This window comes from Glycine max, chromosome 5 (genome assembly GCF_000004515.6).
Source record: "Glycine max cultivar Williams 82 chromosome 5, Glycine_max_v4.0, whole genome shotgun sequence".
NCBI classification, from domain to species: domain Eukaryota; kingdom Viridiplantae; phylum Streptophyta; class Magnoliopsida; order Fabales; family Fabaceae; genus Glycine; species Glycine max.
The window spans coordinates 7,081,492-7,153,580 of NC_038241.2; the positions used below are offsets into that span (position 1 = coordinate 7,081,492).

General features: G+C 30.9%; 2 protein-coding genes and 2 long non-coding RNA genes across 6 annotated transcripts; all 4 read left to right on the forward strand.

The window, feature by feature from the left end:
- Nucleotides 1–18,296: 18,296 nt before the first annotated feature.
- On the forward strand, nt 18,297–20,616 carry LOC100788122 (BOI-related E3 ubiquitin-protein ligase 1). 2 transcript variants are annotated; one of them, XM_003524275.5, is made up of 4 exons: nt 18,297–18,916; nt 19,013–19,119; nt 19,220–19,587; nt 19,789–20,616. In XM_003524275.5, exons 1-4 carry the CDS (start codon nt 18,870–18,872, stop codon nt 20,317–20,319), a joined length of 1,053 nt encoding a protein of 350 aa, XP_003524323.1. In that variant the 5' UTR covers nt 18,297–18,869; the 3' UTR covers nt 20,320–20,616. The 2 variants fall into 2 exon arrangements, with proteins under 2 accessions (XP_003524323.1, XP_006579664.1); XM_006579601.4 differs by having other exon boundaries at nt 18,310–18,916; nt 19,010–19,119.
- A 24,828-nt stretch (nt 20,617–45,444) lies between these two features.
- On the forward strand, nt 45,445–48,524 carry LOC102666405 (uncharacterized). The gene is made up of 4 exons (XR_414236.4): nt 45,445–46,202; nt 46,293–46,394; nt 47,676–47,753; nt 48,308–48,524. It is a non-coding gene; the product is annotated as an uncharacterized lncRNA (long non-coding RNA).
- A 500-nt stretch (nt 48,525–49,024) lies between these two features.
- On the forward strand, nt 49,025–50,387 carry LOC113001680 (uncharacterized). 2 transcript variants are annotated; one of them, XR_005891429.1, is made up of 4 exons: nt 49,025–49,218; nt 49,298–50,006; nt 50,088–50,255; nt 50,328–50,387. XR_005891429.1 is itself a non-coding variant. In XM_026128587.2 (3 exons), the coding sequence occupies exon 1, from the start codon at nt 49,283–49,285 to the stop codon at nt 49,931–49,933; it is 651 nt and encodes a 216-aa protein (XP_025984372.1). In that variant the 5' UTR covers nt 49,025–49,282; the 3' UTR covers nt 49,934–50,006; nt 50,088–50,255; nt 50,328–50,387. The 2 variants fall into 2 exon arrangements, 1 of the variants encoding a protein (XP_025984372.1); XM_026128587.2 differs by having other exon boundaries at nt 49,025–50,006.
- A 332-nt stretch (nt 50,388–50,719) lies between these two features.
- LOC106798881 (uncharacterized) lies at nt 50,720–51,111 on the forward strand. The gene is made up of 2 exons (XR_001388551.3): nt 50,720–50,780; nt 50,862–51,111. It is a non-coding gene; the product is annotated as an uncharacterized lncRNA (long non-coding RNA).
- The last annotated feature ends 20,978 nt before the right edge of the window (nt 51,112–72,089 follow it).

Below are 72,089 nucleotides of genomic sequence, written 5' to 3' on the forward strand. Positions count from 1 at the left end.
AAATAAAATTACATTTAGAAGTTGAAATAAATGGAGTGGATCAATCGAGGTTGAGTGACATTGGTGTTGATCGTTAGTTAGAAACGTTAGTGTCTAAGTATTTTGTCTACCTTAGTTTTTTTTAACTATCTACAATGACAAACTATGGACTTAGTCATTATGGTTTAGTGTCTAAGTATTTTGGTTTAGTGTTTAGGGTCTAAGCCTTAGGTTTTAGTGTTTAGAACTATGGGAGTAGGGTTTACGCTTTATGTTTTAAGTGTTAGGGTTTAGTTTTTTTATCAAAAGGGTCAGGCAAAACATTCTGTTATTTTAGGGGTAGGGGTAGGGCTTAGTTTTTTATTTGAAGGGTTAGGCTTAGTTCTTATTTTTTTAGGGGTTAGGGATTAGTTCTTATTTGTTAGGGGTCAGGGCTAAGTTTTTTTTTATTTTAGGGTTGGGGTTAATTTTTTTATTTGAATGGTTAGGGTTACTTCTTATTTTTTTAGGGGTTAGGGGTTAGTTCTTATTTGTTAGGGGTCAGGGCTAAGTTTTTTTAGGGGTTAGGGTTTAGTTCTTATTTTTTATTTTAGGGTTTAGTGCTTATTTTTTAGGGGTTAGTGTTAAGTTCTTTTTATTTTAGGGTTTAGGGTTACTTTTTTTATTTTAGTGGTTAGGGCTAACTTTTTTATAAGTGTTAGGGTTTAGTTCTTAATTTTGAGGGGTTAGGGTTGTGTGCTTATTTTGTAGGGGTTAGGGTTAGGTTTTTTAGTTGAAGTGTTAGGGTTTAGTTCTTAATTTTGAGGGGTTAGGGTTGTGTGCTTATTTTGTAGGGGTTAGGGTTGAGTGCTTATTTTGTAGGGGTTAGGGCTAAGTTTTTTTATTTTAGGGTTTAGGGGTAATTTTTTTATTTTAGGGGTTAGGGTTAAGTTTTTTATTTGAAGGGTTAGGGTTAGTTCTTATTTTTTTAGGGGTTAGGGATTAGTTCTTATTTGTTAGGGGTTAGGGCTAAGTTTTTTTTTATTTTAGGGTTGGGGTTAATTTTTTTATTTGAATTGTTAGGGTTACTTCTTATTTTTTTAGGGGTTAGGGGTTAGTTCTTATTTGTTAGGGAAATAAAATTACATTTAGAAGTTGAAATAAAATTACTTTTTTTTGAATGTGTACTTCTAATGAAATAAAATTACATTTAGAAGTTGAAATAAAATTACTTTTTTTAAGGGTAAGGGTTTAGTTCCTATTTTTTAGGGTTAGGCTTAGTTTTTTTATTTTATGGTTAGGGTTTAGTTATGAAAATTTTAGGGTTAGGGCTAATTTTGAGGGGTTAGGGTTAGGTTTTTTTATTTTAGGGTTTAGGATTTAGTTCTTAACATTTTTGGCTTAGGTCTAATGTTTAGGGGTTAGGGTTAGGTTTTTCTATCTTAGGGGTAGGGTTTAGTTCTGAACATTTTGGTGCTAGGGCTAATTTTTAAGGGTTAGGGTTAGGGTTTTCTATTTTAGGGTTAGGTTTTTCTATTTTAGGGTTAGGGTTTAGGGCTGAACATTTTAGGGTCAGGGCTAATTGTTAGGGGTTAGGGTGAGGTTTTTTATTTTAGGATTAGGGTTTAGTTCGGAACAGTTTAGGGCTAAGTGCTTATATTTTATAGGTTAGGGTTAGTGTTTCATATTTAAGGGTTATGGGTTACTTTTTATGTTTTATGGGTTAGGGTTTAGTTCACATTGAAGTTCATCGTTACTTAAAAACATTAGTTTTTTCCTTTTGGCTACCTTTGTTATTTGGTTTAGGGTTCATTGATATTAAAGTTTGATACACGACATAAATTCTATCCATAAGTAAGCCTTAATAAACTGATTATCATACATTACGCCATGAATGTCAAATTACAAATATACAATAGGAGCCCAGAGTGACGGAGACATGCAAATCATTCATTTTGGTGTCTGTGATGCCGTGAGGATGTGCCACATGGTCGATCCCATCTTCGTGCTTGGCGATCAGGATTTCTTCTGCCCCGATGCCTCCCCGCTTCTTCTTCGTCAGCCTCCGCAGAAAATGCGTGACACAAATCAACACCGAATAAGTCACCCGTATTAGGTATTTGTCCCGGTACATTCCATTGTGTTCCTAACGGGGCATTAGGTGTTGGAATTGGCCCATGATATTGTTGTGAAGGGGTCATTGTGGGCCATGAAAAATGAGCTTGTGTTTCCGCAAAACCACCGAACGATTGCTGGGTTGTAGAAGTATCAGTGTGATGACCCTGAAAAGGATACTGATACATCTGTGTCGGATACTCAGCAAATGTTTGTGGCGTGTAATACATTCCATGGCCACGCTTCGCCATTTGTTGGGAATATTCTTCCGCTTCAACAGTGTCCCTTCTTCTGTCTATCCCCTGAGTTTCAATACTTGACTGAAGCATGTGAAACTATTGTGCGGGAAATTGACGCTCTGATGCGGGACCATGTGACACTGGCTCAGTAACTCTCTCTTGCTCTTCGGATAAAATTGTAATTTTTTCCATATAAGGCACGAGATCATCAAATGTGCATGTATTCCTCCCTTGAGGAGACACCATGTATTGTAATGCCTCCGCAACTTCACCCTGCATTTATAAGGGTAAGAAAATTAATGGCCATCATTAAATAAAAGTTCAAGTTAAAATTTGAAAAAAATTAAAAAAATACCAATGTAGCCGTCTTTGCATTTTCTGGGTCAACAAACATCTTTGTCTTTCACCTATACCAGACCATGTAGTCAGAGTTAAAACTCAATAGGCCTTCTTGTCGGGGATAAGCGTCGACCCTAAATGCATGGCGATTATTCCACCGCTGAATCATTGGGGCGAACAATTGCCCCCAATTTTCGTCATGTTTCCCCTTTAATGTTATGCCATGAATGTTTAGGGGTTGTGAAGGAGACTCTGGAACTGGTTGCTGCATCCCAAATTGTCTCAAGACTCTGTCCGGTTGGTGCCACTCAATAACTTGGAAACAAATTAGTGGCACCACCGCGTACCACGCGAGACTTCCGACTAAACAAACGGGAGGCAACAATGACATAACGGTTGATGGGTAAGGCTCCCACACAAACTGCATATAACAACATAGTTGTGAACATTGTAGTAAAATAAGACATATAATTTTTTATTTTACAAATACAATAGCATGGTTCTTACCTCATGACGTTTCATAATATCGAACTTGCGACGAAAAACTTTCACATCATCATTGTCGATATGTTGGTTTTCACGTCGCAGCCACCTACAAAGAATAAAATTTAATATACCCTAAAACCATTTATTATATTAAAATGAAAGACGCTGTTAAAAATGACTGACCTGTGCCCTAGTGGTGTATTTTCTATTTGGGAAGGAGTCCTCTTTGGAGCCAAGGTGGGACATCGTTCCCATGCCCACAATTGTAGTAAGATGCACATACCTCCGATTGATTTAGTTTTATAATCGGTGGCACTGCACATCTCTCTGTATAGAAAACTAAGTACGGCAGCTCCCCATGCATATCTGCCACATTCTTCAAAGTCACGTAAAAATTGAAGGTACCTTACCGAAACTCTGTTACTGGTTTTGTCAACGAACAAGACACCTCCAATAAATCTTAGTATCCATGCACGGGCAAACCTTCGTACTTGTTCTTCGTCGTCGTCATTATTAATTTGATCAAAATGGTGAGCCAACCAACTTAATTTAACCACATTACCTTTAATTTCACCTTCTTGTGGTCTGACTCCCAATAATTCCTCACATAAATCAGCCCAATCAAGATTTGTTGGACCGATTAATGGTAAACCATCCACACTTATACCTAACAACACAGAGACGTCTTGTAGAGTGATAGTACACTCTCCGCATCTCATGTGAAACGTATGTGTTTTCGGCCTCCATCTTTCTATCAGAGCACTAATTAGTGAGACATTTATTTTTAAGTAAGATTGTTGAAGAAAAGGAAAAATTTGTTCTGGAATTTGTTCTTCCCCTTAATACGTGGGGACAGCTCGTCTGATATGTAATTTCTTTTCTTCTTCCCCATTCCAAACATGTTCTGAAACATGCTTAGGTTGCATCCATAATACATCAGTATCGATGGGGCAAGATTTAATGTTAATGTGATGAAGATGATGATGAAGATGCCATTGCTGCTGCAAAATAAAATAATATTAAATATGTGAAGAAAACTTTAATTTATTAGTAAACTTTAAATATATAACAATAAATTTGTAAAAAATCAAACTGGGCAATTTATAATATATTCTATACATAAATTAAAATACATGTGAAGAAAACTTTAATTTATTAGTAATTTTTTTTCTACAATTAACAAATAAATAATTGAATAAAATATGGACTAACAAATTATTTATAATACAAACAAATATTGAAATGCAAAAAATCATTTCAATAATATATATACAATAATAATAATAATAATGTACAATGTATCATATATTTAATCACTTAAATTTTCTAAAACAAATAATATTAACGTACAAATTAAAACTAACAAATAATATATATACCATTCTAACTAAAAAATAATTAACTCAAATAATATTAAATTATCAACTCATTTATTTAAAATACAAAATTATAATACTAAAAAGATAAATTTACGTGTGTCAAGTGTCTAATATTACAATTATTTATTTAAGTGTCAAATATTTAATATTACAAAAACTAAAAATTTAGGTGTGTCTAAAATTTATAAATATATACCTAAAGCTAATATTAACTTGTGCCTAATACTAAAAAATCTAATATTACTTATCTCATCCTAAAGTATCATGCATGTATATATATTTATTAGACTAAACTATCATCCGTCTAAATATATACCTAATACTACAAAGCTAATATCACATGTATAAAATTTAAGAATATACACAACAACTAAATATATATACACGTAATATTTTTATACTAACTAAACAAATATATAATATTCTTTTCAATTATACTTACTCATACAATTTTTTTACGAGAGATTAAGTTATAAAATAATTTCTTATTTAAAACTCATAAGAATAATTAGTTTGTCAACCCCTGCATCATATATTTTAATTCTACGAATAATTAAGAATAGAATTAATTTAGATTCTATACAACATATGTAGTATACAAATAAAATAAATTTAGAAAAATAATTGAAACAAGTTGATAAGAAAGAATAATTATTTTAGAAAACTTTATATTTCTTGAGTTAGAATATATTTTATTTTACAGATATTTCTAGAATTCATAATAAAATTCTCATTCTTTGATAAAAAAAATTAATAATAATATTCTATGCTATGCGGTAATTACTACTAATACTAAAATATTATATACAATAACCAAATAACATCTAACAATATATACAATAACAATAACTAAATAAAATTTTAATTCTTACTAACCAAATAATATTTTCATACTAACTAACCTAACCAAATAATATTTTCATACTAACTAACCTAACATTGGAATATTTATTAATAAGTAAAAAATAATAACACAATAGCTACTCATACGAACTAATTTAAACTTAGAACTTTTGTTAATAATAACTAACCTACTATTTACATACTAACTAACTTAGAATATTTGTTAATACTAATACTAACTAACTTAAACTTATAATATATATTAGCATATTTACTTTGAAAATACATACCAGGAATTTAAGAGCACTTGAAGGGCACTTGAAGGACACTTGAAGGATGAAAGCACAGAACAACACAAACACAATCATCTCTCAAACTCAAGAAGAAGAAAGAAAGAGAAAGCAAAGTAAGTTGTGTAAGCGTAAAGAACGAGTTCAACATTTTTTTTTATAGCTGAAAACTTAAACCCCAACCCCAACGTTCAAATTTTTTTAACGTTAATATGCTATATAGTATAGCCTTTTCAGAACCTGAAAGCTAAACATATTGCAAGGTGCAGACCATGAAAGCCTTCAACGTGAACCCTAGGTGCAGGCTTAGGCTTTTCAGAACTGAAACAAAGCTAACACGCGAACCATGGGTGCAAAGCTTGAACACATGAACCCACAGAAGCCTATCCCGCAGAAGCCAGTGGCGGCATCCCTCTCTCCCCCTGTCCCACAACACCCACTGGCGGTACCACCTCCCGCAACACCCTCTCTTTCCTATCCCGCCAGCTCCAAGGGCGGGACACCCTCTCTCTCTCTTATCCCGCCAGCTCCAAGGGCGGGACACTCTCTCTCTCTCCTATCTCTTCCCATCCCGCCAACAGCAATGGCGGCACCCCTCCCCCTCTCTCCTAGTCAGCCCCTATCCCGCCATTGGCACTGGCGGTTCAAGCTTCCCGCCAGTGTCAATGGCGGCACCCACGTAAGAAACGAACCCCCTCTGTAATTTGTTATAGATGAGATCTCATTGCGTAAATTGTTTCTAAAACCAACCCTCCTTCGTAAATTTGCCGAAGGAGGATTACAACAACTACCATCCGTATGCTGTTCTTATCAGCAAAATTCATGAGCTTCGGAGGCGTAATTGGATTTTAAGTTTGCACCATCTGCTTAGAGAGGCCAATCATTGTGCGGATTGGTTGGCTAAGTTAGGATCTGATTCTTCAGATAATTTTTCTTCTTGGGTTGAATCTTAACCTCCTTGCAGATGTTTCGTCTTTAGTTGTCTTTTATCTTTCTTACTGATAACAAAATATGGTTATTTACTAGATCTTATTCGGAGAATATCACGTACACTAAATATTCAAATTGGGTGACGAATTATGTGGAAAGAGTGGGAAAAAAAGAAAGACTAATGGACAAGTCTGCTGAAACAATAAAAATTAAGTATATATGATCAGTGGAGTTAAGAATGACATTGTCAGTATCTACACGAATCAATATACAATTCCAACACATATAGTGTACGGGTCTTCAAAAGAAAATGTAGCTAATTCAATTAACAATACCTATATTGAGATTTTTTATATGAGTTATTTAAAAATATGATGTGTTTGTTTGATAAAATTTGTTATTAAAGTATTTGACGTGATATTTTTTATACAAACATCATTACTTATATAAGCAACATTATCTAATTAATTTTTTATCAATAAAAAATTAAGATACTTTCAATGTCAGGAATTAGAAAAAAAATTAAATTAAATTAAATACTTACTTTAACAACTTTAGATAAATTAAAGTGAATTTTTGTATAAAATTTTTAAATTTGTAATATTTTAAGACTGGCAAATTTAAAATAAACAATTCACTTAAGCTATTATGTATAATAAATGTTTTAATCTCATATTCTACTAATTTGCTAAGTATGTGTTTATTTTAGATGTTAGATGTCACAATCGCATTTAGCGCCCGAAATTCCTCTTGTGCGGCGCCAGCAAAATTTAAGTTTTCCTTTACCAAACTGCAAAAACAAAATTTCAAAGGTTAGAAGGCATTGGAATCAATTTTACTAACAAGTAATTTTACAAAATTAAGTTGTGATAAACAGACTTTTCTATTTTGTAGACAAAATTTTAAGGTCATAGGATGGTGCTCAAATCTGAAGTAATTAAGGAAATTAAGTTTTACCTTATCCCTGTGTCAACTAAAACTTACAATTTAATTTGTTAGAAATAAGATTCTATTTAGCTTTAGTAAAAAAAAAATGGACCGATTTTTTTTTTCACAGCATGATTTTTATTGTTAGTTAGTCATAAATGGAGTTTTAATATTACATGTCGAATTTTATAATAACTTTAAAATGAAATTTATTTGAGTCACAGTTAATAATCAACCATATGCAAACTAATTATTTACATAATCACTGCTTTCGGCCACCGACGAATTCATAAATATTACGTTGTTAGAATACAAAATTTTGTGGGACAATACATATATTATAAATTAAATTTTTATAATGAATTTCATATTAAAAAAAATTATAATTACATTTATATATTACATTAAGAGAGTTTTAAAAGTTTGTGGGGACTATTGTCTCCATTGTGTTTCAAGTGGATCCGTCCTTACTTTCAGCGGTAAATACTTCGTATTAATATGATAATAAAAAATATATTTACATAATCATTTTTTATTATCTAATAAAATGAACAAGTCTCTATAAATAATGGTACAACCAGCCAGTTCAATTAAAAACGGTTCTTCTTTAATTAAGCTGTTGTAGATACCATTGCAGTTAATTAGGTTACTGGTTCTGTGTCCCTGGTCGGTAGGGCAAAAACAAGGGGTGGCTTGTATTAGTAAGAGATCCTACTGGTATGCATATATATGAGGAAAGTTTTTGTGCCACCAAGTCTAAAAAAATTCACCTAATAATGAAAATGAACAGAGTCATGCATCATGTGATGGGCACAGTACTATTATTATCAATATGGTACCTGTGCTTCCAACCGTTGGATTAGGGGACCACTGTCCCGTACGGTATTCTATTCAGTAAAATTTGTTCTCAAGTCTTAACCAAAACACAAGTTGCTTTTGCTCCATACTCACTCTGGTATGGGATTTTGGGAGCTTCCTAGGCATGGTAATGGGGCTCGAACCCATGGGGTCCGTCCCGGATCCGTCCTGATTTTGACAAAAAAAATTCGAGTTGATTGGGATCAGGGGTCGGGGTCGGGTTTTCCCGATCGTAAAATTTGGGTTCGGGGTTGGGAATGAGATTCTCACTATCCGTCCCGAACCGGACCCCAAACCCATCCCGTTAATAATTAATATATATAACACATTGAAATATGAAACTATTTGAATGAATTTTATGTTAGTGTTTGATTGAATTTTATGTTTTATTTAAAATTATATTTTTTATTTTATGAAAAATTATATTTTTTAATAAAATTTTATAAAAATATTTGAAGCGGGACGGGAAAAATCCGACCGTCAGGAACTGAGATGGGGTGTAAATATACACCCGTCAGTTTTGGGGCGGGAAGGGAAGGGAAGGGAAGAGAAATGGGGAGTGGGAGTGGGATAAACAAAACCCGGTTCCAATCCGTCCTCTTACCATACCTAAAGCTTGCAGTGATTTCTTTATCGTTTGTGAAGGTAACAGACCGAAAGTGATTCATAATTTTGGATTATTTAATGAAATTCTAATGCTGCGAGAGTTCCTTCTCATATGACGGATCAACTTTCTTTTGTATTTCACTTGGCGTTTCCTTTTTCATTCACAAGATTTAGTTCCAGATCTTACTTAAAAGAAATTCTAGTACCACGAGAGGACCAACAACTAGTTGATATAGCTAATTTCACAATTTAAATTGCCAAGTTGGATAAATAAAATTATAATTATTTTTTAAAATTTGTGAACAAGGAAAAGGATCTATATATCTCAATTTATTGCTTAGACTATGTCAGACTTCAAGTTCAATAAAATAACTAAATGTTCCAGAAATTTTATAGGTTTTTTTTCTTCATAAAATCTTTTTTTAAATTATGTTGCCAAAGCTTAATATCACTGATTAATATTTAATTAAAACCGGTAATAAATAAAGGCACTGAATTCAAACGTGTACAAGTTCACGCAACGCAACCATTCTTCAATCATACACATCTGAAAGGAAGCTAGCTAGCTAAATTTCAATAATTCAACGAAAGAATGACTAGTTAATTAATTAATTTCTCAACCAACTAAAATTAGAAGCAATGTGGTTAATTATACATGCAGCACAATATCTCAATTCTGAAGCATATCGGGTGCATGCATGGGGCCTATATCATGGGGTGTGAAGAGGAAGAAGAGTCAAAATATATAAAAGTTGTGCCCACTAATGAATGTGTATGTAGTAAGTAGTAGGGGTTGGGTTACAGAGTGAGATAGCTAAGCTAGCTATAGTCTTTTGATTCTTTTGCAGCAAATATGTACAAACAAAGAGAGAGAGACCCACCACCACATCCCCCACACCTTGATGTTGTTTCCTCATTACCTCTCACGAGTCCCTTTTTATTTGCCTTCTTTTCTCTCTCACTGGCTCTCTCTGTCTATCTGCTCTCACTGCTTCTTCTTGTGACTGCCATTATCATCATCATCAGAAAACGGAAGCCAATGCACACTAACACACCACTGCCTCATAAATTATAGCACCACCCACCCCCTCCCCATCCTACCAACACTGACAATTCCCCATTAATAATTAATTCCCTACCAATTTTATATATCAACATTTTTATTTATCTTGTAGGCCCTTTCGAGGTGGATCAGTCAGTACCTTGCTAGTTTTGATTCCATTCGTAACATGTTAATTAAATCTCAAATAAATATATGAAACCAACTTATATATGTTATTTCTTATAATTAAAAAACATTAGAATCGTCTTGCGCCTGAATTAACTAATATGAGATTCTTCTGCTTAATCAGTAGTGTAAAAAATAACTGATTTAAAAATAAAATAAAAAACATTAGTCGTTTTTTCACACGGAATAGTTTAGTGGGATTACTTAGCACGACAAGACTACATGCATTACTCAAAAGGGGTTAACATAAGACCTTGCCCTTCAGATTTGCTTTATTTCTTACGGTTTTACATCATGTGCGGTAGGTGTGTATTACCTTACAACAACCCATAAATTTTTACCATTAAATCAGAATTCAAGATCTCAATAATAATAATAATAATACACATGTTTCATTTACTATATGTATTGTATATTTACGTTAATTGGTTCTTTGCTCTTGCACGTATGCTTCCTAATTCATGTTACTTTTTTGGGGGGTAACTCAAGCCAAATACGAAATTTTAAGAACCATAGTAGACATTATTATCTTTCACAAGCTATACCACCCCACTATGAGATTTCAAAAAAAGAAAACAAACAAAGTAAAAGCCAAGACGCGTAGAGGATGCGTTCATCCACGAGAAGCAACTGGGGGAGCCTATTATATTTGTTGAACGTGATTGGTGATTTGGTTGGTTTAGGTGATAGTTCACTTCACTATATATGTAGGGCATAAACAAATGCGTGTCACTAATCTTTATAAAAGCACATGGGATCCGCGCAGTATTTTTTTCTTCTTTATAATTACGATAAGATATCAGTTAATGTCAACTAGTGATATAATCACGTGTTTAAGTGCAAATACATATTATTAGTTGTATCGTGACAAGAAATACATAAAAAATTGTAGATAAGAAAAATGGAAATCGTTGAAAGTTTGATGGTAACACTACCACTTGGCTTGTGATAATGGAGTGAGGACCTAGGTGGTCTTGGAAGGGAAGGACAAGAGAAAAATATTGTTAAAAAAATGATAAAATAAAAAAGGAAAATGTTAAAGAAAAAGGCATAACCGAATATATAGGTACGTAGTGGATTAGACTGTGGAGAAGTGGTGGGGGTGGTGAACAAGTTGGTGCCATGTAACCAAAGAAACCCCAGAAAAATTAATATAAATTTTGATGCAAAGAAATGGTAAAAAAGAAAAAGTGACGGAAAATGTAAAATTTATAAGAGTGGGGTAATTTTTTAAAAAGATTACACGAATAAATAGATTTTAAAAATATTACAGGTTATCAATAAGACTGTTTTAAAATAAGACTTTAGAATGTCATAATTTTTTTAAAAAAAATATAAAATATTTAAAGTCATAATCCAAAATATGCCAGTATTTTTAAAAATATATATATAAATCAGTTGACATCAGTGATCTAAAATAAAACTTCATTTTTTAAAAAAAAATTACAATTTTAAAGTCGTGTTTTAAAATGCAACTTATATAAAATCATGTTTTAAAATAAAACTTACCCATGGTATGTAATATTTTCAAAATCTACCTATTTTTGTAATTTTTTTTTTAAAAATACCCCACTTTTGTAAATTTGCCGATGGAAAACCCTAGAAAATGAAAGGAGTTTAGTTTGGGTTGGAAATGTGTGGGTCAAAGAAATCGGGGTTATTGGCTGGACAAGGACAAAAGAACTGTGTTAAGCAAAGTTGTTGTTTTCACCCAGGGAAATGCGCTACGCTAGCTTCATGACATTTCTTGAAGATGGTGACTCATATCAGCACCTAATTAATCTCTTAATAAGCTCGTTGTTATATAAAAAAAAAAATACAATAGTTTACTTCTTTCTGGAGTTTCATCATGTTATTATATTTTTTTCGTGGAGGAGATAATTATGAATTGTAGTTTCCAATTTATTTTTTAAAGATTGTTGCTAAATCCAGAACGTGTGTAGACTTTTGTAAAGCATACGATATTATGATGTGACCAAATTGTTGTTTTAATTGTTAATAATAATCAAAGTTCAAAGAATACAGAAGTAGAAGTCAAGAAACATTTTGGCTCGGCACGGGCAGACAGCGAAGAGAAAGAAAATTTGTGATAGATATTGATGAATTGCTTTTCCAATCCCTGCGAATCTCAAAATCTCTCAGCAAACTTACGATATATATATATATATATATATATATATATATATATATAACTTCTTTTTTAACCCAAACCCCAAGAACAAATTCACCACCATCAAGAGACCAAAACCAAAAAAAGCTCCCAATGGGCATATTGTCTAGCTAGCATAATGATAACTCATCTGTCTCAGCATACCTTTAAATTTTACCGTAAGAAACCAACCCGTTTGACCAGGCCCTTCATGCATTGACTCCATCATTAATATCAATATTAATATTTAATATAGATAAAACATTTCACACACTATTTGTGGACACTGGTAATCAACCATCTAATTATTTTACCAAATTTTGTTTTACCATGTATAAAATTTATCTGCTTTATTCATGATTAGTTTAGTTTCTTAAAGCCTAGTTAACCATTTATATTAGAATATCTGTTTTCATTCATGTTTTTTCATTTTGATCCATCTATAAGACTTAAATTTAAAATCATACTTAAAAAGATTTGAAGTAATAATCATTTATATTAGAATCTCTATTTTCATTCATATTTTCTCTTATACTTAAATCCAAAGTTTTACTTAAAAGATCCAACTCAAATTCGACTCGAACAACTTACATAATGTTGGTAGAAACTAACAATCTATAGCTCCTCGGTCTAATTCAATTAATCCATTTGAAATGTTAGTGAGTTCCTTTCGTTTTCAAGCCAAACACCACATTTCACTCTGGATCCACGGCTTTCCTAGACGCAACATTGGATTATATATATGGATACGATTTTTTATTTTTTTATCGCTGAATATGGATATATACGATATTAAACCTTTCACTTTACCTAACCTATAGCAATTGATAATTTCTAGTCGACCCGTTTTGAACACAAGATTATTAGTGTATGAGGTCAACCAACGAGGGTGTTGGTCCAATCTTGTTTTTAGGACAACAGTTTCCATAATTCCGGGTAATAATTGTCAAATCTACACATCTAATACTAGAATCTAGCTAGCTTTATAATTTTAAAAAATCCATTAATTATATATCTTCTATATATATATCATTTATATTATTTTCCATCCGGCAATTGATATGTAATTGAGGAGGAGGAGTTATTATTATGGAGCTAGCTAAGCTTAATCAATGAATGGGTTGCTCCATGCCGTTGGTGGACCAAAAGATCGATAAAGTAATGAAAATAAAAGAAGAGACGAGAGAGGAGTGTGTGTTCATTCATATTCATGCATTAGGATTTATGAAGGAAACAAGGCAAGGCCAGACAGGTTGTTGTCCTATTAACTGTATAAGCACCAACATTATGTACTGAAACAATAAACAAACAAAGCAGTGCGCAGGTGGAAAAAAGTGGGGCTATATCTGATTAAGAGGGTTAAGAAAACAATGTCTAATAGAGAGAGAGAGAGGGTCATATATATTTGCCGTGCAGGGTTGTAATATTAGCATAAAAAGACTAATTAAAAATTAAGATAATATAGTAATGAGAAAATGGGGGATGAAGGATAATAAGATAGATAATTGATGGCTAGCCGACCCTCTTATTGGGACCTAAGCAAAGACAAATTGTGTGATGCCATTCCAAGCACTCTCTTTCACATTTCCTCTATTTGCTTTCCTTTTCTTCTATCTTTTTTTTAGTGGCTTCTCTCTTTCTTTGTCACTCTCCTCCATTAATTAAAGATGGAAATCCTTCTTGGTTTTTTGGGGAAGATCACCCAACGACGCCGGCTTCGTTAATCTTTTCTTCTTTGTGGGATTTTCACTCACTAATCTTGAATTATACTACAACAACTTATTTTTCACCGACACCCAATTTGGTACCAAATCAATAGTCCATTTCATTCAATCATTTTTTTGTTAAGTGAAAGAAATGTAGAAAAACAATGACTAATGTTTATCGTTTCTAAATTTTAAAACCAGCAATCATGGAATCAAATCACCGTCAATTCTAAACTTTTTTTCCTTTAATTTATTTATACATAAAAACAACTCTTCAATTATATGATTGCATCAATTAATCATAACTTCTATTTGAAATCTTAATCTTAACCTACCCATATGTTTTTATGAGGATCTAGCCGACCAACTTGTTGAGGATCTGTAATTACTCCTTATAAATTTTGGTGTTCATTGAATTTATTTATTTTTCACAAGATGCATGTTTAGAGTGATGATAATCTTTATGTGAACAGACCTTTTTTCCACAGACAATTTTAGGTATAAAAAAAACTATTCAAGTAATCTTAGAAATATTGGAAATCATTTTAAACAGACCTTTTTTTTCACAGACAATTTTAGTAGACCTCAAATATTAAAAAAAATTCTTCAAATGAGCCCTTAAATTTTATGAACATATATCAATTTTGAAATTAAAGTGATAGATATTCAATACTTCAAATATTATTTAAATAGTTTAGTATTTTAGAGATCACTTAAAAAAGAGGGTAGCAATAAAAGTACTAAATTGATGGTTTATTCATTTACTAAATGAAATATAGATCTTAAATAAGTCACTTTAAAGTATAAAGTAAATAATCTCAATAATAACTGAGTTAGACCCATGTATGCATTATTATATCATTAGTTGATTTTTTTCATTGACGATATTCTTCGGTTTACCTTTTCTCACTTTAGAGGAATCAAATTCCTCTTTAACCATGAGAATGAAACCTCTTTTTTAATTTTTATAAGACCTGTTTAAGTTATAAAAATTATTTATCTTTTTATATATAAATATTCGCAATTTATAATAAAACTCACTATATTTGATATTTTATGTAGATAAATACAAAATTTTACACGAATGTTTAGTGAATACAAAAAATATTGCAAAGTCATAAATGTTTAGTAAACATTCAAAATGAGAGATTATACTCGCCTAAATCACGAGTACTATAGAAATTTATTGTCACAAACGAAATCATAAGAATCTTATGCTAAATATGTGTGTGTAAAAGAATTTGTTATTAACATTATTTTTAACAAATTTGTTTGGTGTATTTATTGTATGCACAGTTTGTTTGAGGAGCTTGAGGAAAACTTGTTGATACCACACTCTAACCCAAAACTTTAAGGCTCAGGTTTATGGGTCTTCTCCTCACTTATATGGTGTTCAACCTTTCCACTTCTACCCGATGTGGGACTTCACTTCACACTTGTAACCCAACAAAACTGCTAGCTGTTCTTTCAATTTAATTTTGTATTTGCTTTTAAATGCTGCTTTACTTATTTTTCTTAAAATTCGTTTATCTTAATATTGTAATTATAAAATTACTTTGGTGGATAGTATAAATATAACACTCCCAGGGCCCTCAAAATGATGAAAATTAAATTATGGATAAAAGTGTAAAATTACATTCATTCTACCCCAGCTACATATCCGAACTTTTTCTTGTTCAATTGCCCTATTTTAATTTTATATAGATAACAGTCAAGGAATTATGTAACCGTGTCGTAAAGGGAACATGCAGACCTAAATAATGAAGGGGGGGAAATTGTGGACATGAGGAAAACATTGATGATTTAGTTAAGATACAATATATTAGCAAATAAAAACAAAATTACAAACAGAGAAAACGTTGGTTTTTATTGGTATAGACTAAAATAGTCAATTTTTTTGTAACTAATTAAATTATGCCATGTTTGAAAGTTTCTTATCTTACTGCTGGGGATACTGATGGGTTTAAATTTTGCTAGGTTAGCTTTGGGTCATTTGAAATAGTCCTGTGTGAAATCCTTTTAATTAGCAAATCCCTTTCAAACAATAAGGAAAGTAGCAAAGAAGAACTCAACATAGCTCTTCCAACCATGCATCTAGATCCGGAATACTTTAATCTACTCATAGTTTTCTAAGAAAAGAATTATGAGGAAACACAGCTGTTAAGTGTTAAGAGCTTGAACATTCAGGATCCAGTAAAAATAAAACTTTGCTTTACCAGTAATTTTGCTTTTACGATTTAATTAGTAGTAAGAAAAATGGCAAATATATCAGTGGTGGTGGGGAGGGGGGGACTAAATTGAGTTCAAATTGGAGTCAGTTACAAATTAATCCTAATATGACGTGTTTCATACAATACTGGATTAATATTAAGCATCATTTTTTTTTATCAAAGTTCTTAATTTATTCATTAAATTGTGCATTTAGGTAATATATGGAAATATGATAACCAAATTCAAAACGTCGTGCTCTCAAACTTTTCATTCTTCCCTAAAACAAAAACTTTTCATTCTTTATATGCGAAGAGACTGATGGTGATAATAATCTTCTTAATACCTAATACTACTAAAATGTATCAGATAAAAATATATCTAACATATTTATAATATCAAGTATTTGTGTAAATAAGTTATCAGATAACAATTCATATTTATATAATATTATGTTGAAAAATTATCAGATAACTTTTATTTGTATAATAAAAGTCTTATAATTTAAACGGTGAAATAAAATGAACCTAATATTAATATAATTAAATATTTAAAATTTACACTCGTGGTTGTTAGTTAAGATTGGACAACTCAGTATCCATTGAGGAGTACTATTTCTCCAAGCTACAAATTTTCAATACTTTTAATGTATTCCTTTTTTTTTTTTTTACTGGTAATGCATTCCTTTTATTAAAATCACAATACTTAATATGATTTATTTATATTTTATTTTATTTTATCTTTTTAGATAAAAAAAATTAAAGAAAACTACCAAATTAAGCATTTTGATATTAAGAGGATTAGATAAAATTACATAAATTCATTAAATAATTAAGAGGATAAAATTTAATTGGGTGCCAAACTTGAATAAAATTATAATTTTTTTATGATGCTACTGTTGACACTTTGAATTACTTCTTATGTCCCATTTTGTTTGACTTTTAGTAAAAAAAAAAATCATTTTGGTTATTATTTTAGAATATCAATGAAATAATTAATATTTTCCTATTATATCTTTAAAAATGTATTGTAGGTTGAGAAAAAAAAATATAAAAGAGAAAGGATCTAATCAATTTGAAGATAAAAATACATTAAGAAATTGTACACTAAATGTTATGAAATCTAAAATATCAATCACATTTCTTAAGGCTATATTGGACAAGGTATTTTAGTTTTTTTGAACTTTTTTTTATTAAAAAAAATTTGTTTCTAATATTTTTAAACGCTACTTGAAGAAGTGTTTTTTTTAAAATTAATTTCTAATTTTTTATATTTTTTTCTATTTTTATCCTTAATATATTTATCTAATTTCTTGATTATTCTTTTAAAATAAATTATAATTTTTTTATTTTTTTATCATTTTATACTTTTTAGTTATTTCAATAATTAGTCTTACCAAATATTTATAATTTAATAAATTAATTTTTTTTCAACTATCAACTACTGATGAACTCTCAACTAATTTTTCATCTAATTTTATCAAACCTAATTCTGTACCAAAATCTTGAAAGTCAAAAAACTAAGCATGAAAAAATAGAGTATTTTTTATTATATCATCATTGAATACTTATTATTTTATAAAAAATAAAATCATGATTAATTAGTAAGAAATATAATTTAATTATTTAACTGAAGAGTTTGAGGAGTTTCATCCAATTTATGCAAGGTAAATGACAAAAGGTAGTGCAAGTGAATAAATTTGATCCCTATATAGTAAAGCTATTAATCCACGTGGAAGTGCACGATTGTCTGCGAACTTCTGAGACGTTTCCATTATAAATAAAAAAAAAAGGAGTGTATTAATTGAATTTTTCATATTATTAAGTGGCAAGTATGTGCCTATAATAATAATAATAATAATATTCATCGGGTTTAGAGAGGAAAGAAAAAAATGTTAGAAAAACGCGGAAGAAAAAGAGGTTGCAAAGGAAGCGAGAGAAGCATGGACCATATATACATACAAACAATTAGTGTTTAGCGGTAGCGGCAGAAACCTGCATAAATAACCTCAACAGCAGCAACGAACGACTACAACAACAATACATCACCCCTTTAGCAACGCCTCTTAGAATCTTGATTTACACACACACAATTTTTCATGCACACTTTCTCTCACTTAACCAAATTAAAATTATTACTATTAATTTAATTTAATATTATTTTTCTATAATGTTACTCATCACTTTTGCGTCTCTCCTCCGATTATAGTAAAAAAAAAAATGAAATGGAAATGGAAAGCGTTATTATGGATTTACCATGATTTTTAATTGACCACTATGAGGCAGGGGAAACGCGAATTACGTAGTTAAGAATAGTGGAGAAAGTATTTAAATAATATGGGGGTGTGTGTGCAAGGAACGATAAAAAAAACAACACGAGATTACTTCTAAAGAAAAAGCCGACTCCACGCGAGCGAAGAAGAAGAGAAATTAGCAAAGGAGAGAGAGAAGAGCGAGCAGAATAAGGTGTCTCTCTTGGACTGATTCGGTTCAATCGCATCTCTATTCTCTACTACTCATTCATTTATCTATCTACCTCTTTTCTCTTCCTTCTCTCCCACCCTTAATTAACACAGAAAAAAAAGAACATAGTTATTTATTTTTGGTTCATGGCCGTTCAAGCTCAATATCCATCCAATGTCCTTCTTCTAAACAGGTTCAACATTTCTTCTTTTCCTCTTATGCATGTATTGAATCAATCAATCAATCAATCAGCAATTCACAATCTTGTGTGTGTGTTTAATTCTAGCAGCAGAAACGGGCAAGAAGAGCATGAGTATTCTTCATTGCAACCACAACCAGGAGGAGTTGTACTCTTGAATCAGCCTCACATGTTATACAACATCAATGACAATGGAAGTATGTTTATTTTGTAACACCTCTCTCTATGGTTATTATTCTAGTTCACAATTTAACAACAACAACAACAACAACATATCATGTCATGACATCGTCGCAGGTAACAATAACAACAACAATACCAATTCTCGGAAGAGAGGTAGAGAAGACCCGGGTGTTGGCAACAACACAATCACTGCAGCTTCTAATGTTATCGATCAATTCTCTTTACAATCTCAGCCTCCGCAACTTGTTCATCTCTCTCAGCTCCACAATCACCACCAACAACAAAATAATGTGGTGTCCACTGGCCTTCGCTTATCCTTCGATGACCAACACTTTCAACAACAACAAAGACTACAACTTCATCAAAATGAATCTCAACAACATAGGTCCCACTCTTCTGCTTTCTTATCTCTATTATCCCAAGGCTTGGGTTCTCAAATCAAACAACAGCGCGATGAGATTGATCAATTGCTCCATGCCCAGGTACCAAATTTTCCACCTTTCGAATTCAATTCAATAAAATAAAGAAAGAGTGACACAAAAAAAATGGAATTCTTTTTTTCATTAGAAATTTAAGGTTTTTAAGGAGTGAATTTCTTTATGGATAAACGTTAATTTTGTTAAAAAGGTAACTCAGAATGAAAAGAATGATGACAGTTGTGAGGGAATATATATATATATCAGGGAGAGCAACTGCGGCGGGCATTGGCGGAGAAGAGGCAGAGACATTACCGCGCGCTGCTGAGCGCGGCGGAGGAGGCGGTGGCGCGACAGCTCAGAGAGAAGGAAGCGGAAGTGGAAATGGCCACGCGCAAGAACGCGGAGTTGGAAGCACGCGCGGCCAAGCTGAGCGTGGAGGCCCAGGTGTGGCAGGCTAAGGCCCGGGCCCAAGAGGCTACGGCAGTCTCCCTCCAGACCAAACTGCAGCAGACGATACTGTCCCACGGCGGCGAAGATCCTGCTGTCGTGGGCGTTTCATCTGCTGCTGTAGAGGGACAGGCGGAGGACGCGGAGTCCGCCTACATCGACCCCGACCGCGTGGTGGCTGCCACGGCGGCGCGTCCCAAATGCCGAGGGTGCGCAAAGCGCGTGGCCTCGGTGGTCGTTTTGCCGTGTCGGCACTTGTGCGTCTGTACAGAATGCGATGCGCATTTCCGAGCGTGCCCAGTTTGTCTCACCCCAAAGAATTCAACCGTTGAAGTTTTTCTCTCTTAACAACCCTCCTAAATTTACCCAATTGCCCCTCCCCTTCCTTTTTCTTTCTTGTCCATACCAAAGGAAAAATTTTCTCATAAAACTATAAATAAATTACATTTTTGTTTCTCTCTTGAATTGACATGGCCAAGGTGAAAGTTTGATTTCGGTATAGTTAAAATTAAGTTTACCTTCTGGTGATGTACATGGCCACGTGGCTAGAAGTGGCATTTTTTTTTTTACTTTTTGGTTATTATCTCTTTCTTCTCCTGAAATTTCTATTGCATAATTAATATATAATATTCTTTTATTGGATAAGTGCTTTTTTGCTTTTGCCTTTATGGCTTTGCAGTTTTAAAATATGTCAATGTTGTTTTCAGAAGGTTTGTTGGTTAGTGATGTTTGGTTTCACTAGGATTAGCAAAGTTGCGTGTTAATTTGTGGTTTATTTTTCTGTTTTTTTTTTTCATTAATTGCATGAGGGGCATGGCTCAGGTAAAATGGTTTTTCAGTTGTCAATTTGAGGGGTATTGTGCATGCGTGCATATTCAGGTAACATTTTTTTTCTTTAACTTGGAAAGCATTAGAAACGTGGAATTTGTTGCATTTAGGTTCGGGGAACCGCGTTACAAGGTGCGTAGCAAATGGTTTTTATTCTGTGGCAGTGAAATTATTTTGAAACTGACTCGAAATATTCCCAAAGTCTTCCACTATCGGGTAGGAATGGTGCATTGCGCATGCATATTATTAATTTCAATAAAGCATAAATTTGCTTGCTAAGGCTCTTGGGTGCTTTTTCTTTCTTTTATCATGTCTGTTGATGATTCCATGTGTAATTGACAAAGGATAGTAATTCTTTCATTCTTAATGTATAATTGATGAAAGAGAAAATATTCCTAAAAGAAAGTGAATATTAGGTTGATCTTTTGTGTGTGTATATTTTCAACCAAGCAAAGTCTTGATCTTGTTTTGATAGAATTAGGGATGTAATTTTCAAATTGCTTTTTAAATTAAACGAAGCAACTGATACTTGCTAGCTAGTGCATCCTTAATTTACTTGATTATATCTGCATTTTATTTTGCTGTAAAATATATTAAAATGTTAATAATTTACAAATTTAAAAATTGTAGGATGTTTTCTTGATGCATTTCAAAATAGGGCTGTGATCTGAATTAATTCTTAAGTTGGTAATACTTGTGAGTTGCTGAAGGTTGTTGCAATGACAAATTGGTATACCTAAAAAAAAATGCCCCAACGTTCAAGTAAGTTAAGGTCATCAAGAAAAATCGGGTAATTATAGGTTATGAGGAAAAGTCACTATGAATCAAGAAATGCGTGTGTTTGGTAATTGTTTAAGAATAGGAGACTCTATTACTCTTTATTTAGGAAAAGGAGATCTCCATATTACGTTTAGGAAATGGTACTATCATAGAAGCATAATACCTAAGATTCTATATCAATAGCAAGATTATCACCACAAGAATAGATTCACGTTTGAGATGAGAAATATAGGTAATATACTTATTTTTTTACTGTAACTTTTTTTATTTGAAAATTACAAATTTTTATGAGTTTTTTTTTAACCAAAATTTTATGAGTTTTATTACTTATTCCCCTGGTATTCTTCTGAAATTTCTCCTGGTATCCAGTTTTATTACTTATTAAATAAGTCTTATTCATAATTTTATAAATTTTAACTAATAATAAAAAAATGTGGTAAAGTATGTTAAAAATTAGACTTAATTATCAATTTGCTCCCCAAATTATTTAAAAATATTCAATTTGGTCCTTAAGTTTTTAAAAAATGCATCAATTTAATTATTTTATAATATTTAATTTGGTCTTCAAGTTTTTTAAAATCAATTCAATTTGATCCTCAAGATTATAATCCAATTCAACAAAAAGGACTAAATTGATGCGTTTAAAAAAATTTAAAGACTAAATTAAATCTTTTAAAAAAATTAAAAATTAAATTAAATCTTTTAAAATAATTTGGAACCAAGCCTAAAAATTATGTTGTTAGCCCTCTTTTATTTGAGATACTTACAATTGATACAAATTTGGATTTCAAGTCCTAAGTGAATTTGTACTAGTAACAATTAATTGTCTTAGATCTGACCAATGAGAGTTGAGCTTATCAAAGAGTTAGTTTACCACAACATGCTACACTAAGGGTTAAATACTGGTTGGATCAGCCTCCCCACATTTAATGTCCAGTAACATTTTGAACACGATTGCTTCTAAAAAATGATACTTATGAAAAAATAAAACACAATTCATGTTTTTTGTCCAGAATAGTGTCATATTGTTTTGGAAAAATATTTTTTAGTTTCTATACTTAGCAAAATGATTGATTTTATTCCTTGTTATTTACCTTTTAATTTTGATTCTTAAACTTTTAAAAATAAGTTAATCCTTCGGAATATACAAGGACAATACAATTTCCTATGTCACATTTGTCCTAAGGGACTAAAAACATTAATTTAAAAAGTTTATGAACCAAAATGTTCTATAAAAAATATAAGAACTAAAAATATAATTTATTTCCTATCTTTTTTGTGTGTACAATAACAACAATGAAGTTCAAACATAATATACCATGCTAGCTGCTCAAAGCCCTCGTCATTAGGCTAACCCTAATGTGATTAAAACACGCGTTGAATTGCTTTGATGTTATCATTTAAAAAAAATGATTTTTAGACTAAAATAGAATTTTGATCATTTATCTATATTTTAGGTTTTCGTTTGATCCCTTAAATTTTCTTTGTTAGACCAAACTGGTCTCTTTACAAAAAAAATATCAAATTGATCTTTTTCATTAGTTTGTCACGCTAATTTAGTCAATTTAATTAGATGTGACAAATTGTGAAAAATATTACTTTAGTTTATACAATTAGTGTTAAAAACTAACATAAAAGCCAATTTAGTCTAATAGGGACATTATAAGAGAGCAACTGAAAATTTTTTAAACTTACAAGATTTAAAATGTAAATAAGAAAACAAAATTTTATTTTGGTCTAATTTTTATACATTGTTAGTATTTTTTTAACAGTGTTAATTCTTTATAATTCATTTTAGGTATGGCTTTTGAAATTATTTTTATAAAACTTAATAATCCTACCCTACATTATAATCTACAATTAAATTATTGTCAATATATTTAAATTAATTTTAAAAAAAAGTGTAAGGACTTTTTACATTTTCATTTAATCATCAATTTTTATATAATTGAAAATTATTGATTTTATAATGTTTATTTTAGAAGTTATATACCAAGAAAGATTTTTAATTGGTTGACATTATAAAAAATTATACTAATAATATATTAAAGTTAAACTTAAAAGGAGAATGTTAACAAGAATCTAATGAAAAGTAAAGTATTTACTGAAAACAAAAATACAAATTACGTTAAAAAAAAAGCATTTAATATGATGGGTTAAATATTCTTTAACCAGGTTCGCATTAGCATGATCTTTAAGAAATTTAATATATTTACTTTTTTATTTTGTTTTGTTTACAAGATATTAGAAGGATTTAAGGAGTATTTACTTATTAAATCCTTTTATATCTTATAAGAAAAATAAAAATAAATAAATATATTTAATATCCTAAAAATATTTAATGATTGTTCATTGAGGAAATAGGAAAATCAATGAGAAGAAGATGAAGAGGATTTAGAATTATTCTTAAGAAAACTTTTATATATATATATATATATATATATATATATATATATATATATATATTTTAATTGTGTAATATTATATCTTTCTATAATACTTACCTATTAATATTATTAACGGTTACCTATTAATATTATTAACGGTTTACATAAGTACTAGTAATTTATATTTCTTAATTAAGTAATATAAGATTTAAATTTTAATTAATCATTAGATATGGAATAAATCGTATTAAAAAAAGAATACACATTTTGTGTACACTCATCATCCTCCATGAACAATTGTCATTATTTTCTAAGAGGACAACTCCATATCAATATGTTAGCAAAAAAAACTATTAATATTTGTAATACTTTATTAAGAAACTATGTAACAAATAAAATATAAATGCATTCAATTTCTTGAAAATATAAAGAGTATTTTATACATTTTAATTTACTCCTTTTACTTATTTTTTAAGGTATATGCATACTTCTTAAGAAAATTATTAATTTCACAAAATCTTAAAATAAAATAAAATTTGGAAGAAAAATACCTTTATTAAAAGTGTTTTAATATAGTTGTAAATCCTTTTTTTTGTTGACCATGGTATAAAAAACTAGTTGTAAATCCATTTAAGAATATAAGTGAGATATCAATACGTAAGAATATTACTGAAAAAAAATAATTAATACTTACTTAATTTTGCTAAAGTGAAAAATATTTTTAAATAACATATAATGCGATTCAGAAAAAGGAGGAATAATAAAAGATGATATAATTGAATTTAGAATATCATTTGTATTAGAAGAGTACAAGATCCTTTTATAACATCTTTCTGATGATTTTAATAATATTCAGTAAGAAAATATTTAATATAAAATTTAATAAATATTTTTAAAAAAATTAAACTATTTAATATTATTTATTTAATAAGTAGAAAGATAAATAGATAAATATATATATAATTATTCTAATAATTGTTAGTACGACAGGTTGGTTATATATGAATTTAATGAGAAAAATTGAACAACTTAAGAATTCAGAATTATTGAATACTGGTTGTACCTGCAAATAATTGTACCATATAATGGCATTTTTCAATCTTCGTTATACATGAACCGAAATAAATGAGGGGGGAAATTAACCAAAACAGAATAGGAAGAGGTAGATGAGAGCTTTAACATGTTTTTCTTCTACTCACCAAAAGAAGAAAAAAAACTAACAAAAAAAAATATTTTTCTTCTTCGGTATTTTTTTTTTTTTTTTTAGTATAGGTGGTCTTTATATTTGTCTTTTAATTTTAATAATTTGGAAAATTACTTCAATCCCTAAAATGAAATAATATAAGAGGCAACATCATCAAGCCCAATACCAAGCAACTTATAATAAGTACACTTAAAGCCCAATGTAACATTTCTTGATCAAGACTCACATTCATTGTTCTTTTTCTTTCCAAATCTCTTTTGTGTAGGCATGACAAGGGGACCGTATTTACTTATTCCGCCCTCATTCCTGAATCTCAAAACCCTCCCCTGTCTCGTCTCAAAAATCAATGGAGCCAAAAAATTGTCCCCCGCCCCCGCCCCTGTTCCCAAAAATTCATTGAAATAAAGGAAAAATTTAATAATCCAACAAAGAAGGTCATAAGAATTACATAAACAAATTAATCCACAAGGAAGAGAGGAGTCAGACTTCACAATCATAAAAAAAATCTATATATATATAAAGAGTATTTTTGTAATTTAATAGTTGCGGGGACAAGATGAATATCAACATTACCAAAATTGACTGTGACCCCGAATTTGAAATGCAGAGAAAAATCGAATCCAAACCCAATCAACTCGATTTTTTCCAGTTAAAATCAGGACGGATTTGATGCGAGTTCCGTTGTCATGCCTACTTTTGTGAAAATAACACCTTCGTTATAGGATATATTTATATAATTTGGACTATTAAGAGAATTATTTCAATCCAAGTTCTTATTTAGTTTGTGTTTGACTACGGCAAAGAATCGATTTTAAGATAAAAAATAATGGTATTACTGTAAATTTTGAGAAGCATCAATGTGATGTGGCTCTACCATAGGATTAGACACGATTATTTTTTTTTCATCGTGTCGCTACCTCAAACACATACTTAATTTCTTGCAAACGATTATGTACGAAATATGTAAATGTATGTATAAGTATCATGTACTTTGATGCCTGTTTGTTTGCCTTTTCCATACTTCTTCCAAAACCCAATTCTGAATTAAAGTGTAAAATTCTGATTGTGCAAAAAATATAGGCATCAGGAGGAGTCAGATGTATTGGCTCTTCAAAGTGAAGCAGCCTAATGATCCTTTTTAAGTTCATCGAGAATGGTAGGACACTGCCAACAAAGCCAGTTCAATTGATTCCCAAGAAAAAGAAAATGTGAATGCCCTTCATCTTTGTTAATTTACTAGATTTTATTTTATGTATTTATTGACTATTCTCCGTATATGAATTAAATTCATGCATTGCATAGACCACGGTCAGTAGAAAGAAAACAAAATAGTCCCTTTATTCCACAAGAAACAAGCTTCTTTTTTTTTAAAAAAAATAATAATAAAAAGAAGCAAGGACAGTTTGAAAAAAATAAAAGACTACTACAACTTTGTTGTCCCTGTGTCATGAAGAAAATATAGAGGAAGCAAACAAGAAATTGGACAAGACTAGAGGCATCATCATCTGATGTGAAGTCTTCTCCTTGAAGTTCAATTATCAAAGTGGTGGAACTCAATTCAAAGACAAACTGATAACAATTTAGCCAAAATCAGGGCTATCAAACAAGTGAGACAAGTAACGGAGAGAAACAGAGGGGTCACTACTATTAAAGACTTGGAATACAATAAATGTGTGCTTGGTTTCTCCTTTGAAATGCAATCAATTCAAACCTTACTTTTAACCAAACAATAATAGTTTTCAACTTTTAATTAGAAATCAAATAAAAACAGGTCTGATTTCTTTTATACGCTATTGTACCTATCAACTACTCATCCTTTCTTGTGAGACTGCTTTTATATATATAACCAAGATTAGTTGATATTAAATGTCAAATTTAACACTCTGCTACAATTAAATTTAATCAATAATCATGTGATATTATAGAATGTGATGATCATGTGTACAAAATTTTAGGTTTTATTGCATCTTAGTCGCGAAGTTTTTACAATCTCATAAATTTTGTCCTTAAAGTTTTTTTTTTTTGTCTTCTAATTTACAAAGAGTTGCAATTTGTCTTAATCGTGACCGTTTAAAGGGAAATTGCCACAAATTTGTGTTAATTGTGGTGGTTTAAAGGAAAACCATCACAAAATATTTTATTTTTGACAGTTTTTCACTTACGTCGAACAAAATTTTGGATATTTTATAAATTGGGAAACAAAATTTTAAGAAAAATCATCTTGAGACAATACGAGAGATTGTAAAACTTTGGAGACAAAAAAATATAATTAAACCAAAATTTTACATGATATGAACATTTGCACATATGTAAATGTGTATTAGATTTATGTTAAAAATTACGTTCAATGTTAACCGGCGAATTTTTTCCTTTCACATTACAAAGTATTAAACTTGGTGCGAATGAGAATCCAAACACATTCTAAGCCGTAACTATTTCCTTAAATTTTAAAAATCACATCACATGCTAAAATAAAATGGAATAATGAAATATCAAATAATTTTTTTGAACTTATTTTATAAAAACTTGAATTGTAATGGTTAAATTGATAAAGATTATTTTGATAAAAAAAGTTATTGAATGTATTATGTTCAAACTTAGTATCATTATTCCTTTAAACACACATATAGATATTAAGATATATATAGATATCAGATTGTATTGTCCACACACATATTTATATTATATATATATATCAGATTGTCTCCTCATGTGACCTTACTTCACTTTGTCTACACTTCTGTTATATTCTATGTACTCTCTGACTTTTCATTTCCATGAGAGCAAAGAAAACCAATTTATTTTGAAGCAGAAAAAGAAAAGAAGACTACAAAATACAGTGGAAAAGGACAATAAGAGCTTGTGATTTCTGCTAGAGTAACATGAAATTTGCTGGTATGGGGTAAAAAAGGTTTGCAGATCAAACAAGTTTGAGCTGTCATGGATGGATGGAATAAAAAGCACGCTATAGATTGCTATAATTTCATTCAAGGACGATCATGACTCACTTTTGCAAAGTTTGTGTGTTCTTGATATTGATGATTGCTTTCAAATCTGAATCGTGTTAATCAACTAATAAACAAACTTTCTTAAGGAAAAGGTATATTCAATTAATTAATTAATATCCCTAGCTAATTTGTCAGACTCTTCCTCTGGGTTGGTGAATGAATGGCACACTTGAGCTTATCCAGAACGTGGCATGGAAAGGAACTAATACATGAATGGAATTAAATTAGTATTCCGTATAATATAGCAATCAATAGTTTTTTATACGTGGCCAACTAATTACTTAAATGAGATAAACAATTATTGAATATTGTTATAAAGTATCCATTGATTTTGTCGAGATTAATATCCGTCGGAGAACTTAACAACCTTTAATAGAGTTCTTCTTTTCTAATTACGTTTTTTTCATCCACAAGACTTGAACTTGAGAATTTGCTTAAGTGAATCAAGTTCAGTATCATTCAGACCAATGATTTATGAGTGATCGCTTGTGTGTGTGTCTATATATATATATATAAACCATATTATTGGTATGAAGTATTGATTTTGTCAATATTAATCTTCATCGAAAAATCTAACAAGCTTTAGTAGGATTCTTCCCTCTTAGTCATGTTTCTTTCCATCTACAAAGACTTGAATTTGAGAATTTACTTAGGAAATCTAATATCATTCTCATCAATGACTTATAAGTGATCTCGTGTATATATATATATAGTGGTGTGTGTATAAAATATAGTCATCTGTCACTATTTTCATGCCAACAATATAGTACCAAATAGATAATTAAATTACAAAAATTAATGAGGTTAATAATTATGTAGATGATGTAAAAATTTCTTAAGGGGTTTCCTAGACTATCAATGATAGGAAACAACAGGATCTTGAAACCTATGGTTCTCACAAACAATCAATAAACAACAATAGATAATGATGTGTACCTTTCTCCATAGGAAGACTTGTAACTTTCTCCATAGGAACTTCTCTCCGGTGCACTTTGATTTCCTTGAAAGAGGAGAGAAATAAGATTTCACTTCCTTTGGCCTTTCTTTTCTGCCTCTCTCCGTTAGTGATGACTATCAGTGAGAGAGAACACTTTTCTGGTCAGGAAGGGGACCTTATTTCACGTTAGTGGGTATTAAGCCCCTTTTATAACCACTACTCCCATCAAGTAGCAGTTAACCTAGAAACTTCTCCTATTAAGCCCAATTACAATTTAGCCCTTAATCGTTAATTATTTATTTATTAGTCCTTACATAAGTCACATATCTCTCACATGAGACATTAATTCTAACATTCTCCCACTTGGCTCATGTGACATTAATAAACATTATGGACTAAATAAATAAATAGATTAACTAACATAATGCGCATTAAAATTGACTAAATTGTTCTATACATTGGGTACATCATAATTTCATGATTAAGAATAGGAACCAATTTGAGTCATGGTGGTTGTACATCATCTAATCGACATAGTCCCTTCCATGTACTACAAATTAGTCTTCTCCTTAATGTGACCATTAGTTAGGAGTACATAATTGGTCCAACATAATGTCTTCATTCAAGACAAAACCTGTTAACATTACTCTAACACAAACATGCATGCAAACATAGAGAACAGGTAATCAGAAACATATCATAATTGAGCTCAGAGTGTCAGCAAAATTACATAAGGTAAATTACACTTAATGATCATCAATAACAATAATGTCCATACTTTCAACATGTTCTATAATGTCTTGGGCAATAATCCTTTATTCAAAGGGTCAACTATCATAAGGTTTGTGCTAATATGTTCTATTGACACTCTTTGTTTCTGAACTCCTTCCTTCACGACAAAGTACCTCAATTTTATATGCTTAGCACCCTTAGAGTACTTGTCGTTCTTACAAAAAAATATTGTTGCGGAGTTATCACAATACATTTTTAGCGGCCTAGCAATACTGTCGACAATTCCAAGCCCTGAAATAAATTTCCGCAACCAATTAATCTGAACTGTAGCCTCAAAATATACTACAAATTCAGCTTTCAGATGCAACAACAATTGATGCATACAAAATAGCTTTCATTTATTTTCGTTCCATATCATTTCTAGGACATTCTGCGAGACTAAATTAGTCTCCCTTCTAAATTAGAATAGGTGATGTTAAATACCTTTCCATCTTGAATCTCTCTAGTACTTTATCGATATATATACTTTCTGAGATAAGTCTGACAATCCTTGTGATCTATTATGGAATATTTCTATCCCTATCACATAGCTTACCTCACCCATATCTTTCACTTCAAAGTTTCTAGAGAGAAATTTCTTAGTCTCATGAAGAAGACCAAGATCGTTAGCTACAAGCAAGATATCATCAATATACAAAATTAGAAAATAACCTTACTCCCACTGACCTTCAGATACATACACCGATAAACAATATTTTCCTTAAATCTAAAGGAAATAATGGTATCATTAAACCTCAAATACCATTGGCGGGAAGCTTGCTTTAAGACTGTATATTGATTTCTTTAGTATGCACACCATGTGTTCATTTCCTTCAACTGAGAACCCCATTGGTTGGTCCATACAAACATTCTTCTCTAAATCTCCATTAAGAAAGGCTGTTTTCACATCCATCTGATGTAGCTCCAAGTCATAATGGGCTACTAATGCCATAATAATCCTGAAAGAATCCTTTCGTGAGATGGTGAAAACGTCTCTTTATAATCAATGTCATCTTTCTGAGTAAATCCCTTAGCAACAAGTCTAGCCTTGTAACGTTCAAGGTTGCCATGAGAGTCACATTTAGTCTTGAAGACCCACTTACAACCAACTCTCTTACAACCCTTTGGTAATTCTACAAGGTCTCAAATTATGTTCCATGGAATCTATCTCTTCTTTCATGACATTTAACCACTTCTCAGAACTATCACAACTTACAACTTGTGAAAACAAAACTGGATCATTATCATTAATGCTTAAGTTTGTTTTTGTTTCATGTAGGTATACCACATAATCATTCGAAATAGCTGGTCTCCTTTTCTCTTTGAGACCTTCTTAATGCTACTTCTTGTGGTTCCTCCATAATAGGTTCATTATACATCATGGGTTCATTATTGTGTTGCTCCTCTTCATTAATTTTGTAGCAATAACTGAAGGAGCAATCACGTTACTGTTAGAGGCATAAGCTAAAAGGACTTACACTCTAACTTCTTTAATTTCCATTTCTCGTGGAACTATACTCCCACTGATTTCATCATTTCCAATGAACCTTGCATTTCCAGTTTTGACAATTCTCATACTATGATTAGAACAATAATACATATACCCTTTTAACTTTTTTGGATAACCAATGAAATATCCACTGATTGTTCTTGCATCCAATTTTCTTTCTTGCGGATTATAAATCCTTATTTCTGCCTGACAACCCCAAACATGCAGGTGCCTTATACTAGGTATCCTATTTGTCCACAGTTTAAAAGGTGTCTTTGGAACTACCTTACTAGGAACCCTGTTCAACAACTACATGGTAGTTTTCAAGGTATACATCCACAAGGATACGGATAAAGTCTAATTGATTAACATACTCCTAACCATATCCATTAAAGTTCTATTCCGCCTTTCTGATACACCATTTTGTTGTGGTGTACCGGGAATTGTGTATTGCACACAAATGCACGTTTCTGAACAAGCTTAGCAAATGGACCTGGGTGTTGCCCAGTTTCATCATATCTTCCGTAATACTCATCACCTCTATCATATCTAATAATTTTCACATTTATGTCTAATTGCCCTTTTACTTCATTGTAGTAAATTTCTAAGGCATCCATTGCCTAAGAAATCTCGGGAAGTAAGTAGACATAACTGTAACGTGAATAATCATCAATAATGATGATAAAGTATCATTCCTTTCTGAAAGAACTAACATCAAAAGGTCCACAAATATCAGTATGCACAATTTCAAGAAGCTGAGTGCTTCTTGTAGCTCCTTTCTTTGTATGTTTTGTTTGTTTTCCTTTAATACAACCCACACAAATATTTAGATCCGTAAAATCTAGATAAGGAAGAATTTCATTTTTTATTAATCTTTCCATCCTTTCTCTAGAAATGTGACCTAAACATTTATGCCACAAGAAAGCAGATCGTTCATTCACTAAACTATGCTTAGTGCCAACATTATGATGCAGAGTTAAAACAGTTTCAGCATACAAACTGTTTATTTCCAATTTATATAAACCATCACAAGAATACCAGTACCAATGAGATGATTATGCTTAAATAAATTGAAACATTCATTACCAAATTAAAAGAGTATCCAGTAACATCAAGTTTAGATAATGAAACTAAATTACTAGATAAACTAGGTACATAAAGAGTTTCTAGTAAATCTAAATGATGTCCAGTGTCGAGTTTTACGCAATAAGTCTCGACTGCTTACATTGGAGTTTCACTCTATTCCCCATGAAAATGAACTTCTCATTTGGGCTTATGGTTTGGATTGTAAGGAATCTCTGCATAATGTTAGAAACATGAGTCATACATCCAGAATTAATCCATCATGTATCATGGAAAACTTTAGTTAAGTTTGATTCAAAACATACACGAGCATTAAGCTCACTTTTCTTTTCGAACCAAGACTTGCACTTTAGGTAATCCTTATGGAAATGTTCGGATTTCCTACAAAATTAACAATTATTTCCCTTTGATACCCTTCTTCTGGATTTGCAAAGAGTCGTCATTGTTCTTTAATGACCCTTTGCCTTTATCATGCTTCTTCATAAATTTCTTTTCAAGCTCCTTGATTTTCTTGGTGGCTTACATAATGAACTGAGTAACTTCCTTGATTCTTAAGCCTCATTTCTTCATGAACTAACATACTGTGCAATTCATGCACATTCCATTTATCTTTCATGGTATTATAGTTCATTTAGAACAGGCCAAACTCAGACGATAATGAGTTTAGAATAAACTGAACAAGAAAGTTCTCATTCACAGCCATTATATTTCCAAGGTCTTAAGTCTTGCTGCAATGTTTGTCATCTCAATGACATGTTCATACAAAGTACGTGAACCATCAAACTTTATGATGGTCAATGTACTCATTAATGTCCCAACAACAAACTTATCAGCTGTTTGAGAACACTCTCCCACTAATCCCATAAACCTTTTAGCACTTTCGATTTTAGGGAGAGTTGTCTTAATACTGCCTGCAACAGTCATTCTCATCAACATTAGGCTGAGTCTGTTAGATCTTTCCCAAGCTTTATAATGAACTTTCTTTGCATTGCTACTAGCATCAATAATAGTAACAAACTTTTCTTCCAACATAGCAAGATTATGATCCAAAACACCGAGGTGAAATTGGACTTGCTCATTTTAGTCAGAGAAGTTAAGCCCATTAAAATTGACACAGATGATACATAAGAATCCAATGAATTCAAAACATGTATTACATAATAAAATTCACATAAGTGTTTTGAGACATAAAATACATGTCATACATATGATTCATTCAGATAACGGTCAATGTATATTGATGTTCTCCTTTGGGTGATACACCAACACATAACATACAAACATAATGATGCTAATAAAATTTTAACATTATTTGGCAATTAAATATGCACCAATTAGTAGTATCTATTTCCTTTAGGCATATAAATAAAACTAATGATACATACAAATCGCCTACAATTATATTCATTAATTATAAGAACAACTAATCAACCTTTGGGCGATCCATAAATGTCTTATAACAATGAATTTCAATTACCCATAAACCAATAACCATATAATTTAGCATCCATTATTCTATGAGTACTCAAAATAATCATTAATTTTGGAATTAAATAACCTTACAAATTTGGCCACTTTGGTGACTAACAAATTCAACATACGTTTAATTCCAACCAAATATATATGGCCTGCACATACTTATTGTTATTAACAATTCATAGCCATTCTATTAATTTCATTCCAGGCCATAAAATAATATTTGCATTTATTTATTTTTTTGCATTCAAACACGTTCAAGCTATGTAGCATATACATATATTTACTGCTACCAATAATTGCAAAACAGTCACGTTAATTTAATTAAAGAATATAAACTTTCAATCCTTTAATTACGTTTAATAATCATTTTTATAAAAAAAATCACAAGTGGGATTGGAAATAGCAAAAAGGGATTTGCAAATAGAAATTTCAAAAATATTTCCTTTCTTCTTCCCCTGTCAGGAACCTCGTGCAGCAGCCTTTTCCATGATTTGGAATTAAAAGGAACCTACTTTACGGTCACGCAGCTTTCTCCAAAACATTTGAATTAGCCTTTCTCCATTAGAAATAAATTAATGGCTTTCTCTACTCTCATTCTAGTTAAATGCTTAACGTCCATTAATGGCACCGCAGAAGCTTTCTCATGATATACATAATTTCATACTTTGCAGCGGAAAATATAATTAACGCGAAAGGCACGCTATTAAAACATTAATTAAAAATACATGTAACACAAATTAAAAATCCTAAATTTCATAATTAGGTTTGATGCATAATTTGAAGAAATTAAATTATCCCTAAATTTCATAATTAGGGTTTATGCATAATTGGGAGAAATTAAATCATTCTTGGAGAATCATAAATTTCATAACACATGCTCTGATACCACATGTAAAAATTTCTTAAGGGGTTTCCTAGACTATCAATGATAGGAAACAACAGGATCTTGAAACCTATGATTCTCACAAACAATCAATAAACAACAATAGATAATGATGTGTACCTTTCTCCATAGGAAGACTTGTAACTTTCTCCATAGGAACTTCTCTCCGGTGCACTTTGATTTCCTTGAAAGAGGAGAGAAATAAGATTTCACTTCCTTTGGCCTTTCTTTTCTGCCTCTCTCCGTTAGTGATGGCTATCAGTGAGAGAGAACACTTTTCTGGTCAGGAAGGGGACCTTATTTCACGTTAGTGGGTATTAAGCCCCTTTTATAACCACTACTCCCATCAAGTAGCAGTTAACCTAGAAACTTCTCCTATTAAGCCCAATTACAATTTAGCCCTTAATCGTTAATTATTTATTTATTAGTCCTTACATAAGTCACATATCTCTCACATGAGACATTAATTCTAACAGATGAATCAGCAGGCCAGAAGTTGTCATAATAAGGACGTTTGCAACTTCGTTAGGCAGCATAGATAGAATTGTATGCATGGATATGACCAAACTAAAGTGGTAAAAAATAAGTATTAAAGCATGCTAAAATTGAAAGGAAGCCAGAATGATAAGGACAAAAAAACTGATCAGAGAAGAAAAAAGGGTAATAATGATAAGGGGTGGTTCATTGCTTTCTTTGACGTAGAATTGTCACTGGTGAGAGTGGGAATTGAAGAGCCATATATATTAAGTTACTGATCATAGATTTGCTAGCTATAGGGAACAAGGAAATGTGATTTTTTTTTTTAAATGAAAAAGGGAAAAGAGAGAAACTCTCTCCTCCTTAGGATGTTCTTTCCCACACTAGCAACTTTACCATCAGTGGAAGTTGAGGACAGATGGATTGAACGTCGTCTTGTTATGATTACTCATGTCACTGTTTCATCCCATTTTTATGATAAGAACACGACGCCATTTGTATGTAGTAAGTAACCTTCTTTTGAGGAACGGACACCGATTTATTTTAGCTATGGCATCTAATTAATTAGGATCTATGGTCTACATTATATGGCAGCTAGGTGGTCAATACAATACAATCCAATTTGATCATTGTTAGTATGATGACTTTTTGGGATCGGGCACTTGAACCATTTTAACTAAAAGGTGTTTAATTAAAATCGAGCAAATTTAATCAGAATAAAACTTAACTGAAAAATAGTATGGAAAAATATTAACAAGTTGAATGGTTATGGATTCAAATTCTAAAACCGATCCCAATTGTATTTTACATATTTGTTGAGAAATTTTAGTGTTTTCCTTACTTTGTGAGTTATTGTATTTGAGAAGAATATTTTTGTAATGACAGTAAAAAAAAAAAATTATACTATTATTCAATCAAAAGTTATTGTTTATGATAAATTTGTTAATTTACAAAATTATCTTAAAAAGTATTAAGGATAATTTGTTATTAAATGACTTACATGGTTAGAACGTCATCATTAAACTAGTTGTATTTTAAGACTTTACTAGAAGCTGTTTAAGACTGTTTCCGAGCATGGTGGATGTTGAGGGGATTTCGGCAAAAATTTCGGGAAGCAATAACTTCCAATGAAGAGTGAAATCTACATGGATACTCAGATGCCAAAGTCAGAGAGCATAAGAGATGTTTAAAGTGAGCTTAGATTCATACCTATAGGCTTATAAAGTAGTAGTTGACAAGTGAAGCGATTGTATAGTTGTTTTGGATCATGGATTACATGGCAAGCTCGAAGAAAGTATAAAACAAACTAACCTAGTAGTGAGAGATTCTAGGTTTAAACTTCAATGTTCATATTCTAAAAAAATATATATAAACACCCTTTATGTATTAGAGTCATATTAACATTTTAAATAAAATTAATTATATTTAAATTTTATATTTTATATTTAATTACAAATTTGTAAATGTATAATACGATCAACAAAGCATTGTCTCACATGAAACAAAAGTGTAGCAAGCAGGTTTTGTTTAATTGATTGAACATGATGCGTGAGTTATTATAAATCTTGTAATATTTGTCTTTGATTCCTATTCATAAAAAATAAATTGTAAGCTTTGTGTTGTCACATTTAAGGGACTGCGTATGAATATATTTAAATAATAATTCTATGGGTGAGATCAACCCTTGTCATTCACACTCTTACTTCATGTTGAATTATTTATAAATATGCATTAATATATGCTAATGTTTTTAATTAAAGTTCATATGTAAATTTAGCATATTATATTTCAAAAATAAATGGATGGCAAAATGTCATATATTAAAAGTTTATTTAAAGTTAAGTAGGTAGTCTATCATATTTTATGACAAAGTATTCATCAATAAAATTAGTGGATATTTCGTACCTATAATATAATAAGTAAAAAATATTAAAAATTTAATTTAAATTAGTTTTTGTTAAAATATTTTTTTATAGAAATTAAACTAATCTAAATTAAACTTTTAATTTAGATATTACAATTTTTTAAAATAACAACAAGGTAAAAACTTAAGATCTTGTGCAATCTATCTTAATTTCCATCACTAAGCCAATTACTAGACCAACCCAATAGGTTTATGAGTCTACACTAACCAATATATCTTTCAATGGGAGTTGTATTCTATCTAATAAAAGAGGCTAGTCTCACAAAATATGATAAACCAAATCTTTTAATGGGGGCATTTTATCTCCAATTTATAAGAAACTTATAAATTTAAAAGTGGTGAGTAAAAAGTTCAATTAAGCCAAAAAGTTAATCATTTGTAAAAAAGATTATCATCTATAATGAACATACTTGAAAAGAATAGTTAAAGGTAGATTTTTGCAAAAGGAAAACAAATATTCACAACAAAGAACCTGATTACTTCACCAATAGATAAATCCATATTATAATTCATTACATTCTGAAAATTTAGATCTTTTTACTAAATAATTAGCTTTTATTGGCTATTATTCATAAACAAATATACTATGTGAACAATATTGGAATTTTTTGTATTTAATGTGATGTTTTAAAAAAAAAACTAAAAGATGATTCTTTGCAACAAAATATTCACAACAAAGAACTTTATTACTTCACCGTTAAATTGTTGCTCTCTCTCTCTCTCTTCATGTATGTTATATGTGAGATATGAGATAAACTCATTGTATAAGTAAGGTCTTGAATATGAGAATAAAAATCCTATAAGGAGAACTAACCGTATCATGCTGTAAACATTTTTTATTGGAACAATATTAAGTTCTATAAAAATGCCTATAATCTTAGAATAAAATAGAACATGATTACTTTTTACAATATCATTTCGCCCAAGATCAACCATTTTCTATGGCGAGTCCTTCGTCAATGTTTACCCACTCGTGCAAGGCTAATCACGAAGGGAGTGGAGTGCCCTTTACACTGTTATTTCTGTTCGCAATCTTATGAAAACGAGTGGCATATATTTTTTGCTTGTGATAAAGCTAAAGAAGTGTGGCAAGCTGCTGGGCTTTGGCATCTCATTCATCCAAAGGCTGGTTCTGCGGAAGGTTTTAAGGATCTTCTTTCGACCTTCTCAATCATCTTCAACAACATGAAGTTCAGAAGCTAGATGTTACCCTTTGGAGCATATAGCGAAATAGAAACAGCAAAGTCTGGGATCAAGTTGATACAAACCCTAATATAGTAACTGACCTTGGTTTGCCTTCTCTGAATGGTTGTCTGCACGTGCTCCCACTTCTACTCGTGTTTCTTACTCAACACCATCAACCATATCGTGGTCTCCTCCATTATCGGGCTCCATAAAATGTAACCTTGATGCTGGCATATTCAAAGATCAAAATGCATTTGGCATTAATGGGTTCTGTTTGAGATATGATCATGGTTCTTTCATCAAGGCTAGAACTGAGTTACACCCAGGTATGCCTCAACCTCAAGAAGCAGAGCCTTTTGCACTTCAACGAGCTCGTAATTGGACTCAGCAGTAAAAGTGATTGGCATGTTGCTCCCACTTCTAATTGGCATGTTGTATTTAAAAGTGATTGTATAATGATCCAAGACACTCTTTCTACAGCTAAATTCGGTAAAAAAAAAAAAAATCCTGTGCGAGTTTAGTAAGAGGCAAGTCAACCTTGTGGTCCACAAACTTGCTAGAGCATGAAGGTTCCCTGTTAGCTCTCATGATTTCATTTGTATTCCACAATTTGTATTCACTACTATCCTTAATTAATGAAATGATATAATTATCTTTCTTTAAAAAAAAAAACAGATTTTAAAGGAACAATATAACGTTACCAACATATGATTGGTTTAAATGGTATACACATAACTAATTTTCCTAAGATTAACATTTGTGTATAAAAATAAAAACATTCCCACTGATAGAGTTAATCCTATTATGTAATAGAAGTTTTCAAATCCAACAAAACCAACTTGAATCTACAAACCTAGGGAAAAAAACATTCATTACTTTGTACTATATCAACATACATGAAAAAGCCCGTTTGACATCATCTTTAAGCAAAAACAATATCAATAGTTTTCTATGGCTAAATAAATAATAAAAAAATACCAATAATTCCTTTTTTCTCTCTAAGATATTGGTATCCGGTGACTAATCCATTTTATGCACAACCATTATGAGTGATAAGGTTTCTTCTTACTCAATTTGAATACATCTACATTCTTAACGATTCGAATTGCAGAAACCATTAAATTTTGTTAAATGTAACCATTTTAATCGGTCAAAACTGTTTATAAACGTGTTAAGTTGAATGGAGATTATTTCATATATCCAGACATCCATAAATCATGGTCATGCTTAACCATACCAAACTTGTTTCATTGTGGCAACAACCACATGAAAAAGTTAAGTACAAATTTGCAAATTGCATCACTCATCCAATTGATGTCACCAGCAAAAGAGTCACACTTGACACCACACCACGCCCTGAGTTATGACCTTCTCTGACGATTTGCAACAAACTTTCTTGGATTCACCACCGACAAAGAAAGTCCACTTCACTTCACCCCCTTTATTCATTCACCCTCAGGCCCATCCTCACTGTGCATATTACAGTTGTATAAAGGGATGGAAGTTAGTTAGAATAGCTAGCATAGGAAGTTAGTTATTACAATTGTATAAAGGGATGGAAGTTAGTTAGAATAGCTGGCATAGGAAGTTAGTTACTATTATCAGTTAAGCTGGTTAAAACACCTTGTATATAACCTTGTATCTCCTCATTACCCATTAATAAGAATTTGAGAATTTACCTATTATTTATATCTCTTTGTTATTATGGTATCAGCAGAAATAAACCCTTTATGCTTTCTCTTATCCCTTTCTAGCTCTTCTTCTCCTATTCTTTGGTTCTTCGAAGTTCCTCCATGGGTGCCATGGATGATTCCAATCCTTTTCTCATACAACCCAGTGATAATCCTGGATTGAGTCCTATGACTCATCCTCTATCTAGCAAGAATTATAATTCTTGGAAGAAAGCCATCAAGATGGCATTTCTTGGCAAGAATAAGTTTGGTTTTATGGATGGTTCCATTCTCGAACCTCCATTGGAGCACTCCAGTCATGCTTTATGGTAGTGAAATGATAGCATCGTTGCATCTTGGCTTCTCAATTCTCTTACAAAAGAGATACAGATAAGCATTCTTCATTGTTCCACTGCTCAAGCCATTTGGAATGATCTTAAAGAAAGATTTGAATAGAGAAATGGTTCCTTGATTTTCTAGTTGAAACATGAACTAGCAACCTTGCAACAAGGTTCTATGTCCGTCTCATCCTATTATTCCATGTTGCGATCAATTTGGGAATCGATTTCTGAATTAAAGCCTAGACATTCATGGACCTGCAACGGCATCTGTCATTGGCACGACTATGTGCAGATGGAGTATGCCATGCATTTCTTGATGGGCCTCAATGAATCCTATGGTTCAATTCGAGGTCAGATTCTTTCTATAGACCCTTTCCCCTCTATTACTCTCATTTTTTCTCTAGTGGTTCAAGAAGAAAAACAGAGAGAAATTGGTGCTTCTGTTTCTACTTTCAACTCCACAAATGATGCTTCACAGTCTCATGCCTTTGCTGCCAAGGACTCCAAATATCAATCTGATCACAAGTTTAATGCTAATTCCAAGAATCAACCCCTCTATGCACATTGTGGTCGACTTCGCCATACTCAAGATAAGTGCTTCAAGTTACATGGTTTTCCCCCAAATTACAAGAAGAATAAGCCTTCTTCTTCTAATACTGAAAGCAAAACAGTGAATCAAGTCTCAACACCCATTTATGTTCCTGATTTTCATCTCACAGCCCAACAATATGGCCAACTCATGAGTTTGCTTCAAGCACAAACTTCAAATGTTGTTATTCCCAATATTGAGTCTTCTAACACTTGTATGGTCTTGTCTGCTCCTTTAACTAAGTTTCCTCAAAAATTTTGGATTGTTGATTCAAGTGCGAGCACTCACATTGTTTGTTCCATTGATCTCTTTGATTCCTATTAATATGTGTCAAATCATATAGCTAAATTGCCTAATAATGCAACAGTTTCAGCCATTGCAGTTGGTACTGTGCATTTATCTCCTTCTTTAACTTTGCATAATGTCCATGTCTTTTATTCCCAATTTTTCCTTCAATCTCCTTTTAGTCAGTGCACCCCTTACCAATTCAGCTTACTTTGTTTGTTTCTCTTCAAATCAATTTATCATACAGGAAATGCCTCATTGCTAGAAGATTGGTAGAGGGGATCTCCTTCAAGGACTTTATGTTTTGAACCTCAAGGATCTCATTCCACTTGCAATGTTTTTGTTTCTAATTCCTGTATAAATGTTGTTTCCAATACTTGTACTCAAGCTATTAATTGGCATAATCGCTTTGGCCATTATCAGACAGTGTTTTGAAAGTTCTGAGTAATGAAATTCCTTTTTCCATTCCTAATGAGTTTTCCACAAAGAGTTGTTATGTGTGTCCTATTGCTAAGTTTCATAGATTATCTTTTCCTTCTGTTAATAATGTTTCTGATAAGCCATTTGATTTGATTCATTGTGATATTTGGGGACCTTATAAGCATTCAACTTATGATAATAATTGTTACTTCCTAACAATTGTGGATGATTGTTCACGATTTACATGAATTTTTTTGCTCAAAAATAAATCTGAAGCACCAACCGTGATCATGCGATTTTTTGCAATGGTAAAGACTCAATTTGCAGCTTCAATCAAATGTCTAAGATCAGATCATGCCAAGGAGTTAGCTCTTACAGACTTCCTAGCATCTCAAGGGACCTTAAATCAATTCTCATGTGTTAAAAGACCTCAACAAAATTTTGTCATTTAGAGGAAACATCAATATTTACTTAATGTTGCTAGAGTATTATTTTTTCAGTCCAAGGTGCCTATTACTTTTTGGGGAGAGTGTGTTGTTACTGCTGCTTTCCTTATCAACAGATTGCCTTCACCATTGCTGAAACAAAATACTCCATATCAAGTTCTTCATGGTTTTGCACCTGATTATTCCATTTTGAGATCTTTTGGTTGCCTTGCCTTTGGAGCTACTTTAGCTTTTGAGAGGAACAAATTCTCTCCAAGAGCAGTTCCCTTTGTGTTTGTTGGTTATCCACAAGGAGTCAAGGGGTACAGGTTGTATAACTCGCATACTAGGAAGTTTTATGTTTCAAGGGATTTAGTCTTTCATGAAAGCATTTTCCCTTTTCAAACTTTACCCAACTCATCTTAAGAACCTGATTTCCTTAGTGAATTAGCTATTTCCTTACCCATTCCTGAACCTATAACCTCAAACATTCAACCTAGAGCCATTGAACCCAATACTTCTGAAACTGATCACCCTATTCCCCCTAACACAAGTGATCTGCCTATTCAGTTATCTGATTCTACAGTTGATACTACCATTGGTGCATCATCTACATTGTCTTCTCCTCCCTTAAGAAGATCATTTAGAACATCAAACCATCCACCTTATCTTTCTGACTATATTAGACCGCAACCTAGACAAAGATCTCATCCTATCCAGGACCATTGCTCTCTAGTCCATCTCAACCCTGTTTATAAGGACTTCATTGCTCAAGTTTCCACTACTTATGAGCCACAATTTTATCATCAAGCTGTCCTTTTTCCAGAATGGCACCAAGCCATAACAACCGAGATCAAAGCTTTAGAATCTGATAACACATGGACCTTGGTTCCCTTTCCAGCTGGAAAACAATGCATTGGCTGCAGATGGGTGTATAAGGTGAAATTCAAACCTGATGGCACTATGGATCACCACAAAGCCAGATTGGTAGCTAAAGGCTACACATAGCAGGCTGGCATCGACTTTTCTGATACTTTCTCCCCAATTGCTAAACTTACATCAGTTAGAGTTCTTTTGGATGTTGCAGTTGTTAAAAATTGGTCCATCTTACAACTTGATGTGGATAATGTTTTCCTTAATGGCGATCTATTTGAGGAAGTATATATGGAACTTCCAAAAGGGTACAATTCAATTGATAAAACTCTTGTTTGCATACTCAACAAATCCCTTTATGGCCTTAGACAAGCTTCTAGATAATGGTTTTGTAAATTCTCAACAACATTAATTGCTAATGGTTTCTCTCAGTCAAAGAATGACTATTCTCTCTTTACCATTGGCAAAGGTGCTTCCTTGGTTATCTTGTTAGTATATGTAGACGATATTCTACTTGTTGGCCCAAGTGTTGCATGTGTTCATTCTGTTCAGGCCAAACTTCAAGCTCTGTTCAAACTAAGGATCCTTGGTCCCTTAAAGTACTTTCTGGGACTAGAAACACTACTACAAAAAGCAGTTTTAACATCGGCTTATTAACATCGGTTTTGGACAAAATCGATGTTAAGTTAAATGCGGTGGCATATTTGTAAATAAAGTATCCTTCTTAACATCGATTTTCCAAAAAAACCGATGTTAACTAATGATGTTAACATCGGTTTTACAAACAACCGATGTTAATGCATACACGTTAACATCGATTTTTCCAAAACCGATGTTAACAACTTTAGTTAACATCGGTTTTGGAAAAACCGATGTTAACGTATGATATGTTAACATCGGTTTTCCAAAAAACCGATGTTAATGCATACACGTTAACATCGGTTTTGAAAAAACAGATGTTAACGTATGATATGTTAACATCGGTTTTCCAAAAAACCGATGTTAATGCATACACGTTAACATCGGTTTTTCAAAAACCGATGTTAACTAATGATGTTAACATCGGTTTTGAAAAAACAGATGTTAACGTATGATATGTTAACATCGGTTTTCCAAAAAACTGATGTTAATGCATACACGTTAACATCGGGTTTTCAAAAATTGATGTTAGCTAATGTTGTTAACATCGGTTTTCTGGAAAAACCGATGTTAATATAAACTTTTTTTTAATTATTTATATATTTTAAAAAAACCATATATTGCGTTATTAATTATATTTTAATTAAAAAAATATAATAATTAATAAACAATTATAAATTCAAAAGGTAAGCATTTAAAAATTAATCTAAATTTTTAAAATTAATTTCATAATTTTAATTTTATTATTTCATGATTATCATTTAAATATAACACACATTTATATAAATTATTTGATATTAGTTATTTTGAAAAAAAAATTGTTTTTAATAATAAAGTTTAACTTTTATAGAATTTTTATAGAATTTTGGTAAAAATAGTTATATTGTAAAAAAATTAAAATTTATTATTAATATATTTTTATTTAATTATTATAAAAATAAAAAATTATAATAATTAAATAAGCAACATCTCTCACTCCCAAATTAAAAAATTGCCGATTACCAAACATGCCATCTCTCAAAAAGTACAAAGTGTTACTATTATTTCTATTTAATTAGTATAGTAGTACAATACTATTTCTAATAAATTTAATATTAAAATCACATAATTGTACGTACTACGTAGTAATTGAGATTCTTCAAATAAAGAGAGTAACTCTCGGGTAATTTAGTGAATTCTGAAAGACAATAAATTATGTTTTTGACAAGTGTTTATACAACAATTTTATACAGTAGTAATATTTTTTATATCAACAAAAACTAAATATAATTTCATCTGAATAATCTATTTTATTTTTTAATGTAAATATTTATCACTTAGATTATCAAGATTACGATTTTTAAAGAAAAGATTAACAAGATTACGAATTGGGTTAAAGCCAATTTGTATAAGAAAATTGGATATCATAAGTATAATTGAATATGAGTGGTATTTATTTTTCAATCTTTGACAGCATACGAGAATAGTTCCCGAATTATAGTCTTATTTTTCTCGGAATTTGCACACTCTGTGCCATTTGATCAGTTCGTTGCAATGCCTTGATGCTGCTAGATATTAGTATTGCATACTACGTTTGAAGTTAAAGGTATATATAGATATAAACAGAGTGATGAATAACTCTACTATTTGGAGGGGATAGAATTTTGTTACAGTAAATTCAACTTTACGTTTTGGAGAGGTTAGAAAATTCAACTCTAGTTTTTGGAGGGGTTTGAATTTGGTTCAGTTTTAGTTTATTCGACGTCAATCAATAATTAAGTTTTCTAGTGCTATTGTTTTTGTCACTGTCATGAACAATTCGATTGCTCTAAATTTAAAAATATTTCAAAAAAAAAGTAGTAATTTTTAATTATTAATGAAAAAATAGCTATAAATATTATATAATTTGCCCTTTTTCAGTTTAGAGGAATCCGGTGCCTCAAAAAAATTCATAATTAAAGTGAAAGTCGTGTTTAATAAAATCTTAAAATCAATAATAAAAATTTTCAAATTTTATTTTATTCTTTGAAATCTCAGACATGAATCAAAAGTGTACGTTTAAATTGAGACTTGTGGAAAGAAAAAAAAAACATCCATTCCTTCTATCAATCGCTTCTTACAGTACAAAACCCCAAGTTTTTAGCTACCCAAATTTATAGTAGTATTTGTGAACTGTGACGCCGAGTTAGTTAGTTAAGATCACTTTATTTTTATATATAGGAACAGATCTGCACTCATTAGAGCATTTTTAATCAATAAATTAAGCTACCAAAGTTTCTCGTGTAATTTTTTCATAATATTTCACACTTATTTTTCTTTGACTTGTGGCTTCTTATAATTGAGAAAGTTGGAAAAGGTTCCGAGAAAGAAAAAGGGGTTTCGTACATCTTCAAAAGATCTGAGAAAAAGGGATACTCTCTCTTTGACTTGTGTGAGAAAAAGGGGTACTCTCTCAAACGCAATATTGCAGAGAAAGAAAAAGGACCCAAACGCAAGCTCCAATAGCAGAGAAGAAAAGACAGCTTCACAAATTTCCGGAAAACGCAAACGTAAGCTCTTCAAAAAATGGCGCCGGGTACTCTCTCTCTTTCTCTTTCCTTGTTTTCTCTTCAAATCTTGACTCACCCTAACCCTAACCCTAACCCTTTGCGTTTTCACTTTTCAGGACCAAACGGACGCCTTACAGAATGGTTTGGTAATCATGGAAGATGTTCAAATGGCAGTTGCTGATTATTTCATTAGTGACTTTGTTTGAAGGAATTTTAAGGTATTAAATATTTTATTACTTTTAATTTAATTCCTTAACTAGGCGATGAAGAAATCCAATATTAGCAAATCCCTTTGTTCAAAATGTCCAGTAGTTGACTGTGCTTGGATTTTTTTTTCTTTCTCTTTTTTCAAATTAGAAGAATGCATGATGCAGGCAAAACACAATAATAAACCACACCATCAATACGATATTAACGATATCCTCTTTAACTGAAACTTAAATATATTCAAATCCTCATCTACTTTAACATTCATTTACTCTTTACCAGCACTTAATTGACTTTCTTGATTACGCTAAGAATATTAAAACGTAATTAAACATGTTTTTAAATATACTAAAAATTAATATATTTAATTATCATATTCCTAAGAATGTAATATTATTTCGTGAAAAAACGTTTCCTCAATATTTGTTCGTTTATTTGTATGCGGTGATTTGAACTAAACTACTAGTACCATTTTTTTTATAAGCAAAGTGTATATATTTATTTGAACCAACTCAAAGCACAAGTTGTGCCTTGAGCCAACATGAGCATATTACACAAGAGGTACTGATACCAATTAAGTTATCTATAAAACTAATTAGTAAAAATAACTAATATGCTTAAAAAATTGCTATTTGTCTACTGTGATTTTTATATATGTTTTAAAAATTGCTTTTTATTGGGTTGTGATTTTTATGCTAATGTAGTAAAAATAACCTCAGATTAAGAATATGTTTTAAAAGAATTCATTTTAATAATTAATTTATAAATTTGCACCAATACTCGGATTCTAATTTGTTCACATCCAATTTTTGTCATTTTTTCTGCATATGGTTGTCTCAATTTTTGGTGTTCTGCTTGTAATATGAAGAAGAACCAGATTTTTTAACATTTTGGTTATCCTTTTTCGGGAATAAGTTTCAATTCTAAGGTCTCTTTTTGAAAGCTATCTTAACTAAGGTTCTACTCGGTGTATATAGAGAACCAATTACTTACTAATTCATAAGAGCAACAAACACACTCTTTACCACTAGAGCTGGCAATTAGCAAAATTCACTTGGAATATGGATATTTCTAAGACGGTGAAGAATATTTTATATTGAATTTTCATTTTTTTGGTACATGGAAATGAGAATATTTATTTTAATTTTTTGTCTTGTATACAAGGACTTGGTTGGCCTTTGATCGTGGCTCACGATTGCTATGTAACAATTTTTTATTTTATTTTTTATAGTTATTCCAACGAACAAAAATTGATTAATTAATTAATTAATTAATCATACTTGGTTAAACAGGCTATCTGTTGAGAAGCTAGCTTCCACTGTGCTTTGGAAACTCTCCACTCCATGCAGCTATACTGAAACGGAATCCTGGTATTCCTTCTAATTCACACCAAAGTCACCACTTTGTCTTGTTACCAATGAATATTTTTATTACGTGTTCACTGCCATTAATGACAATTGATATATGCTATACAAATTGTGTTCATGATGAGTGAACCTTAGATTCCCGTTTGAGATTGGATGCAATGATTCTTGCGGACAGTTTGCATTAATCATTGTATTCAATCTTGAATTGTCCGTTTGGACAGTTTGGGGAGACTGATATTTTTATAGTAGATTCATGTGTTAAGGTTAAAATTATTTTGTTTAATTTGATGAAATTTCGGTAATGCATTTCTAGTTGTTCTCTGAGTGCATACTTGATTATCGGGAAGTTAATTTCACTGATTTCATGTCGTGTACTTGGAGACCAATGCGAAATGCTGCCAAAATTTTGTCAAATTTAACAAAATAGAATTAACCCTGATGTATGAAGCTACCATAAAAGACGGTCTTCCTGAATGGGATAGGGTCACACCTTTAATAAAAAAGTGAGATTTTCATGCATCGAATAACTATGAGAGTATGACCGAGTTATTACTTAGATGGATCGAAGTTGGATGAATGAAAGTCGCATCAGCCCAGAATATGAGGAAGGCGTCGAGCAATTCTTACAATTTGCTTCACAAAGAGGTCAACCGGATGAAGATGGAAAATATTATTGTCCTTGCATCAATTGTTTGAACGAAAGACGACAAATACTGGATGACATACGAGAGCATCTGTTGTGTGATGGAATTAAGAGAAATTATACAACGTGGATATGGCATGGTGAAATGACAGACATGCAGAGTGGGCAACAATCCGAACCGTTTGATGTAGAAATGGGAGATCGCTTGGAGGATATGATTCGTGACCTTGGACAAGAGTCTTTCCAGCAAGCACATGCCCCTGTGTATGAAAGATTGCAGGGTGACTCAAAGAAGCCTTTGTATCCGGGGTGCAACAATTCCTTGACGCTATTGTTGGCGGTGTTAAGTCTGGTTAATGTCAAGGCCAGATATGGATGGAGTGACAAAAGCTTTACTTCATTGCTTCAAATAGTGCACGATCTGCTTCCACAGGATAACACATTGCCTAAAAGCTACTATCAGGCAAAGAAGATATTGTGTCTGATGGGTATGGAGTATCAGAAGATTCATGCTTGCCCTAATGATTGCATACTGTACAGACATGAATTTGAAGAAATGTCAAAATGCCCTAGGTGTGGGGCGTCACGGTACAAGGTGAAGGATGATGAGGATTGCAGTTCTGATGAAAACTCAAAGAAGGGCCCTCCAGCGAAGGTGTTGTGGTATCTTTCCATCATTCCAAGGTTTAAGCGTTTATTTGCTAATGAGGACGACGCAAAAGATCTTACCTGGCATGCAAATGGGAGAAAATCTGATGGAATGATCCGTCATCCAGCTGATTGCTCCCAATGGAGGAAGATTGATAGTTTGTATCCCAATGGATTGTAAGTCATTTTTAATTAATAATTGTAATTATCTTTGTGTATTTTGTGAATTCCTTGGACAAATATGTGTTCGGTACAGGATTCTTTGGACGAGCAGGCGTCACAGGGATCGTTTGTCCCCCATGGACGTCAGGATATCCTGACTGCTGCCATTGGGCGACCAGAGCACCCTGGCCGTGTTCGTGCTGTTGGAGTCGGTGTCACCATAAAGCAATACTTTGGATCAGCTTCACGAACATCCCGCAGTTCTTCCTCCATGCCTCTTGAAGACCTAGAACAGCTGACCCAACAAATCAGAGACCAACTGGAGGAGTCAATCACAGAAAAAGTGACTCGAAAGATGATGGAATCCTTCAGCCAGATGCAGTCGCAGTTTCAGTCTCAGATGCAATCACAGGGAATTGCACTACCTCCAGAGCCAGAGGTTGGTCCCTCAGGTCCTCGTGTCAGTACAAAGGAGAGTTGTGTTGCTCCCTCAGGGAACAATCCAGGGATGGGTGACTCAGACAAGTGCGGCCTATATATTGAAGAAAATCCTTCCCGCTTGGTTGCCCTAGGAAGACTTTACGAGGGATCCACAACAGTTCACAACATCCCGTTGTTGCATGGCCAAGTCAAGGTTGGTGTTGAGGAGGTTAAAGATACAGAGGCAATGTCTCAGAATAAAGCACAGCCATATTCGGGGTGTTTAATCAAAACTTCCCGTTGTATATAAAGCACGAAGATCTCTCTGAAATTGCACATGGTGGTCAATGTCTCAGCATATCAGTTATACAGTTGTGGATTCTGTAAGTCATTTTAGATTACTATTAATTACCAAAGTAATTGTTTTAAATTCATACATAATTAACTTTGACTTAACAACACAGCCATCTGACTGAGACAAGTGTGCGAGCGGGGAATTCTGATGTGTATGGATTCCTCGAGCCACAGTCCATTCAGAGATCTGGACAATCACAATTTGAATCCGAAAGTTACATCAAGAGTTGGATACAGAGTTCAAAACGAGATGTTTACCTTGGAGCCTATCTGAATAGGTAAGTCAAACACAATAATTGAATTTAAATAATCTATACTACTACAATAAACTATATTCGTCTCTACTGCAGTGGACACTGGCAAATGGTCGTCATTCTACCTAAGGAAAACCTAGTTGTCTGGTTTTGTTCTTTGCATAACAGGCCAGACAACTACCTTAAGGGAATAATTAACAGGTCAGTATTGTTTTCAATACATTTTCATTGGCATAACTCAACAACATCAATATTTTAATGTTCCTTATATTCAACACTAGTGCTTTGAAAGGACTTGATGATACTCCACAACCGAAATCCAAGGCTGCTGCTAGGTGGATTGTTGTTAAGGTACGTGATTTAAATAAAAGTTCTACTTATATATATTTTATGTGTGTGTACACTAATTGTAGTTAACGTTTAATTAATATCCAAATTTCATTATGTATTTAGTGTAATAGACAAAAAGGAATCACTGAATGTGGCTACTACGTGATGCACTGGATGTCCACGATAATCTTAGGATCTTTCAGGAATAATTGGGAGACGGTAATTGTTTATTACAAACAAATTTGGTTTTTTTATAATTGTTATTACATTATTAATTTATTTTTTTATTTCATCATGCAGTATTTTAATGAAGTTAGACCATTGGAAGCAGAGAGATTTAAGGCACTTCGCATACAGTGGGCACAATATTATCTAAAAGTTAGAAATCAAACATAGGATGTTAGGCAACTATGTAACTTTAGGTTAATAAATTAGTTTACGTACTTTGCATTATATTTTTTACAATTGTTGTTTCATCTTAACATTGAACAACCTTTGTTGATAGCTAGTTTTTTGCTAAAATCTATTTGAAAACTGAATACAAATGATATATGTTGTGTGCTGTGTGGTCTGATTTTAAATTTACAGGTTAAATTTTGGTTTTTTGTAAAAACAAAGACATTATATAAAAAAAATTCCTGAAAACAACATCGGTTTTTTATAAAAACCGATGTTAACGTGGGTTAACATCGGTTTTTTATAAAAACCGATGTTAACTGTCAACAGTAACACATTCGTTAACATCGGTTTTTTATAAAAACCGATGTTAACGAACGTTAACATCGGTTTTCTGTAAAAAACCGATGTTAACTGTCAACAGTAACACATTCGTTAACATCGGTTTTTTGTAAAAACCGATGTTAACATTCAATATTAATATACATTTTCTGGGTGTAATTCATATTAGCAACATCGGTTATTTATATAACCGATGTTGGTAATTTTACTTTAACATCGGTTTTTGAAAAACCGATGTTAACGATAATATTATCAACGTCGGTACTTTCAACATCGGTTGAAAAACCGATGTTGAAAGTCATAAATAACCGATGTAGAAAGCATATTTTCTAATAGTGAAATTGCAAAGTCCAGCAAGGGCATTGTACTGACTCAACGAAAATATGCTCTTTCCTTATTAGAAGATACTGGCTTCCTTGGCTGCAAACCATCTTCTCTTCCAATGTATCCAAATTTAAAGCTCAGCATGCTTAATGGTGAGTTACTGACTGATCCCTCAATGTATAGGCGTTTACTTGGTCATCTAATGTATCTAACTATTTCAAGGCCAGATATTACATTTGTTGTTAACAAACTGAGTCAGTACATGCAGAATCCAAGAACACCTCATCTAGATGTTGTGCATCATCTCCTCCAATACATCAAAGGTACTCCAGGTCAGGGTCTTCATTTTCCAACAAGCAATTCCTTCAACTTGTCTGCCTATGCAGATGCTGATTGGGGAAGTGCTTGGACACACGCAGATCAACATCTGGTTCTTGTGTGTTTTTAGGAGATACCCTAATATCATGGAAATAAAAAAAACAACCCATTCTGTCTAAGTCTTCTGTTGAGGCAGAATATCGGGCACTCTCCTCAATATCTAGTGAAGTGATTTGGCTAAGAAGACTTTTACTGCACTTTGAGATTACTATTCCTTCTATCATGTTTTTCTGTGATAGCAAATCTGTCATAGATCTAGCATCCAATCCAGCTCACCATGAACGACCAAAATACATTGATATTGATTATCACTTCATTCGTGAGTTAGTGCAATCCAACATCCTCAAGCTTGTTCATGTGAAATCTCATTAACATTTACTCTCCAACTTAAGGGGGGTATTCTAGTTGTACAAAGGGATGGAAGTTAGTTAGAATAGCTGGCATAGGAAGTTAGTTATTACGGTTGTATAAAGGGATGGAAGTTAGTTAGAATAGCTGGTAATTAGTTAGAATAACTGGCATAGGAAGTTAGTTACTATTATCAGTTAAGCTGATTAAAACACCTTATATATAACATTGTATCTCCTCATTATCCATTAATAAGAATTTGAGAATTCACCTATTACTCATATCTCTTTGTTACTAGTGCATGAGCCCCAAAGTGGTATTCTCACACAAAAATAGTGCTTGTGTAGTGTGTGTAGGTAGAGAGAAATTGTGCCATGGTGTGGGGTGACTCATATCAAATGTACACAACTGCTATATTAAAAATTGATAGATACCCCCACCGGTCACCACCACACACAACCCTAGCAAAATTATTTCATTAGACACACAGTAAATAATTACACTTGTCACATTAGTACATTAGTACAAATTAATTAAAAGGTTCATAATTCAAAATGTCATGAAGTGAATTACATCTTATTGTTGGTGTTAACTTTTGATTTATCGTATTCTTGTAAGAAATTGACACTAGGACCATGCGTGAGTGTGGTCACGAGTACTTATTAACACTACTACTGTGCTTCCTACCAAAAGAACGTACCCTCCTCAACCATAATAATTTTCGGGTAATTGGTAGTTAGTGGCATGGTTTGATATCTCTCAATTAAGAAGACTTTTGAAGGGTGTGCATTTATGGCTGAAATGGAAGTGATACTAATAAAGCAAGTCAAATATCAGGGTCAGGGTGTGGGTGCGTCCTCGTTTCAACGGCAAGAGTATTGGCGTAGTACCAAAGGACACTGTCGTGTATAAAAAAGTTGGCAATTAATGGCATTTTTAGGTCTAACTGACTCTATTCTACTACACTTCTCTTTCATGAGGGTCAATTACTCGGAATAGTGCACGCGAAATTCAAACAAACAGGTTTCTCAATGCATCATGGTAATGGGCCACACACCCCCAAGTCTTATTAATAATATAGCATGGCAATAAAGATTGAAATCTGCCCCCATGTTTCATTGGATGTCATTTTGTGCTCTTTCTTTTCTTCCTTTTTATATGGTTTGCTTTCATGAGGGAATTCAATAACAAAACTCATTAATTGCAAAACTTGGAATACGCGACTTCAGAACCCCAACGGAGAAGAAACTACAAAGGGGCCGTTGTCCGTTGATGATGACACATGAAAATGAATTAATCGAGTCATATATTATGTTCCATATAATATGTCCACTTAATTAAATTCAATAATATGTATTCAAATAAGAAAGTAACAACACCTTTTAATGTAAGAAAAAATTGTTAGGAAAATTGTTCACACGTTGAGATCCCAAAAACTCTAAAGTTCCCAGCAAAACCTTAGAGTGTGTGTGAATCTTGGGTTGACAAAAGAGGAAACACTTTTATCTTTATCTATATATAGAATGTGACTCATCAAAGGTTTGAGACCTAATATTAAAGGTTCAATTATCTCATTATGATAGGTTCATTATTCTCGGTCAACCTACATGATCAAATAATTCACAATCCCTCAAACGTTGAACATGAAAGGTGTTGAACCAAGCCAACCGGTCCAAAACTGATTTTAGAAGTAGCGATATGGTTGATAATATGAAACTAATTAACTAACTAAAACAGGAGTTATGTATAGGAAGCTGTATAGTACAGTTTTGTTTTTGTCGTGGGTGCTACTGGGTAGCTAGCTAGCTGTATAACAATATGATTTTGCATTAATTGGTTTGTTCTTTAATTAGCATTTGGCATTTGGGAAGTGCCAACGAATTGGTAAAGACGTGGATATTTGATGGGGTGGTGGATCGGTTACAGCAGTGAGCCAGTGATCAAAGGCATACACCCACTACAGAAAAGGAAAGCTCGAATATAGGCATCCTAGATAAAGATAACACACGCTCCTTGCTCCTAATTATTTGACATGTTTTCAGATCCCATCTATTATTAGCGTTCTCATGTTTCTATTGTAGTATTACTTTCTAGTGTCCCAGAATTCAGAAACGATGCTCATAATATGATTAAATAATGTAATGTGCAAGTATAAATATAAATATTTCTAAATGTTCAAATTTATTAAAAAAACATAAGTATAATTAATTATTTGAACCTGTAGTTCCATAACCTAAAAGAGTAGAAATTAAGAATGATCTATTACTTTTTTTTATTAGGTAAATACTTATTTTTATGTTTGAACTTGTTAAGCGTTGACAGTTACATTCCTAAAAGTTGAAAAATAAAAATTTTATTTTCAAATTTGTAAAAAATGCAACAATTTAGTCTTACTGTTAGTTTTTTCTATTACCTCAAATAATTGTGTATACATAGCACTTTCGGTAAAGACGTGGCAGTTAATGATTGTCACATGTCATTTACGTGGATGCCACATGTCAAAAATTAACTTTTTAATTTGATCTATGAACCTAGTAACTTGTTATCATTTTAATCCCTGAACTTAATCACTTACTGATATTTTGGTCCCTCAGCTTAAAGCATTTTGTCATTTTGGTCCTTTATAAGCTAGTAACATGTTTTGAATGTTAGAGTATATAATATATACTTCTATAAAATTGAGCATAAAATATAATTCACTCATTATACTCTAAACGAAGAAGGTAGTATTAATTTGTCATGTTGGAGTATATAATATATATGACATACAAAACTAAATATAAAATATAGTTCATCTCTTATCATAGTCAGATAGGAGTATACAAAATAAAAAAATACAATAAAAGGTGGAAAAAAATAAAAATATCTAATTTTGTCTTAAATTTTGGTCTAATAAAATGATCAATTTTGTATTTCTTGACTTTTTAATTTCCTCCTTAATTAAATAAATATATTAACTTTTAAAAATAAATTATTTATGGGTATCTATATATTTACATAATACACATTTTTAATTTGATTCATATGAAAAGCTAATTTAATTTTCATATCTTTATTTATTTTCAATTCAAGTTATATTGTTGTTTGTCACTTTTATAATGTTATTTGTTAGAATTTTAACTTAATAAAATATAATAAATAAATTAATAATGACTTCAAATATAAAATATAATATTTCTGATAATTATTTTTCACTCAATTTTCATCACCATAAATATTTGTTATCACTATAAACAAATGTCATTTATCATCATCATGCTAACAATTTATATGTTGTGTGATACTTAATTAAAAATTCAAAAGTGCTCTCATAGACCAAAAATGATACTACTTAGTTAGATTCAAGGACCAAACTAACAATAAGTGATTAAGTTCATGGTCTAAAAGAACAACGAGTTATTAAGTCCAAGGATCAAATTCAAAACTAATTTTTTGACACATGACAATCATATAACATGTGACAACCGTCCATCACGTTATTACTAAAAGTACCATGTAAGCATATCCGTTTGAGTTAACGAAAAAATTAATGATATGATTTTATAGCACTTTTTGCATATTTGGAAACAAAATTTTTATTTTCTCCCTTTCAGTAGCGTCTGATAAGTTCAAGAACAAAAATAAATATTTACTTTTTCTTATAAAAAAATGTTAATTTATAGTATACTATTTTAAAATTAGTTTAATAAGAAAAGGAAAAAGTAATAATGCCCCCCATGGAAGTTTTCGGCCGAGAATTTTAACATAAAAGACATTATTTCGGTAAACAAACATATAAAGAGATTAACTCAATGTTAAAAGTAACTCTAATTTATATTTTTATATATGTCAATGTGTATCGATCATTAAGTAAATAGAGCAAGTAGAGTCTTCTTCCGCTCTCTTTTTTTTATTTGTTCATCAACATTTCACTTTCTCTCTGGCTCTCCGGCTCTATTTTTGGCGGGATCCAATCAAAATAGACTTCTTTGTCACACAATGGCTCAAAACAAATACTCTTAGCCCAATTATTTTATCGTGGAACTCTCATACTTTCCTTTTAACAATCGTTAAGGGCCCATGTCATTCTTACCTCCCTTAAGTTCACACCCCAAATATGTTGTTTTCATAAATAAATAAAAACTCCTCCTTTCCCTCACTTCCTCCCCCTCCCACTCACTTTCTCTTTCTCTTTCTACTTGTGACTCTCCTTCCATTGCATGCTCTCTCGCACACTAATTGTGGTAAAGCAGACCAACTCGCACCACCCAATTGGGTCTAGGCAGGTTGACCCGCATAGAAAAAGTGATGGAAACTTTCATCATGTTCCTTTTATGCTCGAGTTGGCAGGATGGTTCACTAAAAACCATAAAAAATGAAAATGAGTTGTAGGTTGGTAGGTCAAACCACTAATTTAAAAAAAAAAATTGATTTATATATTTAGTAAAGTACTAATAAAAAAACTATTGAAAAATTAAATGTTTTACCTTAGAATTTGAATAATAATTTATTTAGATAAAAATTTATTAATAATATAGGGTCGGATAGGGCAAGTCTAAAGCTGGTTGAATTGGTGGGTGGAAAACTTCAACCTCTCCCACAAAAAAAATAATAAAGGCAAAATGGGTTGTTTGAACGGGTCCAATCCATTCTGTCACCCTTTTTCGTACACACCCAATCCTATTTTCTTCTTCACCCCATACTCATTATTCTAGCCCTCGTTCTCATTCTAGTGTTCATTTTCGCCTCAAATTGCACTCATCTATGTCTCTCATTTTGTTCTTCACCTCTCTTACATGCTTTTGCTTATCGCTGATTTGACGGAAACTTATCCTTGTTCTATATCTATACGCAATAAAAATATGTTTTCGTTTTGTATTTAAAAAAAAAATACAACTAGAATATATTTTTGTTGCATTAATTTTTATACAAAATTTCTTGGGCTGCAGTAAGTAGATCGAGAGGTCGTTCCACCCGTTGTCCCCAAATATGGGTATTATGTTCTAAAAAGGCGAGCAAACATGGACGCTACAGAGAACAAGATAGAAAGCAAGTGTGCACCTTTGTTTGCTTCTTCTCCACCAAAACGGAACATGTTTTTGTTGTGTTAAATTTTTCAAAAAAGAGAGTAACGCAATAGAAACTTGTTTTCATCAAAGATAAACTGTAACTTGTCTTCTATAAAAAATAAAAAGTGCAAGAATAACAAAAAGAGTGTGAAAAAAACATGGACCTCGTTAAAGGGGTATCTTTACAAATTAACTGTAACTTGTGGGCTTTGACGTAATACAGGCCCTTCGTTTTTGTGCTAAATACGACGAAAACAAACAGAAACTAGTAGAATTTTATAGTCAAAAGTATACAAGCACTTTAAAAAATAAATTATACTTCTAATAATTAATTTTAATTATGATTATGGTAAAAAAAATTAACGATTATGATTTCAGAGAAATTTAAATAGAAATATAATAAATTTTATAATTAATTATATAATCTTAATCATTAGTTTTGAATTAATAATAATTATTAGTATTTTATATTCTCTAAAATACATTCCTTTTACTTTAAAATGAACCAAATTCACACAATACATCAATTGAAAGACTATATGGTGTGATATACGGTAATGTAAAAATATTTAAAATATGTATGTTCTTATCTCAATCTCAAGCTTAGTCTTCTTTGTGTAACATCCTTCTTTAGATTCTTCCTTGTATTTGATCTCACGATCTATCAGAGTGTGAAATACATGCAAAAGATATTTTGCTGCCCAAGTAAAGTTTCAGCTCAAAGCAACAAATATCAATAATAAAATGAGAATGAATAGGATCACTTTACCTCGAGAATTTTACTTTTGTTTATACAAATCTTATTGGACTTTGAGCCTATGGGCTTTTAGGATAGTTACAATCTCAAGTAATTTGATCTAAAGGTGATTAGGAAACTTAATCCACCATACTCTATTAAGTGTGTCTTACTAGGACTTAGATACATGTATGTATGTTGGCCAAATACATATTTGGGTATAACCATCAAGTATTTAGAGACCTAGGTATTTTGACCAAGTACCTGTCCAATATAATATATAATAACAAAAAAATTATAGTTATGAAAGTCTAGATTTTTTATGACAAATTTTTTTGACACCCGATGCCCTTTGTTAACAATACAATCATTATCAGTAGTACAACACAATGGTAGTAAAAGTAATGTTAAATAGTGAAGAGATATAAGATAGTTCACATGAAACATAAAAGTGCATGTGTAATTTATTCTTAAAAAAGAATAGAAGGGACAATTTAGTAATAAAAATTATTGTATCAACTGCATATAAAAAATGATGAGGGGTTAAATAAAAAAAAATGTGATATTTTGTGGATGAAAATTTAATCGACTATAAATTTTTAATCTAATAAAATAATTAGTTATTGCTTGAGCTTTTAATTCAATGATCAAGGGGAAATAGATTTTAAAACTTCAACGTAATCACGCTTGTAATGACATATATTTAGAAAGACATGAACGCAGAATATGTCTAAGGCATGTCTTAGCATAGATATATGAGATTAGGCAGGTTCATTGAACCTTCAATTAATTCATTTTTTGTCTCTACTTTTCTTTTTGAATCCCGGGTTTTCTTCTCAATCCAGGGAAATCCGAAATTGACTAGTTGTGGCTTAAATGCTTTTGAAGATTCGTAGTTGTGTTTGGAATAGATTTGGGAATCAAACTATGTCTATATAATAGTAGAAACTCAAGTTGAGATTTGATATTTATCAGGATGTAGTTAGCCATGTGTCTTGAGATCAATGTGTTTAAGCCTTTAAGGCTGTCTTATTCCGTATGTCATTGTTGTCCCATAAATTAATACTACAAAGTCTACATGAACAGAAAAAAGCCAGACAAAAATATATTGATTAAGCATTGTGCTTTATTACCTTTATTAACTGAGTATCACATATATATAACCTAAGATATGAACTCATCAAATAATTAATAACAAAATCTTGTAATGTGTACGGTTGTCGCCGTGGATTTGCAATCAGCTTTCATGCTGGTCACTTGTTTGATACACGTATATATCCAAGTATATATAATGATTTTTCGTATCTTTATAATGATTCCTCAATTTATATCGGATTTTTTTCTCTCTTTTTTTTTGGTCATGTTTAGATCGGTGATGCAATCACTTTCTGTTTAAGAAGAAGAGAGAGAGGAAGAGGCTATTCTCTAGAACGAAACTCTATGTGAGGAGGACCAACGACTTATGCAGAAGTGGATGAAGCTAGCAAGTACAATCAAATTAATAATCAATGGAGGCAAAAGTTACTGTAAAATATGTTTAGATAGTTTAACTAGTTACAAGAAAAGAAATCATAGATCAATTTAAAATACTTCAACAAATAGTTACAATAAAAGAAAAGCAATAAAAAAGATGAAATGAAAATTAAAAATAAATCAAAAATTTAAAATTAATTTATGTACCTAAATTTGTAAAATTAAATAGAAGAAACTTTTTAGTTAGAATGCATAGATCAATTTTAAGTTATAAAAAATTTTCTATTTTATATTCTTCTTTTATAAGGGGAAAGAAGATAGCTAGGAGGGGTGATTATACGGATTCGTTCAGTCAAGGTTTAGTTCACCAAGTTCATGATCAAACAAATTTGGTTCATAAAATAAATGGTAGTTTTTCTAAAGTTTGTATTTTGGTCCGTAAAAGTCCACAGATAAATGGATCAAATCGAAAACTCAAATAATAATTTTAAAAAAAAATATATGATAGATTTTTTTATAAAAAAGGTTAAAATGTATAAAATTAAAAGAAAAAAATTAATTTTACTTTTAAATTAAAATCTATCACACTAAAATACGTCAATATTTTAAATATATCAAATTAACAATAACAACTTAAAATAAAAATAAAAATTATAACATAACAAATTAATAATATTTATGCGAGAAGTCCACCAGTTTATTGATAAAAGTTATTAGATACACAAAAATTCAATATAATTATACAGATTAAAAAAAAAACACATTATTCGTCAGATTCACGGATGTAAGTCGATAAACCCAGCGCTAGGATAGAGGTATGAGTGGTGAGAACACACATAGAATAAGAAGAACTAAGGTCCTAGAAAACAAATACTTCTACACGTTTAGCGAGAGCCATAAGGTATGTATCTTAACACAACCTTAATATGATTAATAATTTATCTTATACACCTCACATGTCATCTAAAACGTGTACTGCTTTTCTTCACACGGACCACACGTGTCTCTATGATGCTGCGTGGAATCTTCTTCCACTGTTTTAAAATTGAGGATATGATGAACTCAACAGAATCTTCATTTAACTTAAAGGCCAAAATTGCATCATTAGTCACTGACTTAGTAATTAATTTCCGAGAATAAACAAACCTTAGATGCTACCTAGCTAATCCTAGAGCTGCAAGCCTCGAAGAAACGCAAGGAATTTTTTTTGTGTGTGATATTTTATTTCATAGTACTGGGAAGAAGGAAATGCAAGGTTAAAAATATATTTGGAACAAAGAACAGGTGGCGAAGAAAGAAAGAAAAAAAAAAGAATGGGACCCTAAGCAAGAACCACCACGTTGTGAGCCCATGAGTGGTTTCATGTTGCGTGACATGCTGGTGAGAAGGAAGCATATATAACTAATTAAAAAGTATAATTGTACATTTTTTTTATATAGAAAAAAGAGAAGATAGCAAGAGGACAAAACTAACAATGCGATAAATAAATGGTCCAATGGAGAAAAATAAAGAAGAAAAAAATAGTATTATAGAAAGGGTGATATAAGAATGTCATATGAATAACATAATTTTTATTAATTGATGTTTTTATCTTTTTTTATTTATTTGTAATAGTGTCATAGGTTATTCGTATTATTGTAAATTTATAATATTAAACATAATTAATCTACCCCTAAGTGTATGTTGTTTCATTAAAGAAGAAAAGTAAAAGTAGTAAGTCACCCAAAACTTTTTATGCTCGAAATTTGAAATTTCAAGAATTAGAATAATGTGTTCTCCGTTAAATTAGAAGTTTGGGGGGGAATCCGGGGGCGCATTATGGAGTCGTGTTGAAGTTGAACCAGTCAAATTATATTTGTCAAAAGTAAATAATGTTTGGTCACTAATTTCTCATGGATCATAAGAGACATAATGATAATTGACAACTTATAAGTGCAACTAGTTTCGATTTGAATACTTTTTAATTAAAAATTTATCTTTACCTAAATGTTGTGTATTGAACGTTTTAAATTATTTAACAAATAAGAAACTAATTTTAATTTGCTTCAATAATTTTACGATAATATATATCTTTTCTTGTTTGTTTACTTGAACAGTATCTTAAGTGCAATGATTAGAATTTCCTTTTAAATAGATTAAGAAAAACAGGTGTTGTTTAACACTCGTTGTATCCACGGGTGAAAAGGAAACAATGATAGCAATTATTATATCAACTAGCTGTCCTAAAAATACGAGAGACTATCTTTTATTCTTTCTTTCTCTTTACGGGCATGTCATAAAGTAATAATTAAGAAAATACCCACTTAAAAAAGTGCACATTAATATAAGTTGATTGTCATTTCAAGGCTTGGTTAGAGCCTATAAAATAATTTATTATTTAAATATTAAACTATTAATACCACACTATTATCAATATCATATACAAAATTAATCAATTAAAAGTTATGATTAATATAATTTTAAAATAATTATTGTAAAAGTTAATAAACTAAATATAAATAATAAATTATTATTAAATGATAATATATATATATATATATATATATATATATATATAAATCATTTATATTTTTTTTTGTCATGAGTCAAAGATCAAATATATTTTTAATTTGTTAGGCTCAAGATTAATCTCACTTGTAATACGTGATTATCGTTAGTCTAAGGAAATATTACATATGAGAATCAAACATAACTTTATGAAATAAATATAACTAACAAAAGTATGTCTTGAGGTCTCTTCAAACTCAACAACTTCTTCTCGAACACTTATAATAAGATGGTAATTTTAATGAATAAAACAATTAACAGGAGTTCGCAAATAGTATTGTTCTCAGCTGGTGCGATAATCCAGAAGATCAACCATGATATTCGTAACGAATTTAAAATAAGATTATATATGCATATATTTACAAACTAATAAAAACCATATTAAAACAATCACAATTCATGAAATTTTGAATAAATAAAATATTTAAATAAACGACAACACCTCAACGAATCCAAATAAATATAACAAACACAACTTAGTGATTCCTAGAATCACAAGACTCAATTATCAGGTTCCCATAACTAGTATATATCTCATATTTTTCAAAGAATCTATGAACTTATATTTCATGCAATGGTGTCTCACTGTTTTCCCATCGTAAATGTAAGTATCCAAAATCTATTCTCCATCTCAGATGGAGGTATCTATAACAAATCGCATCTTCGTCCCAAATGTAGGTATCACTCCTGTTCAATTCTCATAACATAATACACAATCACAACTTCTCAGAAAATAATGTCTAACTCACACATAACTATCAACTATTTTTCTAAATAATTATCAAATAAATTTTCAAACACTTCATGTGTATCAAAGTTATTGAATTTTTGTCATATATATCAATATCATACAATGTCCTCATAAGCATAAGTTAATTGTATGAACAATGCATTCTACCTATCTAAGATTATATAAAAAAATATAAATATAAAAATGATACATATAACAACTCACTCAAATGTAATACATAGTCCGCTCAAAGTAAATCCAGTTATATATACATGTAAATGTCATTCTTTCTTTAACTAATGTCATGCAATTTGTAAGCTTAGGAATATAACCTAATATAAGTCAAATGCATCCATACATGTATTTATCCACAAGACAACATAAGGATTTAAAAGCAAAGGACTTCATGCCAAATTTTAAAGAATTGACTAGTACTATACGATTTCCCTTTCACCAAACTATTTGTATATATAACAAGAAAAACTCATACTTCTTTTGCCAACAATTCGTGTGCAAGAAGTAGCAGCAAAAAATTATCATGACAACCAAATCGTGCTAAAAAGGTAACTCAGTTGTAATAGGAAATATTTGAAATCTATTGTAATACCTAAAATTTTATTGATCTCAAATTTTATATCAGAATACAAAATTCATTCTTTAAGAATTATACCATGAAAGTTTTTAAAGATAAGTACTTTACTCACCTCTAGCTTGAAGCAAGAAATTTGTATTCTTCGTCATTCATTTTATCTTCTACCAATTGCATCAAAAGAATTTTTCCACTATCTTTTTTTTCCTCTTCATTTATGTATGTGATTCCAAGAGAATGAATTATATACTCTTATATAAGAACTATAAGTAATTCAAAATTTGTTTAACAGATCTTTCTTTATCTATTATTTATATTCTTTAATTATAATTATCTTTAATCAATCTAATATATTATTATACTATCTTTTCAAAATAAAAATAACAATCTAATATATTAAAATAATTTAATATATTTTTTTCATTTACTAAAAGATATATTTAGATATCTTTATCTAAATAATTATTGGATTATTTTTTTCAATGTTACATCCCCTCCCCCACAAAAATCTCCTTTGAATTCCATAATTTTTGTTCTCAATACCTTTAGCACCTTAAAAAAGAAGAAATAATTGTTTTAGTAAGCATCAAAATTTTCTACATATACATTTATAGTTGACACACGATTTTAGTTTTTAACAATTGATAAAGCCAACATTATACTAGAGATAAAAAATTAATAATATAATTCATACACTTAAATTTCTATATTTTTGCATTCCTATAGAATATATTTATCAAAACAATAAAATATCAAATTCAACATACTCACACAAAAAAATTGTTCCCATACATCATGTAGGTCAAAATTATATATATATATATATATATATATATATATATATATATATATATATATATATATATATATATATATAATAATTTTGGTAATTGAGTCTTATAAATTAATGACAATAGTATTTATGGAAAAATATATAAATTCAGGATAAATTTATTATTATCAACTAAATTAGATAATTGAGTCTTATAAATAGGAATAAACATGATAGCTTGTAACCTCACCTTTTCTTCATCTTAAATGAAAACTTGTTAGGATTTTACATAATCCTATTGAAAAAAAAAATAGAGTATGTTATTTCTCTTTCACCTCCTTCATTCCAGGTTTAATATTCATCTTCTCATCACCTTTTTTATTATTGTTTTTCACATTTTCTCTTCTCCACCACCCCAAGTTTAATATTAATCTTCTATTCACTTTTTTCTATTGTTTCTTTCACATTCTCTCTTTTTACACTATTTCCTCCTCCTCCATCCCGATATATGAACGATTTTGTGGGAAGTTACCGTGATTATTAGCCATCGGAATGTGTCACTACCATAAAGGAGTTTTCATCTGCATGACCCGACCAGTCTACTAAAAATCATCAAGTCATTGATTTCTTTTAAAATCGGTTGAGTCAAATCAAGTTACATTCAGATCCAATCAAATAATCAACTCAAACTGAACATATGATTGATTTTTCTCAACTAGTTTTACCGGTGAGACTGAGTTGAGTATGATAACACTAAGTTACCAAAAAACAATTACACGTGGTTGTCTCTATCATACTCTTTGATTACACGACAAGTCACTAGATTGCTAAAGTGATGGTTATTCCATAAAAAAAAATATTGCATGATAGCAAGGATTAAAATGATTAATAGAGGAAAAATATAAGAACAAAAAAGTTGTACAAAAACTTGTTTAAGGACTAATAGTGAAATTTGCAAGAAGTTTAGGGTCCAAAGAGATATTCAACCTTTTTTTCTTTTTCTTGAAACAAAATTTCGAATATTTGCATAATAAAGGACCCAATTGATTTTGAACCAAACCAACTCATTTGTAATCAAATTAGTTTGGTTCAAACTGCGCATTTTTTTTTTTAGAAATATAGGTGAACCAAACTAATTCAGACCAATGGAAATTGATTAGTTTGGATTTCATTTTTCAACGAATCCAAATCAAATCGTGAACGCCCCTTTGTCAACATGCATCTTACAAGTCTGAGTTTGTAAAGATTAAACACGTTGACAATGCCTGATGAATTTATGAATATCATTGAGCATACCTTGCTAAACTACCAAGCTGTCATCACCAAAAGTCCAAAACAATGCCACCATCTGACCTGCACTTACCTAATATCATCCAAACTTCCCAATGCATCTTAAAATTGGTTCTATGAAACTAGTTACACCGCAACCAGCAAAACAATGACACTTACACCAAACATAAATCCAGATTAGTTAACCATTGTGTGAATGAGTAATTGAACTCGTATCCAAATTTCTTCAACCATGTCCATGCAATGAATAAAATATTCTGCATAATCAAAATTTTCTCAAAAGACCCTTCCCTGAAAACACAAGTGTTTCTATGATTCCAAACACACCAGACTATTACACTCCAGACCACCTTCCATTTTTCCGTCTTACTCTTGGAAACCATGTCATGCATATGCTGCCAAAAATGAAGAATAAGATCCTCTGGTAAAACTATATCCACTTTAAACCATTATAAGCATTCTTTACAAATATCATATACCAATTTGCATGAGAACAAAATATGTGCTCCTAACTTTTCTTTTGGTTGCAGAAAGGACACATGTAGTTACCATCGACCAATGTGACATTACTTTTTCTTAAATTTTGTCTTGTGGGCACCTTATCTCTAAATACCCTTTAAATGAAGTGGATTGCCTTTGATGGTACAATGATCTTCCATACTTCAAAAAATAGCACCTCAAACTAACTTTCGAACCTCAAACTATACTATGCCTTAGAAACTGAATTGACAATGTAATTACCTGAGGGATCTTCCATCTAAATCCACTTATTCGAACCATATTTTAAGTTCATATGTAACAATTTTTTATTGAAATTTTCCACCAAATTAATCAGATTTTCCCATTGGAACCAATTTTGTGCCACCTAAAGTCCCATATCCAATTTTGCCCTTCCCATATTCCCATCTTTTCAATAACCGCATCTTACTGCTCCAAGTTTAAGAACACTACCAGATTTTTTGGCGAAGCATTCCCCACCCATCGAAACAAAATTTTGTTACTCCACCATCTCCCAAATTCCATCTCATTATTCTATAAAACCACTTCATTTGATCATCACTACCCCAAATTTTCCGTAAGTCCCTCCACCAAATCAAAGTATTTGAACCCCCTTACTCTCCAATTAAACTTCTCCAACCTCTATATTTTGACTCCAACACCTTTTTCCACAAAAAACCATTTTGATGAAAAAGGCTCTATCTACACTTTGCAATTAGAGCATCATTGAAAATGGAGATGTCTTTAATGCCTAAACCTCCATGACTCTTGGGACTATACATTTTTACCCAGCAATTCCAAGGAATCTTCTTATGGTCATCAACTTCACCCCACAATATTTTTCTTTGAATGCTTTTAATCCTCCTAAGCACAGCTTGTGGCATCTTAAAAGAAAACATGAAAAACAAAGGTAATGTGATTAAGACCAATTAATGAGGCACACCCTTCCAACAAAGGATAGATGTTTTCGCTTCCATGAAGACAACTTCTTCGAGAAAGTCTGAGTAATGAAGTGTGTTCAAAAAAAGTAATAATGGTGAAACTTAGTCACTACCTCAGTGATGGCATTGAAATCATGGACAAAGTATATTGTTATTGCATTTAAGGAGAGGGATCTTCGAAAGGTAAGAAATTGGATGGTCATCTTGAGATAGAACACCACCAATCTCTTAGTCAAACGTAATTTCAATAACAGAAATTCTAGTAATACATTTTTTTAACATTTTGAATACATTATCTACTATTGAATGAAATTTATCATAAATCACAAATTCTATTGAGTTTAATAATTTTTTGTCTTATAATTTATTTATTAGATTTAATTTGATCTTTTTATTTTTAAAATATTCAATTAAGTCTCTTAAATTTTAAAAAAGGTTTAATTTGATTCTTTTTTACCAAATTTAGACTAACAACGTTTATGCAATAGGGTCACGAGTCAACAAAAAATAAACAAAATTAACAAATTAGTCTCAATTTAGATAAAAGATTAAATTGAACCTATTTTAAAAATTAAGAAACTTAATTGAATCTTTCAAAAATAAAGAAAATAAGTTGATACTACTAAATAGATTAGAAGACCAATAGAATAATGAAACTAATTTTATGAGACTAACTTTATATTTAATGGATTTCACCCATAATTTTATAGTTTGTAATATATTTTAATTAATAACAGAAAATGTATTAGAAAAAGCATGCTAAAAATCTAGTACTCTTCTTATGATAATAAAAAGTTTAAAAAATCAGGAAAATAAATAAATGCAAGGGTTATGGTTAAAGTGTTTGCTAGAGAAGTAAATGTTGTTTGAATCGCTAGGGACCAATGGACCATTAAAATTATCTTTTCTAGAGTAGTAGATTATAAGAAGGCCAACGGCAAAAGCATAGCTTTTAATAACCGATGATAGTAATTGGTTAAGCCTTTAAAAACTTCAATGGTGTTGAAAAATAACCGATGATAGTAATTGGTAGAGCCTTAAAAAACTTCAATGGTGTTGCAAAATAACCGATGATAGTAATTGGTTAAGCTTTAAAAAACTACAATGGTGTTGCAAAAGGAACTCGGTGAAAAGCGTCACTGCAGCAGAGGGGAAATTTACTACTGTAAAAGCAACCCTTGTTGAACTTCCAAATCCCAATAATTTCATTACTCCCTACGCTCCAAGAAAAAAATTTATAAGCAAATATTTTGATTATTTTTACTTAATATCATTTATTTTAACAGAGAATTTATATTTAATATCAAGTTGTAATGAACGATAGTTTAAAAAAATTATTTTATTAATTAAAAATAACACAATTTAATAAAAATTAACTATTTTTGTATAAAAGAGAACGGATGAATATTTACCATAACATATGTTAATGAGGAATCCTGAGATACTTAAAATTATTTTATATCGACAAGCATAATCTAATTTATCTATCTTCCCCAAAATTCGTCAAGATATCACCATCAAAGCCCAACTGTTATCTAACAACACCACAAAATTATATTGAGTGTGTAAAAGTATTTTAATTATGTTAAATCATCTATCTCTTTCAATTGTCGCGAGCTCATCGTTTTTCTCAGTACTTATTTGTTTAATTGTTTCTTTCAATACTTGTCATCAGGTTCCTTTTCTAATTCTAATTTTCTTCGGTAGCTTCTCTATGTCCTTATGTTACTTTTTCTAATGCTTGTCTAGAATCTTCATGGAATATATTCGTTTGAATTAAAATTAGGAAATCTTTCATTAATTTAAAAAAGCAATAGCATAGTTTATTTATGGCTGTTCATGTGCAACGAATCGGGACATACAAAGAACAAAGCTTAGTCACCACCAAGTGTATTAGACGAGAAACCAGTCTTAATTAGTTGATTTTATATAAATTGTTGGAATTAATTTAAACTGTACTTAATATTGATTCTTTCTATAAAATTAAAATTAATATTAACTCGTTGTATATTTTTCACTTGATGTAGCTCTTGGTCTCCAAAGCCATATATATTGAGTCATTGACAATAGTCTAAATCCTTCTAATCAATGCTGAGTAACAACAAACAAATAGAATGATCAAATTCAAAGCCAAGATTCATTTGCTCCCTTTGTTTATTTTTATAAGACATTGTTTTGAATTTTTTTTTGTCCTTTTATATAAGATTGTTTTTTAATTGTCTCTTGTATTCATTTTTTTTCCACCAAAATACTCTTAATTATTGTAGTCCATAAATCGTTTATTTTTCATAAATATAACATGTAAATATCATTTTCAGGTATTCTTAAAAAATATGTTTTATTACATTTTAATATTCTTGAAAATAATTTTTAAATTAAAATAAAAAATGAAGTTTCAGTGTGTTATACAATAAATTCTCACGTTCCCATGGAATATCACTTTTTCACCTCCTCCTCGGAATATAAATGTTGAAAAAATGATAAAAAAAATTATAACATTCTCGAGATTCAATAATATCCAAAAATCTTTTCTTACTTATAACAAACATAATAATATTAAAATCCCAAGTCCATATTTTTGAGAATCTAATAAGATTTCATAAAACAAACACCCTCTATAAATTATCTCTTTCTTACTCTTATGAGAGGATTGGAGAATGAAAAAAAAAAAAAAAAAACTTCATTATTATTATTCTTTCTCTATACATTAATTATTTAAGAAGACTTTAAAAAAAATATTATAATTACATAAAAATTTGATGTTAATTATTAAGTTAACTAACTTTTTTAATATCCATGAATTAGTTTATGATGTCGTATGATTAAAAATGGATAAAATATTTTATAACAACATAATGTTTGGTTTTAAGGGAATGGAGGGGACGGAAGGAAAGGGGAGTAATTTTTTAAAATTATAACGATACAAAAAGTAAAGTTGTTTTAAAATTCATCTCCCCTCCATTTAATTTTTTTTTCTCTTCTCTCTTTTTCTCTCAACCAAACATAATACTTTATCAAAATTTTACTCTTTTTTCCTTTCAATCTTCCCTTCTTTATTATTTTTTCTGATCTTTATTATAAGACATAATTTAAAAGAAATTAAAAGGGAGGAAAAAGAGATTTAAAATATTTCAATTAAAATAATTAAAACATCTCTAGTTATATTATAAAATTTAAAATTATAACGATACAAAATGAAAATTATTTTAAAATCCATCTCCTCTCCATTTAATTTTTTTTTTCTCTTTTCTCTTTTCCTCTCAACCAAACATAATACTTTATCAAAATTTTACCCTTTTTCCCTTCCGATCTTCTCTTTTTTATTACCTTCTCTGATCTTTATTATAAGACATAATTTAAAAGAAATTAATGGGTTTTTTTAAGACATTTCAGAATTTTTATGAAGGATATAACATGTTTTTCATTATTTTTTAAAATATTCTAAGTATTTGTATTTTTTATTGATAGTGATGCATAATATTCTTTAACTTTAACATTTTTAATCACTCATAACAAGTTAATAATTATTAATAAAGGCCTAATTGGTACTCCTTTCATTTCAAAATAATGGTCTTTTAAGGTTATAACACATTGATTAAGAAATATTTAATTGATACACAGAAATATCTCAAAAATTTTAACTATTTTTTGTCATAAATTATCTCATTAACCACCCCTACCAATACTTTCTACTCCCTTCATCCCAAAATAATAATCATTCTAGATCGTTTTACACATATAAAAAACAATTAATAAATGAAAGAAAATAATTTTTTTACAAAATTAACTTTGTATTATCATTAATGTATTTATAATTTTTTTTGTTCACAATTAATATTATAAGATATATAAGTGAAAAGATAATAATATTATATTCAAAAACTAAAATGATAATTATTTTGAGATAATTTTTTTTCTTTTACACCATAATTATAATAGGACAAGGAAGTAGTATCTACCAACTTATTTTTAGGTCAAATGTCTCTCTTTTCAAAGTATTAATTAATCTTCTTAATTATGTCTACGGGTATTAATAAAAAAAATAGTTTAAAAAATTTAAAAGAACTATTATTTTGGAACAAAAATAAAATAAAAAACAAAAAAATCCATGTTTTGATACCAAAAAAAAATACATTAATAACATTTTTAAAAAAATCAATAAAATTAACTAATTAATTATTTTATTAATTTATATAATTAACGTCTAAAGTGTCATATAATAAATATCAAGCTGACGTGTTTTCTTTTGAACCAAACTATTCATAAATATATTTAAATCTTTTTAAAGATACTCCAAAACTATCCATAAATATATTCAAACCTTTTTAAAGAAACTTTAGACATTATTTTAAGAAAAATATTAATTAATGTTCTTAAAACATTGATTAGGTAATTAAAACAATTTTTTTTTATAAAAATACACAAAATTAAGCTCTTCTATAATCTTTATAATAAATATTTTTTTCCTTAATCAATATTATAAACATACTTATTATCAAGACACTTGTTTTAAAAGAGAAATACTAATAAAGAAGTAACAGTAAATTTATGAATTTGAGGCAGCTGACATGAGATTTTAGAAATGTGTAGTGAACTCAAGAGCATAAGTTGAGGCACGTGGCAGTAAAAAGAGAAATACATGTGTTGGCTGATGGCACGTACGCGAAGCACACGTGTAGAGAGTTGAAACAATGGGAGCAGCTGGCACGGGTAGAGTGGGCTGCACTTGCACTATTCTTCGGGAAAAGTGCTCTCTCTAGTTTGTCCTTTGCGTGTGTAATAAATAACATAGTTTTATTTAATAATTAATAAAATTGAGGATTCGCGAAAAATCCATAAAACCATGGAACAAGCCACGACATGCATCATCATCAACATGATGGGACATGGGGCCCAAAGCTTCAATGGTATTGCAGAGTGGGCCCACGTGAAAGAAAACGACAAAAGAGTCTCGTATAAAAAAAAAAGTAAAAGGAATTTATGACGTCAAATCAAAGCCCTGGAGTGAGAAGCAAGGTTTAGGGAAAAGGCGAAACCGCAGGTTTTGGTCGAGTGGGAAAAGAATACTCCTTTTAACGCCTTCCCACTTGCATCCAGAGCGCGTTACCACACGCCT

Bases quoted from the DNA above. Each gene is read 5' to 3' on its own strand.
- LOC100788122 (XM_006579601.4), top strand. From the start codon at position 18,870: ATGGCCGTTCAAGCTCAATATCCATCCAATGTCCTTCTTCTAAACAG. The intron at 18,917-19,009 runs GTTCAACATTTC...GTTTAATTCTAG, and splicing joins AATGTCCTTCTTCTAAACAG to CAGCAGAAACGGGCAAGAAG. The intron at 19,588-19,788 runs GTACCAAATTTT...TATATATATCAG, and splicing joins ATCAATTGCTCCATGCCCAG to GGAGAGCAACTGCGGCGGGC.
- LOC113001680 (XM_026128587.2), top strand. From the start codon at position 49,283: ATGTGTTCGGTACAGGATTCTTTGGACGAGCAGGCGTCACAGGGATCG.